This window comes from Diadema antillarum, unplaced genomic scaffold (genome assembly GCF_040938485.1).
Source record: "Diadema antillarum isolate AM-2024a unplaced genomic scaffold, OU_Dant_1.0 scf00000178, whole genome shotgun sequence".
Taxonomy (NCBI): domain Eukaryota; kingdom Metazoa; phylum Echinodermata; class Echinoidea; order Diadematoida; family Diadematidae; genus Diadema; species Diadema antillarum.
The window spans coordinates 1044994-1114938 of record NW_027271067.1 but is presented as its reverse complement, the minus strand read 5'-3'; the positions used below and the strand labels follow the sequence as shown (position 1 = coordinate 1114938).

At 39.0% G+C, this 69945-nt stretch overlaps 3 protein-coding genes across 3 annotated transcripts; all 3 read right to left on the bottom strand.

The window, feature by feature from the left end:
* Positions 1-10306: 10306 nt before the first annotated feature.
* Positions 10307-19068, bottom strand: LOC139722939 (uncharacterized). The gene is made up of 3 exons (XM_071634222.1): positions 18915-19068; positions 16211-16366; positions 10307-14137 (listed from the first exon to the last, which is right to left on the bottom strand). Exon 3 carries the CDS (start codon positions 14077-14079, stop codon positions 13546-13548), a length of 534 nt encoding a protein of 177 aa, XP_071490323.1. The 5' UTR covers positions 14080-14137; positions 16211-16366; positions 18915-19068; the 3' UTR covers positions 10307-13545.
* An 11533-nt stretch (positions 19069-30601) lies between these two features.
* Positions 30602-38831, bottom strand: LOC139722938 (NADH dehydrogenase [ubiquinone] 1 alpha subcomplex subunit 7-like). Its single transcript, XM_071634221.1, has 4 exons — positions 38781-38831; positions 32274-32326; positions 31753-31902; positions 30602-30982 (listed from the first exon to the last, which is right to left on the bottom strand). The coding sequence occupies exons 1-4, from the start codon at positions 38829-38831 to the stop codon at positions 30889-30891; spliced, it is 348 nt and encodes a 115-aa protein (XP_071490322.1). The 3' UTR covers positions 30602-30888.
* Positions 38832-54853: 16022 nt separating this feature from the next.
* On the bottom strand, positions 54854-63616 carry LOC139722937 (pleckstrin homology domain-containing family J member 1-like). The gene is made up of 7 exons (XM_071634220.1): positions 63436-63616; positions 61679-61758; positions 61157-61235; positions 60661-60751; positions 59812-59875; positions 56945-57062; positions 54854-55993 (listed from the first exon to the last, which is right to left on the bottom strand). Exons 1-7 carry the CDS (start codon positions 63533-63535, stop codon positions 55932-55934), a joined length of 594 nt encoding a protein of 197 aa, XP_071490321.1. The 5' UTR covers positions 63536-63616; the 3' UTR covers positions 54854-55931.
* Between the last annotated feature and the right edge of the window lie 6329 nt (positions 63617-69945).

Here is a 69945-nt window from a genome sequence, read left to right as displayed (position 1 = left end):
GATATATCATGCATATACATGTATCCCTACTGCCAGTGAGACAATCCCCCCCCCCCCCTCCAAAAAAAAAGAGAGGCAAGAATTGCAAGGGACACCAGAGCAGACATTAGTTGGTAATTGTCCAAGTTGTATGAAATATTCATCCATGTTGAGCAAAAGATCCTTAAAGTGGAAATCGCCCAATCCTTATTAAAAATACGGACATCATTTACGTTGAACTGTCACAGCAACATACATCCTGGAAACTGATCGAGAACGTTTGTTCCAAAAGCAGTATGATTATTTTTAAGCCAATTTATATCTAGTCAACTTAAAGAAGACGGGGTCTCCTGTTTTTTATTGATTATAAAGAACCACGCATAAGGTAGATTTTAATCCCATTACAGACAATCAGGCACAGGCAGGAATAAAACACGCCATGTCATGCTACTCACGCCCTGACTTATTTTCCCGCCCTTTTTCAACTAAGCTATTGTACTCGCAAAAAGACAACACTGTATGAGTAGAGCGAGGTCGGGATGTGTGTGTGTGTGTGTGTGTGTGTGTGTGTGTGTGTGTGTGTGTGTGTGTGTGTGTGTGTGTGTGTGTGTGTGTGTGTGTGTGTGTGTGTGTGTGTGTGTGTGTGTGTCTGTGCTTGAGTGATGTGTGCTCTGTGTTTCTCTGTGTGTTTAAGTGTGTGTGTTGGGGGGGGGGGTAAGTGTATGTGTGCAGGAGTTCTTACTCTACTACCTATAGTCCATCATTTAAACACGCACAGTATACACACGATCTTTGCACACACAGTGCGAGAGCACCATATTACGTAACATCACGCATTCTTTGAGCATACACGCAGTACCCCCAATTGAAAAGGTGGGGTGAAGAGAGAGAGAGAGAGAGCAAAGGACATGAAGGGTTGAAAAGACGGGATTACGACGTTTGCAGAATAAGGCAACTCGAACAAAAGGCCATGGCTCAAAGAACAATTCCTGTGAATCTCTTTTATTCTTCAAACACGAACTCTTCCTCTTCACACTGGACTCTGGGAAAGACGGGCTAATAAACCCGTGCTTTGGTTGGTCCCCACACATAGATGTTGGCTTTAAGACAGAAGGCAGCAACCGCGAAACTGTGACGTGGTATGGGCCTAAGTGGTGGTGGAAAATGAAAGTGACGAGACGCCACATCGCCGCCGAGTGTTCGTCGGAAAGACGCCATCTTATGATGATGACGATGATGAATAATGACGACTACGAAAACTGGTGTTGATGATAAGAACAATGACTTTGCAAATCAATGCTTACAGCGTTAGAAGTGATGGATCGATTCGTCATTAAGACCGTATGTCCATAATATTAAAAATGTACATTATGTGTCTTGCTTGGACACTGCATTTACGTTGTTATTCAAAGTCATCGCTAAAAAGAAAAACTATCGTAAAGTTTACGTAAGAAAAAGAAAACTATAGAAAAACACATTCATTCTCCCTCAAAGTTCCACTCTCCACTCTTTCTCTATCTACATTAATGACCTATATGTATCTGTATATATATATATTAATCTAGCTATGGACCTTTCTTCTGTTGATTATTTCGATATAATGAATAGATCTAACGATGAACTACCCGTTGCTACACATCAATATTATTATAACATATAAACTTGATCTGAGTTGGTTGGTCTGGTTCTAGCTTTACCCCGATATTCCTGTTGCAGTATGATTATTATCACAAGAGACATTATACCGGTACATTGTGCAACTATACAATGACATTTACTTAGAAACGCGTGTGACTACATGAACGTCAGAATCATAATTCATTGCACATGGATCTACAGTATCCGTACGAGCCAGCATTATCATATTATCGGAGTTGGGTTTTTTTTTTTTTTTTGTCTCTCATAACTTAAATAGTTAGTATCAAAGAGAATGACATTTGAAACATATCCTGGAGCCACAATCATTTCTTTTTACAAAATAATATGCTTTCGTGCATGTCGATTTCTTTAGACAATTAGTGTTGTTGTTTGTTTGTTTGTTGTTGTTTTTTTGTTCACCAATTCCACATTTACGTTCTACTTCTAGCTTCGATGTAGATTGTTTGACATCCAAACACAACCAAATGCAAGTGTCATATCCTGTTATATACTAGTATAGAACTTTTGCTTAAAAAAGAAAGAATGACTAAAGAACAAAATACCAGCTCTATAATGGCAGATACTTTGTCTGGTATACCTAGCCACATCTTGAATGAAGTACAACAACGTCGGTCATTGGAACGAAACAGCTTTAACAGCTAAACACGTGAGTATTCCATCATGGTGACATGTGGGTTGTTAAATAAACATTAGATAAACCACGGAAGGTAATCCCACAGTCACACTAAAGAATGATGACTATTTGAGGGAAAAACACTGCGGGTTAGAATAAGTTCATGAATGATAGTTATCATAAAGAAACATATCCGAGAGTCTGCTAGGAGAGACAGGGTAATGGAAGGATACTTTATTGACCGGTGAACACAATTTGCTGGCGATTTACGCCTGGACATTCGGTTTTCGCCATGGCACCTCCCATTATGTACCCGCATGTTCTAATCAATAGGTCCTATATAGTTCGTCACGCCTGCAACTCGCAGGTATGAGATGGCAATAATGGATAAACCCCCCGAGGGCACTCCATTCGGGTTTGGCTGACACGAAGCCAGCCATGTGCCTGTTGCTAGCTGATGTCGTTCAGTTTTTCGTGGGTTAAAGCCTTTACACGCTTTTGTAAGAAGCGCTGTGACGTAAGAACTAAATAGTCTTATTTGGCGAGAGCACGGCGTGTACGAACAATCACGTGGGAATGGGGTAATGACTGGGAAAAAGACAGATGAAAAGAAAGGAGGAGAAAGGAAAAGAAAGGGGGAAAAACGATGAGTTCCTTCATCGTTCATGATTGCGTGCCTCAAAACTATAAATACGTTGTTCTGCTGTGTTATGTTAGACGCATGAAAGTTTCCCCTTAGGAAAACAAACACAGAAGCGAAAATTTCTGTTGTGTACGAAAACTGTTGTTCGGATGAAACGCGTTTAGTATTTAAATACATGCATAAAAAGAGCTGAGGTTCTGATCAGCACAGATATCCTAAAGCAAAACTTGAGTATGTACAATGTATGTGGTCTAGAAGTTGGTCTCTTTCTTTCATATCTTTCTACAAGACTGGTCCACTTAATTCAATACTTTTACATATTCAGTAATCCTGAGCAAATCTTACAGAAATTTCCCAGTTTCTTGTCATCGTCAAAATCAATGGGGCTTAGTAATCCGTCTCTTGCTGCGAATGCACACTGTAATTCTTTCAGGGCATGATATTCACTCCCCATAATTCTTTATGAATATGCATCATACTTCCATTATGTAACATATAATATGCACGTATGTGTGTGATTTTATATCAATGTGCCCATACATTTACATAATTATCTTTTGTCATAATGCTTCATAACACATGATAAGCACACTAATCTCTGGTGGGTTTTTTTTTTTCAGGCTTTCTTTATGAATGAAAATTCCGGACCATCTAAAGTTAGTTTTGATAGAAAGAGTAGAATTTTACAAGCACAAATTATGACTATTTGACCACAATCGGATTGACAGAAATCTTTTTGTAAAAAAAAATAAGGTTCTCGCACAGTGGATTACGAATACGCTGATACTCAAGTGAATGAGCTGATGATATCATCACCTCACAATGTGGAAAGAGAAAATTCCATTCTTCTGCCATATACATCATAATTATATACGAGAGTGAAAACACAATGTTATTCCTGGCTGAATGACTTCATAATAATGATCAGTCATAATCATATTAGGATTTGGGATGGGGAAATAGTTGCCTTTTTTTACAAATCTGAACCGGAAATAAAGTGATTTGATGTCAATGCAAACTGTTCAAGGCTATGTTCCAATCACTATTTGCATATCTATACTGATTGTTCAAGAAATTTCATAATTTCCCTCATTTTTATCAGATTTGGATCAAAAATTTCTCTGTTGTGTGTGTGTGTGAGAATGTGTGTGTGTTGTTGTTGTTGTTGTTGTCGTCGTCGTCGTTGTTGTTGTTGTTGTTGTTGTTGTTGTTGTTGTTGTTGTTTTAAATTTTACTCTCTCTGTTCAGACGAACCTTTAGCTGGTCTGGAATTCCCCTTTAAATTATGACAGAATCATATTACACTGCGTTTACTGGTAAGGTAAATAGACAGTGTTGTTTGAATTTTAACGACAACACATTTCCTCCCCTATATAGTTCATTCTGAACGAGATTCAATATTGAATTAGCCACAAAAATTGGTCCTATGACATTCTCTGCGAAACCGTCGACTTTAGCAAGGTATGTCAACCCACAAAGTGGATTCTTATTGTGCTGACCCCTTATTACCGTGTTTCCCAACTCTTATTTCAATTTACCCTGAGCCCCCTCTCCGTTCCCCCACAGACCTACTATAGGACCATAGTTCCCCAGCCATTTGAACCTTTGAACGCCTCACCCATCCGGTACGACAATGAATGGGGAAACTTGATGAAGTATTGCGTTACTGACCGAGTTCTGTTGACCGCGAGAGAGCCGACGGATTAAAACGTTAATAACCACCTGTATGAATGAGTGGATGCTTCGGGGAATCCACCCTCATTCTCATTTTGCCAACCCATATGTCCAGAGATCACCCCACTCTCTTTCAAGATCTGTACAAATTACAGAAACTATACACCGCAACCATTGTCGTTATCAATACCTCGAGAACGTTTTGGTGACGAAGCCCCAAAAGGAGTTGTGTAGTTGTTCCTGTTAATTTCCCTGAATAGGCATAATGTTGTATTAAATCTAGTGGAAATTTACACGTCATCTAGTGGACTAGTTCTATGATTTAATGGACAAAGTTGTCTTCGTACAGTCATTTCGTATTTACAGGGGCAAATTACGATTAAGGGGAAAATTGCGGTTTGTAAAGCGTCATCTGCTCATCCCAAGTGAAGGGAAATAACAGAGTTGAATGTTTGTGTGAATGGGGCCGAAGGACGACGTAATGATACGATTTTGTGCCCTTTTGTTGACCGTTGAGCAGCAGATAAGGTGTTTGACGCTTTTGTGAGACATATCACAAAAAAATGTACCGAAGCACAGTCATGGGTCAGCGGGTTTATTGACCATTAGGAAACCTATAATGACCTTGTCTTCGAAATCCGGGTTTCGCAGCAACGACTAAGACGCAACCAATGATGATTCATGCATGTGGTGCAAAGATATAATCATCTTTTAATACTGATGTTTCACGGAATTGAAAAATCTTAGTTTTAGATAATTAGTGGTGATATATTATGTATAATGTATATATGGGAAACGTGTAACAGAGGCTAGAGTCATGCAGTTTCTATGCTGTTTATTCACTCGCATAACAACATACAATGTATTTTGATTTACATTACAATGTAATTAATTCAACAAGTAGTAAATGACACACTAACTTGTCATAATATTTACGAGGAAATTATTCGACTCTTCCGTGGAAGAAAAGCTCTAACTCTAGTTAATATATCGAAATCATATTGATAAAGATCAAACATGAAGTTTCATGGGGTTGCTGTAAGTATATTATCCTACAAAGGTGAGGCCAAGTGTGCATGCAGTGTCACAAAACATGTTAATGGTCGTTGGATGCGTTACGTAAGCACAACGTTTGCACGCTTTTGCAAGACACAGTGATCTCCTTACTGGTCTGTAAATTGCCGAGAAGTTTGTTGTACTCTATAATCAGCGTTTTCGACATTTAAAAATCTTTCTTTTTTTACGGGGGAGGGTGGAACCATCACCTTCTGATGATTTACTTTTTTACCTTGTCATGCAAGTAGTTGATAATGACATGTAATATAATATTTGACACACAAAATACAATAGCAGTTTTTATGATGATAAGTGGCGGATCCAGAGGGGGGCGCAAGAGGCGCACGCCCCCCCCCCTTTATTTATCGTTAAGAATTAAAGAAATAAAAAGAAAAAATATGAAATGAAACCCGGAAGTGGCACCAAAAATAATAGTTACTCCCCCCTTTACAGAATTCCTGGATCCGCCCCTGATGATCACTCGGTTTAGATGAGATCTTTTAAAAAAATGCCAGTTTTTCCTTTAAGTTAATGACAATTACAGCTATCATTCATATATGACGTGACAAATGCAGTTTAAACGTTCATGCTTCCATCATGCAGCAACAGTATAACTGCCCTTACTGCAGAGCAGTTAAGTCGGGATTGAAGTACTGAGTATAAGCATCTTGCTCATTGCTTTCATTCAACAGGCGTCGAACAGCACACTATCAGCCACTCCCGTGATCCTCTCCAGTGACCGAACAATGACCACGTGATGGCGCTATTTCATTTTAATCATGCCTCGCCACCGACGGCCTCGATTCAATTTGCCTCTGTTTTTAGTCCTACTGTGTACATTTTGTAAAAATTTGTTCGGTAAATCATTCTTTCCTTCCTACCTTTCTCCTTCTTTCCTCCTTGCTTTAATTCATTCAGTCAGTCACTCGTCAACACACACGTAAATGAATAAATGAACAACTGAAATTCAGTGACCACGTTTTGAATTTTAAAAAAAGTCACGAAAACACAGGTTATCCTGCCATCTACGGGCAGCATTCGTTTTCACTATTGAACGGATAATATATAAAAAAAAAAACAACATGAAAATAATTGGAATCAGCGATATTTCACATAATACATGCAGTGTGCACGTAAATCAGCAACACTGATACACCGTACTGCAACAAAAATCTATGACCCATTGTCCTCACTAACCCTTTTATCTTTCACTTCAGAAATATGAACTTATAAACAAGGCAACAATATCGTTGCTTTGTTAATGTAATATTAAAGTTGAATATCATGGCTTCACAGTCTACGAATTATTTCACATTGAAACAGATTTCATACGTGGATCAGAGTAAATTTACACGAACAGAATGGTCCAGGTTTCAAGATTGAGCATCTAAGACAGATTAAAATAGATACGGATTGTATAAATCCACAAGTTTTTGTGTGTGTCTTTTTTAATGAAATAGTATTGTCGCAGGGAACATTTACGACATTATCAAGAGACGATGTTTTTGGCCTCACGATTGTCAAATTAAAATACATATAATCATCACTTATCTTTTTTTTTCCGACATTTGATTTAACTTTTATTGCTGGAATGGTGTAAATTTATTTAAAAATTTCAAAACATAGCATGTCAAACGGGTAATAGTACATAATAAACTGCTAATTTACACTTTGTTTATGGCATCCTTTTGCCGCCAGAGGCTGAATTGTAATCAGTAATAAGCAAGCATTAATGACATTAAGCGGGAAACGCTTGTACTGTAAATGAGCACACTAAATCATTTTAATGACATTTTTGTCCCCAAATCCACGGGGAGTTGTGTTAGTGACATCATTACCTCAGCTAATTAGCATAATTATCATAGTGGTTGCGACCAACGTCACTTTCATGAAAACATGTGAAGCTTTCAATTTCGGCACGCCTTCACTTTTTTAAAAAAAATGAAACTCGACCCCGGAATATCTTCAACATCTAGTATAAATATGTATTTGAATGGTTCTGAGGTGTGATTCGATGAAGCCTCTCATACTGTTTAGAGTTTGTGCATTTATCTATCAAGGTAAGGCGCATAAGATCACTTATTGTGAAGCCCATTTGGCGGAGTTTATTGGTGATGACATTACGAATGGCAAGATATTTTTTTATTCTTTTCTTGGGGGAGGGGGAGAATCAACTTTTTAGAGGATGAGTCTCTGTGAGTGCAAAAAAAAAAGGACAAAATTATCAAAAGTCTGAAATATATTTTGACCAAATAACTTCAAAATGTTGTAATTTGTAGACCTATTTCATCATACAGAACTTGACATGGAGATGGATATCAGGGGATCTGTGTAGATTTGATTGTGTTTCATGTTTGTTTGTTTTTTGTACTTCAGTAATAACTTTGATGACGCATCACTGTGGAATTCTATCATTGAGCACGTTGATAGAATAAGAATCAATGACAGCAGGACACTATTTACAAGTGTACACAACTACTGCAAGGAATCAGTAGTATCCAATATTAGAGAAAATACTTTGACACGAAATGAAAATCACACCAACATGATTTAACAATCCTTTAAACAAAAACAAAAAAATGGGTGAAGACATACTAACACTCACAACATCACTTGTGCACATTAATACAGTGTAGAACATGTAGACTATGTCTCATGCACAGAGAGTTGCATCATCACACACCCACATGGAATACAGAATGACAGAGAAATTGCTTCATTGCAATGGCTTTTATTCCCTATACAGGACAGACAATTCACATAAGAGTACCGCGGACAGTGAGAGACAACCTACTGTATCTCCCCTGTCAGAATGGAAGATGTGCATATTGAATTGGCAAGTCATAGACAACTGTGATTTTCCGTTTTTGTTCATTATTATAACAGGTATTGTGCAGATGCGAACTGTGGCTTGTTAATGTACTTCTCGATAGATTTTCCAACAGGGCCAATGAAATCAGTTTACTACTGCTCGGAATACTACATCAAAGGTGAGTGATTATAAGGATTCTAAGAATATTTTGCACAAGATTAGCCAACATGGCGTGCGACAGTGAGTTGACACATAGAAAAAAAAAAAGAGAGAGGGAAGTTTATCCTCCTAGAAATGTATGTGACTGGAAAGAGGTTTGTGTGCTCATTGAAAGTCAGACAAAATTAATCTTAGCTAGAAAAGGTAATCTCCTCATCCTTTACATCTGCTTCCATCTCCTCCTCCTCCTCTTCTTCCTTATTCATTATGTTACTCTATCACCCATTCACGTTTGCTAAGTCACTATTGATTTGTATTCACACAGTTATAAAACTGGGGAGCAACTCTAACCCCCCCTCACTCCACCCCAATCATGGTGCTTCTTAACACAAACTTTCTCAGGGAAAAAAAATCTCATTTGTATACATAATCTGTTCAGTCTTGCAAATCTTGAAACACAAACAAAATTAACGAGATGCATTCTGAACACCAGATCATATGTCTATCAGATGTCAAAAGTTATCTAAATGTCATACAGACAGAGTTGAGAATAGAAAGTCAATTGTGATATCAAACAATTCCAATCACCAAGAAAATGAAAAAAAAAAAGACACACAAAACAATTCCTTATCGCTTTTAGAAATAAATCAAATTTTTACATTTGCTTTGTGCATCACATACTGAATAAACACGTATTCAAATTGAAAAGCCCAAAAAGGACAAGACATAATCTCCAACACATGCCAAATTTTTCCCATGTATACTCAAAATAGAGTCTATGACAAATGTGCTAATTTGTAGAACACAAAATGTGTTCCACAGATTATCGGTCAAAATGCATCGAATTCAATATCACATCATACTACACAAAACCTCAACCAAACCACAAGCCCAACATACTTGGCCATGTAATAATTGCCAAAAGATAGTACTAGACATGAGCAAACAACCCCAACTTTTCATACACAAATTTGGAAGGGGGAAAGTATCATGCAACACAATCATCTTAAACTTAAATAGTTGCAGCAACCTCAAGCAGTTGAAATGTTCGGATGGATAATGTGGACAACAAGATAGGATCACAGGTCTTCTTGCATTGTGAAAACGGTGATACCTTGAAGACCCGATAGCGTGGGGAAACGTGGGTGGTCGGATTGAATTCACTGCCCAATGGGGGCATTCGAAAACCACAAATAGTAACCGTCAGCCACGTGTCAGCTACTATGAGCATCAAAATGTACGGTCATCAGGAACAGTTGACACCGGTCGAGTTTCTTGTGTGTGTAATTACATAGGGGTTAGCGATAATGGCTGTACACAATTCCTTACGGGGATTCTCGAATATATCTGAACCGGGCCAGCCCTCCCACTCTATGGGGTCCCCACACTACCGGTCTTTAACCCGTTGAAGACGAGTCCAGAGTATACTCGGGCAGGTGTCTATGGGAAATGCGTGTTGTAGCAAAACCAGCCCATCCTCAATGGGTTAATTAATGACTACAATGCTGATGTTGGAAGCTCACAATTTGCTCCCTTTACTTCAGTTTCGCACTTGCCTTGCTACAGTACTTACACAATATGACAGCTAAAGTGTACCCTCTTCACACCTGAAAAATCATCTCATCCTACATGTTGTAGCATTGTCACCAGAAACTGTAACATCCAGACAATAGTTGATTACAGTCGACGACTATAACTTAGTATACCGGTACGTCATATTCACCACGACTAACAGTACAAAGCATGGTACGTGTATTTGTATAAGTCACATTCACCACCACGACATAGAGTACATGACATGAACATGGTACATGTATTTGCTCACACAAAATGCTAGCGCAAAAATGTCGGACAAAGTTGTTTATCGGGCTGCAATGCAATGAGTGGAATAATGAACAATCACAAATTATGACTTGCGCTGATTATATCTGATTGGTTTAAATCAAAGACAGACCTTGCATGACTGCCTGGCGATATGTATTCCTGTTGATTTCATGAGCAGTTTTCAGAAAAGTACATGATTCATCCATCTTCATTCACTGTATAGTTTGCGAACCACATAAATATACAGTGTACTCCTAAAAGAAGAAAAAAAGAAAATGATACATATATCATCCTGTGCCCGCACGAATTTGCGAATGCACACAATTCCACGAAAGTGTGCCTGGGAGAACAACGTGAACACTGGCAAGGCCCATACAAATGTAAGTAAATGTGTAACATGTGCCTTGCGTACGTTCATGACGTTCTCCCTTGCACAACTTCTTGATTCGTGTGCATTCGCGTCATTCTCCTGGGCACAAGATGATATGTACAAATTGCACTAAAACACAGCAAATACAGCATTTATCTGTACACCACAGCATGCAACAGATAAGCATAGAAAGTACATATACACGTACAAGTAGATACAAAGTCAGTCACATTCATACTAGCAAATCTTGCAACTGACAATTTGTACAGCTGGCCTGATAACATTAAATCCTAACATTATCAATCATTGAGTCTTAGGAATTGCAACTACTACTAGGGATTTCAGCTTATACTTTTCTGCGAGGAATTATTCAATGCTCCAACCTGAGCTCGAAAATTAGAGTAGTTACATCATGAATATCATGAAAATAAGACATGACAGAGCATCATTTACTGTAAAAGTGGTTTCTTTCGCGTACAGAAACTTTCGCGGTTTCCATCGGTGCGGACTTTTTCGCGTGTGTTTAAATTCGCGGTCAGTAATGATAGCGTTGTACAAGCGACGAGTTCAAAACATTTTCGCGTGACGTTAAATTCGCGGTTCAACCTCAAAGCGCGAAAATAAAACCACCGCGAAAGAAACCACTTTTACAGTATATTCTCACAGGAAGAGTCTATATTCATTTCAACTCAATTTGACATACAAATTTGACTTGACTGAACTTTCAATGGACTCCTATCACATTGGCTCAAAGAAAAAATTCTAAGTTACACAATCATCAATGTTTCAAAGGTGATGATATATTAAAGACAGGATTGGAAAAATCCTGATGATATACAGTCACTCAATGAGAGTTTATTGATATCTTTTCAATAGTATCCACAGGTAGGCTGCAAAAAAGTTGTTCTTCCTGTTTAAAAAACAAAACCAAAACAAAAGCAAAAAAAAAACACAGAAAAAAAAAATTAACTCCCGAGTTCATTGGCTGGTGATTCCATCATAAGCGAAAGACCTACAATAATGCAGAATCCAAAGCTCACACAATATGCAGCATCAAAATATAAGTTATAGATATAAGATATAAGATATAAGTGACCCTCAGTGATTTACCCATTGGTTCATTAAAGGGATGGTACAGCATTGGTTGAGGTTAGGATTCGCTGTTTAACTTTTGGCGGGATACTTGGAAACCACTTTATGAAATGTTAAAGAACATACAATTCTAAGAGAAATTCAAAGTTTACTTGACAAATACTGATTCTGAAATGTCTGAGATATCCAAAAACAGAGTAAAACAAAGCGATCCTAATGCAAGGTGGGTCCCACCTTTTATTAGGATTGCTATGTTTTGGATATCTCAGCCATTTCAAAACCAATTTTTATCAAATAAAACTTAAAATCATAAGCTCTTATATATTTCATATTAAAGAGGTTTCTCATTATCTAAAAAAAAATTATCATTAAAGAAGTTTGAAACCTGAAGCCCCATCTCAACTGAAACTGTACCATCTCTTTAAATGCTTATCTTACATACTATATGCTGTTTCTTCCTGGTCTGTCACTAGTAATATAATATGAGATGGAAACCATCACACTCAAAGTAAATTACTCATTAGCTATTGAAGAGTCACTTCAGTTCAGTTAGTATGCATCTGGCTCTGTGCTTAGTGATTTATAAACCAGCATTATTACGGTGATGCAACGTACATGTAGGTACATTTGCAGATTACGACACACGTTTAACTCAGACAAGAATTAGAGGGATTTAAAAAAACAAAACAAAAATCTCCATAATGCTACCAAATCATAATTACATACAAATTTTGAAAAGAATGATAAATCATTATAACATGAAAGTTGATAAACATAATCCACCATCTACACACCTGAATGTACAATTGTATATTCACCAAATCATATATTAAACCATATACCAAGAAATATATCCAATAGTCACCAAAAACACACACACACAAAAAAAAATCTTTCTTGAAATGCTTGATGAGAAATACATTCCATGATGCAATATCTAGGAGAGCTTCACAAATGTTAACCCAATAATGATTATTTCAACAAGATGAAAGCAGTAAAGCCTAGAATTATATCCACAGCATGTTATCAATCATCTTTATGGTAACTGAGCAACTTCATGTCAGGATCACAGAGTGTCTAAAAAAATACACAGATAAGTGTTATGAAGAATGGTGCCACTATTCACCTAAAGTGTGAATGCCTGAATATAGTTTTTCTTGAATGTGGATAGGATCGATCACACTTTACTGGGACAAGGAAGGGTGACAGGATTGAAAAAAAAAAGGTTACCATGTTTTTACTCTGTCATGATGTACTCTGCCGCATATTACACTTTTGCCAATCATTCCATTAATTTCAATCACAATTTGTTATTCATTTACTAAAATCTTTATCTAGAAGTACACCTTGTAGATTTCATATCATAATCTATGTTTCTTTAAAAAGTCTACATTTTCCAGGGAAATTAAGCAGTCAGTATGCATACACAATTGTAAATATCTGGACATGCGGATAAAAGATATCCGCATGATCACCATCAAGCAGGGTGAAAAATAGTTTGAAGGATAGCGTCAACATTTTTCCTGGAATATGTCTAATCTCATGAACAGACATGATTTCAACAGAATTCGCTTTGCACACAGAAGTTGTTGATGTTCGCCAACACTTTGCAAGCCATGTGGTTGATGCAGGGACAGGGGCACTGCAACAAACTAGCCTGGGACTCACAGCTGGAGTTTCCTGATGCGCACACGACACCGACCCGCACGGCTACGGCTACGCCTGCCAAACTTCAGCACCTCGACCTGCGTCCTGTTGAGCCGACTGCGGTAGTAGTCCGGTATGAGGTAGGGGTTGGTGACAAATCCCAGCTCCTTGTGGATGAAAAGGGTGTGGTCAAGTCTCTCCTGGAGGACTCTGTCCAGCTTCATGCGCCTGAGGAGTACTCTGAACTGCCGCCCCTTGACGTTTGGCGGGGCGTGACGAGCGGAGTGCAGCTTCCCGTCTCCCTTGCGACTGACCGGACTGACTCTGCCGTCGCTGCATCTCCCGTGACTCAGTTTCAGTTTGTGGAGCAGAATACTGAACTTCTGGTGTTGTCCGCACAGGGGCATTCTGTCGCCCCTCCACGGCTTGGACAGCATCTGCCTCTCATGGAGTGAAAGCCTCTTCAGCGGGATGATGCACTTGTGCATTCCTCTGTCCCCAAGCATGATTTTGCGCATCACCACCTGACACTTCTTGGGAGTCACCTCCATCTTGTTTGCTCTACGTATGCAGGCTTACCTGCCAGTCTTCTCACTGTGTTATTTTCACCTGCAGGTAGAGGAGATATTTGTAGAAGTTACTTCTTATGAATCTCAGGTAAAGACATGCAGTATTGATCGAAAAGTAAATTATCTGTGGCACTATATATCTCATTCAACTATCACTGCACATATCATTATAATCATCTATTCATTGATTTGGCCTTTCCACAGGATGATAAAAGAGTCACAAAAACACAAGCGTAGTACAAGTGTTTAAGAATTCAGTCTTCCCCTGGTGTGCTTCCCAAAGCTGCTGAATAGGAAAAAAAAAACATCAGTAATTACTATGCCCCCCCCCCCCCTCCTTGGGCCTTTCCAAAGAATGTTAGGGAGCACATCAGGAAATATCTCAAACATAGAAAATCATATCACAAAGTAAATGAATATATAGCAACTGTAATATGTATTCATGTTCAGATTGAGTGCAATAAGTAAATCATTGTATAACCACAGGCTGTAATGGTCCTCCTGTTTGTCATTTCCCTGGAGAATATCATTTCTACACAGCTTTCATGTAGTGTCCACCAATAGAAAATTTCACACAAAAGAACTGCTCAGCAGAAGGTGGCGATATAATCGTACTGCGTTATCATCTTCCTGTCCACACATGGATTTTGCACATCCAATATGGGATGTTGGCACAAGTCCTTGTTGGCTTGGCAGTTACGATACAAAAAAAAAATATTCAAAAATCATAAGGATAACACTTCATTGATTTCCTCAATTAGATTGTGCATACAACATCAAATTTGTAAATCTTAGATATGCGTGTATGTGCAGCTTGAATTTGTCTACCGTATGTCCCCCAAAAAATTACAACGGCACCCTGTGCAACGATAGTTTTAGAAATACAGTTCGACCTCGATTATCCGGCCATGTCGGGACCGGCGCTCATCCGGATAAGCGAATTGGCCGGATATGGAAAACACAATGTTAATGTATATAGCTGCCGTCCAAGTGCACTGGCAGCTAGGCAGGTAGCGTACCCCGCAACAGTGGTGTAATCTATGCCAGCCTGCGCAAAATTGTAGTCCCTTCTTCACAAAAATAAAGTAGAACTCTATATTATCTTTATGTGAAAATCATACATGTTTTACCTCATTAGATATTGAGAAACCTATCATGCACATTTGTGTAATTAGTGAAATAGATCCATGAAAAGATATTAAAGTCACTGTTTTTTCTCAATTTTTGGATGGAAAAAAAAAGTCCTTCACTGCGTGAACGCGTCCGGATAATAGAGATTTCCGGATAAAAGGAGGCCGGATAATCGAGGTCGAACTGTAGTAAATCAATCCAAATACAATTTCAGGGTATGAAACTATAACTCATTGCCCACATCTTATAGAAAACCCCATTCGATTTGCTTCGGTGGTCAAAGAGAAATGAGGAATTTCGTCCAGGATGTCAGAAATCTCTTCCTTCCAAGCTCTGTCTATTGTGTTGACACATTAATCTGCATTTCCTAGAGCATCCAAGTGCTAAACTTGGAAGAATCAGACTCATGACATGCTTTACAACAATCCACATTTCTCTGTGACCGCTTAACCAAACTGAATGGGATTTTTTGCAAAATACAGCTAAGATGTCATATTTTAAGACCCTGAAGTAGCATTTAGACGGTTTAATCATATTGGGTGTTATCAATGTGAAAAGTGGATTGTAATTTTTTTGGGACATACTGTACAGCTTGTTTTGCACCTCACTTCACACTGATGTCTCTCACTAAAAGTTACACCTCCTACAACATCACACTTTTGATACACTGTCTTTGCAATCAATTTGAGTAGCCAAGGTACCACCTCTTGAAGGGGAAAAATAAAAGGCAAAAGGAAAAGTACCCTGCAGTGGGTCCATTGCATAAAAAGATGCAAGCAAACATATGTCAGAAAATCACACGTAAGTCCAGTTCAGCTAATCAGAGTGCAACGACTCATGTTTGATTTTTTGACTTACAGCATAGTTGATCTCAACTTTTATGCAACAGGGCCCCGGGAGGTAAAGTCACCTTATGAGCTTATGCATATGTATGTGTTGTTGTTGATGGCTTCTTTTCTTTCTTTCTTTTTGTAATGCTTACTGTTTTCTCCGACAATTCGTTGGAGTTACCAGGGTAGCATCTGAGCAGGAACTATCATGAGGAGGGGAGAGCGAGCTCTGGGTAGATCTTGATGGCTGTGATGCGACCAGCGTAGATGACAAAGCCCCAGGTTACCAGGACCAACAAGGCTAATGCCTGGGAGAGGAGACAGTAAATCACAAAAAAAAAAAACAGAGAGAACCGAGACTTCACTAATACGTATGAGATTATACCCTCTCAGACTTTACGATGGTCAACCAGTGACACTTTGCTTTGTTTCTTTATGGTAACATCTCAGTGTCTGCTAGCATAATATGGGGGGGGGGGGTGTGGTTCTTAGTTTTTTTCTACTAGATACTACAATTCTGATGACAGAAAAATGGAAATTTTGGACAAGTCACAAAACCTTACTAGTCGTGACTTACTGTGAAATCATGGGGTTTTTAGTCAGTCACATGTAGTCTGCCCAAGGATGATGCTGCATTCAAATTGATCCCAAGATAAAGCTTGTTAAATTAAATTAAGGCCACGGCAACAACCTTCACCATCAAACTACTACAAGTTTAAAGGGATTGTAATATATTGGTGGAGATGAAAATTGGGCTTTTAACTTTTTGGTAGATACCAAGAAACCACACTTTATGAAATAGTACAGAGCATACCATCTTTTAGAGAAATTCAAAGTTTATTAGACTAGTCCAGATGAAAATCGGTTCTGGAATAACAAAGACATTAAAAAAAGTAAAACAAAGCGATCCTAATAAAAGGTGGGTTCAACCTTTTATTAGGAATGCTCTTTTTTGGATATCTCAGCCATTTTAAAACCAATTTTCATCAAATAAACATTGAATCCCTCTTGGAATTACATGCTCTTTTATATTTTATGAGAGGTTTAACCAATTTTCATCAAATAAACATTGAATCCCTCTTGGAATTACATGCTCTTTTATATTTTATGAGAGGTTTCTCATTATTATCTCACCAAGAAGGTCTATAGTATAAGAATCCTGAAGTTAGGTCTCAACCAAAAGTAAACGCTCCCTCTATTAGACCCCTCTGCCTCTTTTACTAAATTACTCCTACTCCCTAGTCTAGTCAGCCCTCACTGACCAGATCCTAATGTAGAACTATATAGGCTGTATCATGTGTATGATGGCTGAACAGGTGGGTTGGGAGGATGGCCCGAGGGCCCAAGTCATTTATTTGGCTCTTTCCAGACCCAGGCTGCCTAACCTGGTGCACCCTTACCACTCGAGTGTATGTTCTCATTTCGAAAAATGTAATATGATATTTGTGATTGAAAGCAAAATAAATAATAATAATAAAAATAATAATAATAATAATAATAATAACAATAATAACACATAAGAACGCCTATGTAAAAGGTTAAGCCCCAGTCACATAGACATGCGGGATCACCCTGGACCAGATCCGGTGTGATCCAGGGAGAGATCCGTGTCAACGCCTTGGGCATCCTTGGACATCTGCAAATACACAGCAACTTTGGAGGTCAAAAACATCCAGCGTCATCCGGGGACTGCCGTGTTGGCAAAGCAATCCGGAAGGGTCCGTGTGGCAGCCGTGTAGCTGCCGTGTTGATCCGTGTAGATGCCGAGTTAGTCTGTGAAGACGCCGCGCTCTTCTGGCCTTATCCGTGTAGCTGCCATGTTGATACCTGGGTAGTCATATCAACGCTCGTCAATGCTCCATGGAGGTGGAAACTATCCCGGAACTCCCCAGAACATCGTGCAGATCCTTGAGGATCCGTGTTTAGAATCTATATGTGACTGGGGCCTTGGGGCTTTAGCTCCGCATGCCCACCTACTAACGTTACCCTGGTTATTGACTTGACATACACTGTACCGGTACCATGTATGATCTATTTCTGTCCGCACATTCAAGCTTAAACTGTTATACATTGTAGTTCAAGGGTGCGTACAGTTCTGGTTGAGGTGAGGATTTAGCTTTGAACGTTTTACAAGTTATTCAGAAACCACTCTAATTATAGACTATAGGATGTCAAAGAGCATGCAATTCTAAAGGGTATCAAAAGTTTATTTGAAGAAAATCGGTGTTGAAATGGCCAAGATATCCAAAAACAAGGTGAAACAAAGAGATCCTAACGTTAGAGCTTAGAGGAGACCTAGGCGCAGCCTGTCGCCTTATTTTTATTTAAATCACTTTTTTGGAATATCTCAGCCATTTGAAATCCAACTTTCATCAAATAAATGTTGAATCCTTCTTAAAATTACATGTTCTTTCATATTTCGTAAAAAGAGGTTTCTCATTATCTCACTTATGCCGGAATGTTCAAAACATGAATCCCCACCTCAACCAGTAGGCCTACTGTACAGTCCCTTTACTTAGTTGATACTTAGTAGATGATCTATGAATTATGATAGATCTAGACCCCTACCTGTGCCTGTAAAGTCAACATATTACTAAATTTTATTATAAGTCGTTATCAATACGTGCGTCTGCAACTGGCAACTTGATATAGGGGTTATCCCCCCGATCCCCCCGCAACAAGTTCGACATCCTGGAGCTCGAGGAGCCTATAACTGCTGGAAACTTGGAACCCAAGCAGGACGGTCGAGCGTCCATTAGCATATTAAAGCAGAGAGCTTTCCAACCTGGCATGAGCTCAAAAGAAAAGAAGAAGAAGAAAAAGAAACAAGATCAAGAACGTCGAAGAAATACTCACCAACGCTATTGTAGTATCTACCGCTCGTTTGCTCAGTATTATCATGTCTGATAGACGTGCATCATCAATCATCTGGGCAAAACAGTAGGACGCTGTACCTTCTTGTTGCTGAGTCTCTTCTTCCGAAACTATTCCTAATTTTCACCGCTTTCTTCGTGTTTTCTTCGCGCAGTACACAGTACGATCCGCTATACGTGTACCGTACTCACACAACTCCCCTGCTCGCTATGGTGGCCGAAAAGGGGAAAATACAAGCGAGAAACGAGACAACCGTTTTCCCACAGCACTGTCTTTGTGGTGAGGGCAATTGTAACATACTCGATGCGTAACGTTGTGAGACAATTGAACACCCTTGGTACTCGATTCAAATGTTATGATCTGTTTCTTTGCAGAGACTCCAACTCTCCCGCTTTCGACGGGATATCTCCCGCCGAAAGCCCATTTTTGCACAATCTCCCGTTCTCGATCCCTCTTGAGATTTGATTTCTCCCGCCCTGGCTTTGTTTCTCCCGTAATTGGAAAGGATTTCTTACTTATTGCTATATCGTATGTTGAAAAATAAGCCTTAGATAGCACGAGAGAGCATCTAGAACCATAGACTGGACCCCAGCCGCAATGAATCTCGCGCTTCGCGCACATCAACTTTGAATCAGTCTGCAAGAATCTTCAGTCTATTGAAGGAGGCAGACTTAATCAGAAGACGAAGAATCTCCCGTTTGCTAGGGGTTTCAGGCGGGAGAATCTCCAGATCAGAAGCAAGTGCTTGGGGTTGGAGTCTCTGTCTTTGTCTCTTTCTTTCAAGTAAGATACCCAGATAGTGCAATTTTAAGCTGTGTTCGGCTTCCATATAACAGTAAAATCAGACGAACAGAATGACAGAGGTTTCGTGAAAATCTGATCTGAAGAAAGGAATGGAGTTTTCGAGTTTTCAGTACTTTCACAAATCAGTGGTATTAGTCACAACCACATTGCCTAGTAGACACGACGGTATCAAAAGTGAAGAGTGTATAACCATAATATGGGAGGTCACTAAACTGGGACGTTCCGCTCTCGATCCCCATGGAAATTTGGCAAGTTTCTATCTAATGATCAAGTTTCATTGTAGGCACAGTCGTGGGGACCTAGCAGTGTATGTAGGGCCTATAATACTTATGCATTCCCACTTAACATTTCCACAACCTATGATTAAATGAGGGAGAGAAAGGGAAAAGGGTAAGGATGCGACGCAATCTTATACTCGCCAATAATAAGGGCCGGCGGAACAGTTCCAAAAGTGGAGGGCGGGGGGGGGGGGGGACTTTCGGGTTTCATGAGCTACCAAGCCAAAAGAAAAAAAAAAAGAAGAAAAAAAAACGCCTGCGCAACTTCTGGTGCCACTTCCGGGTTTCTTCAGCTGACAAGCAAAAAAAAAAAGAAAAGGAAGTGGGGGCCCAAAGTGGTGACACCGTAAGTATCCCTTTGTAGAGTGCAAAAAAAGGGGGCAGGGGTCCGGTTCCGCCGGCCATGATAATGTATAAAAAACTCCATCACCGTGGCCCTCCATCCCTCCATCCCTCCCCACCCATGTTCTCTCTTCTCTCAGAAGTACATATACACACATAAATGTACCCATTTTCAAATCCTTTTTTTGAAAAAATAGTTTATGTAGGCCCTATATGTGTATATTTTGTTGTAATACTTTGTATAAGCCTAGATATTGTTTTCCTTGAACTTGTATCGGCTACAAAAATTTGCTATTGGAAATAAATTTTAATACGAAATTGAAATATATGTATATATATATATATATATATATATGTTGATAAGGTAGTCCACGTGTTGGCAAGATAAAAAGATAAGTAATAAAGCTGCAACAAAGTTCATGCTGTATTCACCAACGGTTTATTTCTTCACACAAATTTTCGGGCGTCTCGCCGCCCTTTCTCAAGTGTTGATACTGAGAGAACAATAACAAAATTAAGCCATAACAATATATTGCAACCGTGTTACCAAGGATGCGCGCTTTAACGCATCCATGCTAGGCATCCTAACACCCAGCGCGCATCCTGGCAACAGTACAATGTTACGTCATAATGAAATTACAATGAGTATAAAGCATACATGAAAAAACTTGGCACGACTGATACAGAAGTAATTCCTCTGAATACGCAGCTGCGGTGGTAATGTAAAAGCAGTGCATTATTTCTTTCAAAATTCAACATACACATAAATTAACTTTAATTCTAGTGTATAGATAATCTTTACATAATCTGAAATTATCATGATCAATATAAACATTCGATTTTTTAAAATCAAACTGAATCGTCACACTGATGGTTATGCAAAATATGTGCAAGCAGTTTACCATTCCTTTCAAACTTCAGCATACACATACATTAACTTCCAAATTCTGGTGAGTAGATAGTCTTTAAATAATCTGAGACTATAGCATGAATATGAAATACGTGAAAAATCATATTTTTCTTCTTTTGATTAAATAGATACGTCACAATACGTCTCGGAGTGGAAAAAAGACTGGTTCCAAGAAATGGTTAAAAGGAGCGTCAGCATTATATCACTCAAGCAATATAATGATAAGATCTATTGCAGCGGGGTAAACGGGAGAACATACAACAATAAGCGGCGCACCTACTTGTAAAAAGTGTAGTTCGTGAGCCATGATAGATCTATGTTCATGCCCTGTCCCTGGAAGCTTCGTGTGCGGATGATTGTTTTTAGTTCTTTCACGTGTCTTTCTTCAAATGCTTCCATGTCCTTGTATAAAATGCAACATTGCAGATCTGTTAGTGTGTGATTTGTTTTGTTGAAGTGTTGTGCGACTGGATGTTGTGTTTGACTTCTAATGATTGTGCTTTTGTGATTGTTGAAACGTTGTCTAAAATTTGTTGTTTCTCCGATGTAGACAGCCAGGGGACATTGCTTGCATGTAAGGCTGTATACTACATTCTTGCTGTTGCAGTCCCCTGACGTCGGATGGAGGGTGTGGCCGGAGCCAAGTGTGATATCTGTATCTGTGATTAGGTGAGCGCATATTTGACATCGTTTGTTTCCACATTTATGATTTCCAGTAGGATTGATTGTTCTGTTGACTCGAGATCGTGTAAGCAAACTCTTCAGGTTGCGTGGCTGTCGTTGTGCATGTAAGGGACGTGCTGTTAACTCGGGAGCTACCGATTGGACTTGTTTGAGAGTAGGCCATTCTTTCCTCACTTCCTTCATGAACTGTTGTGATGTGGGATGATATGTTGTTACAAAGACTTTGCGTGTGTGTGAGTCTTTGGGTTTCAGATTATCATGATGTAGTAAGGATGAGCGTCTTTTTGCTATCGCGCGGTCCCTACCTGCTTGCACAATGTCTAACGGGTACCCCGCTGCAACGAATTTTTGCCCCAGCTTCAAAGACGCATCCAGAAATTCCTTGTGATCAGAAATGATTCGTCTGTAGCGGAGCATTTGACTGTACACAATTGACCTCTTAATATGATTAGGATGGAAGCTGTTGTACTTAAGATACGTCTGTCTGTCTGTAGGTTTGTGGTAAACAGACGTGTTCAGCTTCCCTCCTTCTTTGCGGATAGTCACATCAAGAAAGTGTACTTCTGACCTAGAGCTGTCCATAGTAAATTTGATGTCGGGATGAACCATGTTGAGCTTGGAGTGGAACTCCGACAGCTGTTCGTCAGAATGGGGCCAAATGAGAAAAATGTCGTCAATGTAGCGGACGAACATGCTAGGTTTTAGAGTTTCTTTCGAGAGGAATTCTTCCTCGAGTACGGCCATAAAAATACTGGCATACGCTGGCGCAAATTTAGTACCCATGGGGACATCCGATCCCTGCGTGACAACGCTGACATCACGATTAAGCCTGCTGACAAAGGGGGAGCCGTCACCATCCAGGATACAGCGGACTACATCAACGAGGCGGAAAGACAACTGTCCGACACTAGATTCTACAAGAAGCTTGACAGTGACCCTACGAGCTTGTTCACGAAGGAAGCTGAGACTCTTTGTAATAACCTGAAACACATCGATAAGAGAGAAGCGAAACAACTTGTACCAAGTAAGCCGGTAACTAGTAGATTTTACACATTACCTAAGATCCATAAACTTCCGACGATGGTAGCAAATGCCACTGACAAAAATGCTGAAGATTTGGAAACTTCCGAAATTACTGAGTTATCGAGAGAACATAAGATCATTCCGCCTGGACGGCCAATTGTTTCCAGTGTAGGTTCACTTACTGAACCGATGTCAGCTTTCATTGACAAGTATCTACAAGGGGTCTTACATAACGTCGAGAGCTATGTAAAAGATACCAATGATTTTCTTAATAGACTCGACAACATTCAGCTTCCTCCAAATTGCACTCTAGTCACTTTGGATGTCGTCAGTCTGTACACGAACATTCCTCACTCCGATGGGGTTAATGCATTGCGTAGATTTTTGACCAAACACGACCCTTCTTCTGACATGCCCATAGAAGACATTTGTCGTCTTGCCCAGTTCATCTTGAAACATAATTACTTCACATTTGATGATGAATGCTTTCTACAAACTCAGGGTACTGCCATGGGTACTAAATTTGCGCCAGCGTATGCCAGTATTTTTATGGCCGTACTCGAGGAAGAATTCCTCTCGAAAGAAACTCTAAAACCTAGCATGTTCGTCCGCTACATTGACGACATTTTTCTCATTTGGCCCCATTCTGACGAACAGCTGTCGGAGTTCCACTCCAAGCTCAACATGGTTCATCCCGACATCAAATTTACTATGGACAGCTCTAGGTCAGAAGTACACTTTCTTGATGTGACTATCCGCAAAGAAGGAGGGAAGCTGAACACGTCTGTTTACCACAAACCTACAGACAGACAGACGTATCTTAAGTACAACAGCTTCCATCCTAATCATATTAAGAGGTCAATTGTGTACAGTCAAATGCTCCGCTACAGACGAATCATTTCTGATCACAAGGAATTTCTGGATGCGTCTTTGAAGCTGGGGCAAAAATTCGTTGCAGCGGGGTACCCGTTAGACATTGTGCAAGCAGGTAGGGACCGCGCGATAGCAAAAAGACGCTCATCCTTACTACATCATGATAATCTGAAACCCAAAGACTCACACACACGCAAAGTCTTTGTAACAACATATCATCCCACATCACAACAGTTCATGAAGGAAGTGAGGAAAGAATGGCCTACTCTCAAACAAGTCCAATCGGTAGCTCCCGAGTTAACAGCACGTCCCTTACATGCACAACGACAGCCACGCAACCTGAAGAGTTTGCTTACACGATCTCGAGTCAACAGAACAATCAATCCTACTGGAAATCATAAATGTGGAAACAAACGATGTCAAATATGCGCTCACCTAATCACAGATACAGATATCACACTTGGCTCCGGCCACACCCTCCATCCGACGTCAGGGGACTGCAACAGCAAGAATGTAGTATACAGCCTTACATGCGTAGTGTATCCATATTCATAGGCCTAACATATTCATCATATTTATTATCATCGTTCACAATCACCACCACCAACAACACCACCTCTACCACCACCACCGCCGCCACCACCATTATCACTCATCATCATTATCATCATCATCATCATCATCATCATCATCATCACCATCACTTGCACTAAAACATCTACCTTGTTATCAAAGTGATACAATGTAGTTGTTTCTCTGCGCGGAGATGGGGAGCTGGAGTAGGGATCCACCTCCGTGGCGCTGTAAGGATACACTTTACACCGTTATGGCAGGTACATTTTGGCATGTCGTCCTTTTTTTGGGGGGGGGGGGGGCGGGGCCATGGTGGAGTAGAGGGGAAAGGGAAGGGGCTTAATCTGAAAACAAGATATGAAACACTGCGAATCTATACATGGAACATAAATTAAACACAATATGCTTCCTGAATTCAAAGGCACGAAATACATGTTTAAATCATATCATCCTCATCATAATCGTGTCAGGGACTGCAGTAGGCCTACCCCCCCCCCCCTCCCCCATTGCACACGCACACACGTACATAATATGTACGTGTATTCATATCATGAAGAGTTTGTTCGCAAAAACCGATAAGTCCATATTTGCCAAATGGAGATATTTGCGATTAAAGGTCAAGAAAAATAAAGAGAATAATAAGAAATTTGTGTTTTTTTTACCATAACTTCAAAAATGTATACCTTTATATGTAGTGACCAATATATCATTTAAAAGGTATTATTCTGTACTTTATGACAGAGACCGTACTTCAAAATCTTCAAAAATGGACTTATCGGTTTTTTGCGAACAAACTCTTCATATACACACACACCCACTGCACACACCATTCTCGCAAGATGCTTCAGCAGGGGATATATACTTAAAATATAAGACAGGGCATATTCCAAGAGGCCCCTATTTGTTTCTGAAAAAGAAAGATATGACACCAAAAGTTATAGTAATATTTTGGTTGAGATAAGGATCTTTTGCGAGACAAATTATTAGAAACCGCTATCAAATATTAAAGATCATACAATTAAAGAGGAATTCAAAGTTTATTTGATTAAAGTCGGTTTTGAAATGGATGAGATATCCAAAAACAGGGTTGATCCTAATAAAAGGTAGGTCCCACCTTTCATTAGGACCTATTTGTGTTTGGATATCTCAGGAATTTCAAAAGTATTTTTTGATAAAAAACTTTTAATTTCTCTTAGAATATGCTTACGCTCATCTGAATATTTTCGTAAGTGGTTTCTAATATCTCACAAAAAGTTAAAATCGGAATCCCCATCCACTTCGACCAAACCTATGTACCATCCCCTTAATAGTAAGTAAAAAATCAGGCTACATGTAGTGTATAGATGCAAACACAACAATGGGGGAAAGTGTACAACTTTTCAAATTTCCCCATTTAGTTTAAAGTGTGAAAACTATTCGCTTAAATATCCTACACTATTATAATACATACAGGTCCTGAATTCGAGTGCAGGGGGTATTTCATGGAGCATTGTCCGACAAAGTTGTCGGGCAAAATTGTTCTCAGCCAATCAGATGCAAGGATTTCAGCAGCATGTAACAGTTTGTCAGAAAAATATCCGACCAAAACGCTTCATGAAATGCCCCCCTGAACGGACAGGACGTGAGAGGGCGCTTTTTTCATTCTACGTGTATCTAAACTCTGAACAAACGGGCATAATGCCCGATGTGAAATACATGTATATCCCTGGTTGCCTGGAGTGAAACACTACAATATCCCCGATTAAGAAGTTTAAGAGAACACACACACAAACACACACACACATACATGCACGCACACAAGTTTGCACAGTGAAAAACGTTTCGTGGCCCCTACACACCCTAAATTGTACCATACCTTTCCTCAGTTTCCTAAAAATGAGCCAGAATGACAACCTCCTAATTTTCATTTTAACCCATCAAGTCCTTGGAGAATTACAGATGTAGAAATTATCATCTTGCTATCTTTAAATTGAAAATTCTAAATTTTATTACATATATTATTTATCATTGTAGAAATATTAGATGGACTTGGAAAACTAACATGTTAACTCTGTGCAAAATCAGACATAACAAAAAAAAAATGTCAATTTGAGATAAAGATATTAATTGTGCTTGCTTGCTTGCTTGCTTGCTTGCCAATAATGGATGTCAGAGACTGCATAGTTAGGTTTAGTTAGTTATTATGAAGACCTAATAAAAGAAAATAGGGCTTGTTATCGAAAGATTCATTATACTCATTAATCATTCATTAATCTGAAAATGAAAAAAAAAATCGTTATTCCAAAGATTCATTAATCTGAAAACGAAAAACCATAGAGTTTGTAATCTGAAGACTCCTTTGGAAGCACAATGTCATATTCTTATTTTCAGATTGACAAACCTTGTTTTATCTAAGGACTAATTAACCTTATTTTATTTTTGGATCAATGAACCATCGGAATTACGAACCTCATTTCATTTTGGAAGAGTGTCACGAATGTTCAGTTTAACCAACCCTATTGTATTTTGGGATTAACAAACATAGATAAATGGAATTTGTGTAATTCGGAATATAAAAAAAATCTTTGGAATAATGAACACCAGCCAAGCAACTTAGCAGCTTTCTGAATATACTTGAACCACAACAAAGATTGTGAATAGTAGTATAGGGCGGTGAGTTGGCTCAGTCGGTAGCGCGTCTGCCACATGATCCTAGGGACCCGGGTTCAAACCCGAGTCTGGACTGAGCAATGTTGTGTGTAATCATACCGTCCCCCTAGCAAGAGGCAAAACACTCTGTCCCTCGGAAAGGACATAAAATTGAGGTCCCGTGTACAGGGGCGGATCCAGGAATTCTGTAAAGGGGGGGGGGGGGCGCAACTAATATTTCTGGTGCCACTTCCGGGTTTCATTTCATTTTTTCTTTTTATTTCTTTTGTTTTTAACGAAAAATAAAGGGGGCGTGCGCCGGTTGCGCCCCCCTCTGGATCCGCCACTGCGTGTTTGAGAGAGTTACAACTCATGCACGTAAAAGATCCCGCTTCACTCATTCATCGCAAAGAGCAGGGTGTTTAACCCGGTGAAGTGGTCCCACCTCACATCCAACTGGACCCCATGGAAGACCAGCTTAGCGTAGCTGGATGTGGGCTATCCAGCCATCTTCTCAGATGGAAATGAACAAACAATATAAACAACAAGGATCTCAAATAAGAAATCAACTTCCACTCTACCATTATGAAATTTGCAAAAATTAGAATAAATGATGCGAAACTAGAGGATGGAAATGTTTCTTTCTTTTTTTTTTTCAATGTGCTCACTACAACGCATTGCCAGTAATTTCAACTCTGAATTGAAGCAAAGACACAAAATATCTGTTTTTTACCTAATTTTAGCACAGAAAAAGTAATTTTTGAATGGAAAATTGCATGTCCATCATAGAGTGACATTTGAGACTACGAATTAATCACTTCATTATCTCTGTGGTGGTACATTGTACTCACTACGTATTGCAGTTTCATGACAGGGGAACTATATATAACCTTCTATACCTCATGCCCAATATTATGTGTCTATTATGTGTTTTATTATTATGTGCTTTATATGTTTTGCTGATGATTCCAAAATGTTTTTCCGACACAGAGATCCTCATACTCTCAATGACACAATGAATAAAAACTCAAGTCCGTGCAGTCTTGGATATACGCCAATAAATTATCACTCAACATAAATAAAACTCGTTGTATGCTTTTTAGCAATCGTCTTAAGACACTTCCCCTTCATATCAAATTTAATGAAATTGAATTAAACCAAGTCAATTGCACAAAATTTTTAGGGCTTTTCTTTGATAGTGATTTATATCTTGGAAATCCCACGTTAGTTATTCAAGTAATATTCTTTCTAGAAACACGGGTGTTCTTAGTAAATGAGGTTTGGTTTTTTTTTCCTAGTCAAATTTTGCATAGTCTTTATTCTACTTTGATTACTCCATACCTCAATTATGGCATTCTTGTGCGAGGGAATGCAACTAAAGGTCTTCTTGGTGTACTCTTCCGTATTCAAAAACGTGCCATTAGAAATATTAACCATGTCGGATATTATTGTCCCATATGCGAACAATTTATTCTTCTAAAAACAAAATACTGAAAATACCAGACCTATCAGTTATATCATCGGCATATTCATGTACCAATTTTCCGCCAAGAAGTTACCGGACGTTTTTACTTGTATGTTCAGAAAAAATAATTTGATTCACAGTTATCCTACCCGCCAAAATGACGCATTTCACTTTCCACGTACTGGAACTATTTTCGCGAAAAAAAACAACACCCGATAATGTACGCAGGCCCCAGATACTAAAATGATCTCTCTCCCGAAATAACAAGCTGCTTGTCTTTACATTCCTTCAAACCCAAATTAAAAGAATTTTTGTTGAATGCATATTTTCAGGGGCGGATCCAGGAATTCTGTAAAGGGGGGGGGGGGGGAGGGGGCGTGACTAATATTTCTGGTGTCACTTCCGGGTTTCATTTCATATTTTTTCTTTTTTGTTCTTTTGTTTTTAACAAAAAAAAGGGGGTGGGGCGTGCGCCGGTTGCGCCGCCCTCTGGATCCGCCACTGATTTTGCAGACACATAACTGAATAAACTCGCAATGTACAATGTATAACACATTGTTGTATATCTTTGTCCGATCAAACATACTTGTTAACAGTCACACTGCAGATTGCAGTCTGGCCTGCCGTCATCACGCTCTCTGAATTCATCATTAGCGATTCCGCACTCTATTTCGTCTCCCCCTCTCCCTCCTCTCTACCTCGCTCTCACTTTCTACCCAAACAAAATTTGCCAGAGCTCGACGACAGGCACCAATGACTCAATAGCTGTACATGTCACTTTTTTTGTGTGTGCTTTGCTGCATGTGATAGTTGTAATGCAAGAACAAATTAGAGTATTAGTACACCAAAGTAGGCTCTTATAATCATGTTCTACTCTGAAAACATTGCTCGGTCACCATTATGGTTCATATTTTAGTATAGGCCGTTTTTCCCCTTTTTTATATCAAATCATAACAACATTATTTTCTGCTTCCCGTATTTGGTATAATTAAATCACCAGGTCTTAACTTTTATTCGTTTTTTTTCTTCTCCGTTTCTCTTTCACAAACATTGATTACTCGGGGCTTACAGCCAAGCAAGCTTGCTCTCATGTAGGTCCCCGTCATACTTCTCTTTGTACAACCCGAACCGAGATTTCGACCAGTTATCATTATAACTACTGTGTATACCATGTATGTACATTGTATATCGTGTTTTTTTTTTTGTTTTTTTTGTTTTGTTTTTTTTTTTTTGGGGGGGGGGGGTTGGTATATCGTTGACAAGGTACAATTGTACAAGAACTTGTGCTATTACTTTTGATGTAATATTGATATACATGTGTATATGAGAAATATGAAATAAATTGAATTGAATTGAATGTCCAATTATTTGAGTATAAATCATAGGGGACTACTACAAGATTTAATAGATTTCACTATCCCACAAGTCTGCACTGAGGTCGATTCATACCCCCCCCAAAAAAAAAAATACATATGCTTATAATATATATATATATATATATATGTATATATATATATATATATATATGTATATATATCCAGATATATGACACATTTCCTGCTTTGCAAATTACAGCTGTACTATTAAATCTACGCTTGTTTCCCTACGCACACACACGCACACACATTGATCATTCACGAATTAAGCTAATGACAACTTCATCAGAACTCATGCATTTACACACTTGTAATCATCACACACTCACCATAACTCTTCATCAAGCTGACATATGTACACTTACACAAAACATAAAGACATTCCAGAATTTGAATATGACTCACCACATGTACATCAGTATTCTTTTTTATTTCTTTTTTTTTTTGTCTTTTTGGTTTTAATATTCTCAGGTATCTTAGTATTTACATGAACAATTACTCCACTTTTGTAATTTTCAGACCTTCCGAACAGTGTGATGTGGCAAACAAAGAGGACTGTTTCTGTAACAACTTTTCAGTCCCATAAGTCACTGTCAGAAAATGCAAACTTAATTTTTATGACTTCCTCAGTACATTGTATAGATTAACATATTTGAGTCTTAGCACAAGATTTCATTATTGCTGTGTATCCATGAAGGGGGGGGGGGGTTGGGTCTCTTATCTGCTCTGAAGTGATGTTACCCATGCACAATTTTCCACAATCATTTAGGGTTATGCTGGTGTACCGGCTGGTTCATCTCAAACTTTGGTAGGTGTGATATTTAACAAGCAAACTCATCCTGTTTCCTTTAAAATTCTCAAATTTCCAGTGACTTTGTACAGGACAGATGAGGTTCCTGCACAGCAATGAACTGATTGCCACATGAAAAAAAATCTGTTCAAACAAATATTTTGGTTTTAAAATAAGACATCTCTTCTTCATAAGTTGTTGTTTTGTTGATCATAAGTATGGTTCATCAGTAGAGAGTTTCATTTCCGGTGGAGGCAATCCAGGTGTTACTGGCTTCTTGACAGGTGTTCCAACAGCTGTTTCCCTGAAAAAAAAACACAAAAAAAAATCAAATACAAACTGTACAAGCTAGATACACTTGGAATCTGATACTGTATAAGCACATTCACAAACACTGAGTACAAACATCATTAAAAAAAGATAACAAAGACAGGTGCAGCCAAGTTCTTAAATATGTGTATAATGTAAATTACACATTCACAATATGTGGTGATTGTGGGTGAGACTATCAGTAATGTTTTTTGCAAGTGCATATCATTAAAAGAGAAATTTAGAAAGACCTTATAATCATACATCATAACAGTGATCAATGAGAACAAAACGCATCATCATGAATCTGCTAATTTTTACAGTATGCATAAATGAGATCAGTGAATATTGATGCAAATATTTTCAAGGATGCATATAATAAGCTTGTGAGGAATGTTTCCTAATAAACAAGAAAGAAACCTTGTGTTCACAAATGGTGTCAATTTAAATAGCACATGGCTGCCCAGATAATAATGATGACGATAATTTAGCCAGGGTAGCCTCTTCAGTGTTGCCACTGCTCTACCAGAGGGTCCTGCCATTATTATGTATTACCCTAGCATAGCCAGGTAACCATTTATACACCCGGGTCCTGAAGGACATAGCAAGTAAAAACATCTTGTCTATTAAGGATGTAAGCACTGGGCAGGAATGAAACTCGGGTCTTCTGACCGGGAGTGGGGAGTCTTATCCACTATGCCACAGCACCCTCACATGTCAAATTTCTCGTGGGGATGAAACTAATTGCACGCTCTTCACTCTTACCCCTCTGCTGCCTGAGGAGCTGGCAGCCTCTGAGTGGTGGAGAACACTTGCGTTGGAGGAAATGTCTCCCTCCGCCCATCCCTTGTGCAGTAGTAGTTGGCTGCTAGTTTGTGGGATGGTCCATCAGGTAGGATGGGGTCTGGCTGGGTTCTGGAGAATAACAGGGTACATATGTTCAACAGTTACATACAGACAATAAATCAATGGGAATAAAAATGCCATGTCATAACAGAAGCCTAACAAACATAGCCCATACATGTTGGAATTGTATGTTCAAAATATGATCACAAGAATGAAGTGAATTATCAAAACAACACTGGCTTGTCAAACAATCCTTTAGGCACACTGTTGATAATCATTTTTTCTGTTTCCTCGAATCCCACTGTAAAAAACAGCAGCTTGTGGGAATAAATCCATTACTTGCACTGTAATTTCTTCACCAAAATGTACAATAAACCATGTTAAATGTAATTGAACTTGACACATTGACAGTGTTATCAAGTCATACTCCTGTAACTCACCGTGGAGACTGTCCATATGCATAGCGATTGTTCAGTTTTGCTTGTAAGTCTCTCTGTAGGCAAAGGGGAAATAGAATGCAAGGATAATATTCTCATAATATCTAAAGGCCAGACAAAACAGAGTTGCACTTGCAGTGGAATGAGATTTCATTGTAAGAAATAGAATTGGGCATTTCCACACACAGTATAAGGGTACATTTTGGGGATGTTGCTTTATTTTCTGTTTCCAATGTGCACTACCCCCAATACAATACAATACAATACAATACAATACAATGCAATCTTCTTCTTTTTTCACTAATTTAAAACAGTTGTTTGAGAATAACTGCACCTAAATTGCTTCAAATAAGTGATTAGAATGAAAAATTTTGGGTGAATGTATGTATTCCATATGCTGGACTGTATGTAACAAGCCCACATAGGAAGGTCAAAATAATTAATAAATGTCCATTGAAAATTTGTCCTTTTTCAACTGAATGGCCTAATATTGATTAGAAAAGAAAATGACACTTATCTATACACACAAATTCTGTTGAACACTGTATTTTATACCATTTCTAGACTTAAATAAGTGGTGAATATAACCCTGGACAGCTACAGACAATGTATGACAGTTTCGCGACTTTCGTCTGTCCACAGGACATACATTCGCCAATTATACAAAGTCTAGAAATGGCATCTATCTGTACAGATTACGAGACCTTAACAAGTAACATAATAACGAGAACATGGTGTGGTCACAATCGCCACCCGTATCATACGAATTTAAATATAAACATGATAAAAGTAGGCGAATGTGTAGACACTAAAAACTAAAGATAAGACAGAAAGATCCGTCTGTCCGCAGGAGTCTTCTATATTTTGCCAATAACGCTGTCCTCCGAATACGGAGAGGATCCATAAAGCCAGACGCAGTCTCCGCGGAACATTCCCCGATGGATAGATACAGACCGATCTTCAGTCAAGTGAATGTGTCACTGTTAGTGTTACTTTATCAGTTTATGTTAACGTTTAAGTATGACATTTGCACTGAAGAATAGCCATATACAGTAATATGGCCATCTCAGAAAAATATGAATATAGAGAATTGTTAATCTGCTCCAGGTAAAACAGCCGTTCGGCGGCGGAATTGATCTTCGCTTCGGACATCCGACAATCAAACTCCTGGGCCCCATTGGCATTGCTAGAAACTTTGCGTTTAAACGCAACTTGCAACTGATTGATTGTCACTGGCCAATCAAAATCATTGTTGCATGCATGTCTTCTTAAATAGGGCAGACCCTGAGCCAATCAGAATGGTTGTTTCAAAATTAGCAATTACAGTGGAAACTCGATATAACGAGGTGGTCGGGACCGAGTCATTTTCCTCGTTATAGCCGATATCTCGTTATATCAGTAGGCATAAAAGAAGGCATAACATAAAGACATCAATTTGCACATGTGGGACTACCCATCATATTTCAATCAATACTGATAACTTGATATTGTGTGTGAGGGAATTACTCACCTTTATGGGCAAGAACATGTTTTTCGCCAAGGAAATCCAATATCAAGAATGTGTTTCTTATTAATTGTAGATGTTTGAATTTGTAAATTTATATAGCTTGCGATTGTATCAAGATCGTCTGTGGGGATTGGTATGTGGTTATTGTATGGGTGTGTGTTGTGTGGAAAGCTTGAATATGGTCTGCACAATGCTGTGTGTGTATGTGACACATTCTGTATGTACATTATGACTCCGTGTGGGTGAAGATGGGGAATTCCCTACGTAGAAGGCCAATCACAGCATCAGATTGCCTCACACCTGCTAAACGTCACGATGATGTCATGTATACATATGGCCGTCCCACCACATTTTCTGCATGTATCAGTGTGCGCGCACACACACACTTACACGTACATCATGCAGTGCTAGCTGGAGTGCACTGAAGAAAATGATTATGTGTGTACAAGACAGTTTTTGGCGCATCAAGCTTTACAATCTCGGAAGATGATAGCACAGGCGAAGTAAAGCTTTACCGAAGGCATTTTGCTTTACCTCGCTATAGCAGGTTTGATTGACTATGTTTTTCTTTGTTTGGAAGTCACAAAATTTATCTCGTTATAGCCAATCTCGCTATAAGAGTAGCATTTTACATAGACTTGTGTGGAAGGAAATTTGGGACCGGGAAAATTTCCTTGTTATAACCGATATCTCGTTATAGCAGTGTTCGTTATACCGAGTTTCCCCTGTATTTGCAATTGATTGCAACTTTCTTGCAACGGGGCCCAGGGCTCCGTATACTTCTTTTGTTGACTTCCTCCAGTCCTTGAGAACTGCGTTAGATTCGCAGAAATTTAGTAATACAATGGTTGCAATGTACTAATGTGGTCATGGGTCAAGCCGGAGACAGCAGACAAGAGTCAACACAATAGATAACAGCAAAGAGCAGGAGAGATGAGGAAGACAAAATGAAGCAACATATTAAGCAGCAAGTATGAGGAGGTTATAATGTCATGGATGAGGTTATAATGTCATGGATGAGCGGATCACATGCATAGCAGCTAGGAAGCGAAGGGAGTAGATGTGCAGAATTGCAGCTAGGAAGCGAAGGGAGTAGATGTGCAGAATTGCAGCATACGCGTACAGACAGCGTACGGTCACTGATCTCGGGGTAGTAAACAATACTAGCATCATCTCAGTTCTACCTGCATGATCTGCTTTTGACTAGTGACATTTTGTGCATCCAGGAACACTGGCTACATGAGCATGAACTTGACAAGCTCTCAGCCCTTAGCAAAGACCACTTCGTGATCAGTAAATCCTCCTGTCTGTCAGCAACGACCCTTACCTCCCGGCGTGGCCACGGGGGAGTCGCCATATACTACCTCAAAAGTCTCAACTCCTCTGCCATACAGGCTGCCTCTAAGAGGCTCATTGGACTCAAGATCAAGGGTAATGGACACACAAGAGACATTGTCATCTTAAATGTGTACATGCCAACGGGCAACTCCCTCGACATAATCCCCGAATATAACTCCATCATTGATGAGATGTCCCATATCCTACATTCGTTCAATCAGGACACAGAAGTTGTCATCCTAGGGGACTTCAATGTAGACATCTTCCATCCAGCCAAGCACCACAAGAGTCAGGCCAAGGCCCTGAATATCTTCCTTATTGAGCATAGTCTCTTCTGTCTCAACGAGCCCCATTCCATCCCAGGCACATACACGTACATGAGTGATGATGGCATGACAAAGTCAAATCTGGACCTACTCCTGGTTAGGACCAACAGAGTGGACAGATACCGTGAATTTCATATCTGTTCAGATGAACCAAAGAACACGTCTGATCACCTCCCAGTCAAAGTGTCGTATGACAACTGCCAAGACAGGACAGGCCCACGCAAACCACAGGATAGCTCCTCCTCAGTACCATATGGAAGGAAACTTCCTCGACTCAAGATAAGATGGGAAACTCTTGACCCTGCATCCACAGAAATGCTGTACACACGACCCCTAGAAAAGCAATGCAGAGAGATCTTGTCACACCTCCCCATGGAATCTGAGATTTTTCACCCAGATGTCGCCGAACAGGTCCTCAATGACATATCTAACATCATGCTTCAGATCTCAACCTCCAACCTGCCTCACTCCTTTTCTAGCACCCCAAAAGCTAGGAAGCCAGAATGGACTGAAGCAGTGAATGAGACGTACAGCCACATGAAGCATGTCTGGAAAAGCTGGAAGGAGCAAGGTCGACCTCGGAATAAAGAGTGTAATATCTGGCAGGAATACAAACGGGCAAAGAAACGGTTCAGACGCCATCTACGTCAGGAAAGGCAGCGGGTACAAAATAAGATCCTGGAGGAAGTTGAATCCTCAAGGGAAGATGATCCCAGACTATTCTGCAAGCTGATCAGGCAGCACAAAGTCTCCCCAGCAAAAGGTGCAGAGGCAGACTCCATAGTCGTACATGAAAAAACATACACCGGCCATCAAATTCTTGCAGGATGGGAAGAATACTTCACGCAGCTTTCAACACCAAAAGATCTTCCCCCATGTCTAATAGACCAGGAAGTGAGTATCGCGGCGAAAACCCTACAGAGAACCCAACTGCGTATCGCCACCTCACACTTAAATGATGCAATCTGTAAGTTGAAGGCAGGAAAAGCTGGTGGGCAAGACCAAATCTGCCCTGAGCACATCAAATGTGCTGGCCCCATCGCACGCCTCATCCTTGTGCAGGTATACAATTCACTAGTATACCACTGCCACGTCCCAGCCAGCTTCAAGATCAGCCTCATCCTACCTGTACACAAAGGAAAAGGGAAAGGGATGAATGACCCCTCCAATTACAGGGGTATCTCTCTGTCATCCGTGTTCTGTAAACTCCTGGAGCTGCTCATAAAACCACACATAGAGGAGACTCTTCGCAGATCGAACGTGCCAGATGAACTGCAAAGTGGATTCCAGGAAGACCACTCATGTATGCTACTGGCAAGCACTCTTAACATCGTCATTGAGAGTAACTCACTCAACAAGATGCAAACCTTTGTGGCCTACCTAGATGCAGCAAAGGCCTTCGATACTGTATGGCACAATGGCCTGCTACTAAAGCTCTTCAAAGCAGGTGTGCATGGAAGCCTCTGGCTGCTCGTGAGGAATCTGTATGAAGGCCTGACGGCCAAGGTCTGGTGGAACGGCAGAACAAGCAAATCCTTTCATGTGAGGCAAGGAGTCAGACAAGGCGGAATCCTATCCCCTCTGCTCTACATATTGTACCTGGTGTATATCAATGGTCTCATCACAAGACTTCGGGACTCTGGGCTCAGCTCATCTGTACATTCTATCTACACTGGTATACTGGTTCTGGCAGATGACGTTGCGCTTGTGGCAACGTCAGCAGAGGAGCTGAACAGCATGCTCCAGATAGTGTATAAATACTCCACTAAGTGGAGATACACTATCAATGCTGCCAAGAGTGCCGTCATCATCACTGGACCAGGACCTCAGACAACACACATGTGGCAGCTTGGACCAGATACCATACCACAGGTAGACAAGCACCCCCACCTTGGTATTATCCGTTCTACCGGTAACCATGACCCCAGTCCTAAGATGATATCCACGGCCAACAAGACCCTGTACGCACTTACAGGAATAGGCACCTTCCGCATGGGACTCACACCAACTGTCATAGCTTCCCTATGGGAGCGCTTCTGCCTACCACGTATGACCTACGGATCGGAAGTAATGTACCTCACAAAGGCAGCCATGAATCGCCTAGACAAGGCCCAGGAGACCTTATTCAAAACCCTGTTAGGACTTCCTCGTTCCACAGCCAACGAATCTGTGCACATATTGACCAAGCTTCCCAATGTTTCTGACAAAATTGCCATACTCCGGCTCAGGCTGCTCGGGAAGATGATCACACTAACACCCAACAGGGTCGAGTACCGTCTGTTCCAGCACATGCTGTGTCACCACCCAGGCTCCAAAACACCCAAAGCCTTCAAGACCCTTCTTCAACAGTACAACCTTCCACCCTTAGAAGATATCATGTACATGCCCACCACCTTCCAGCAGTGGAAGAAGATCACCAATGCGGCAGTCCTGGGTCACAGAGAAAACAAATCCAAAGAGGCAATGGCCACCAAGTCCACACTTTACCTCCTCAGTTCCTTGGACCCGGCTCAGGTACCTACCCTCCTCCCCGCCAGACTGGACTCGCATTCTCTTCCACGGGCAGTACCAGTGAAATGTCAGCTGCTTTGTGGAGTCTATCCCACTAACACCCGTCTAACTCTGGTTGGGAAGCTACAGAACACTAGATGCCCCTGTCAGATGCCCAAAGATGAGACCATCACTCATCTCCTTGGGGAGTGCGAGCTGTACGCCAAGGAGAGGAAGATCTATATCTCTCACCTACCAGAAATATTGCAGAAATTGCTCTCCCAGACGCCCCAAGATAATAAGCAAGCCACATTCACTGCCAGCCTAATACTGACCGGAACAATTGACCCCAATATTTCCCAGGAAGAAGCTGCAATTCTGCACATCTACTCCCTTCGCTTCCTAGCTGCTATGCATGTGATTCGCTCATCCATGACATTATAACCTCCTCATACTTGCTGCTTAATATGCTGCTTCATTTTGTCTTCCTCATCTCTCCTGCTCTTTGCTGTTATCTATTGTGTTGACTCTTGTCTGCTGTCTCCGGCTTGACCCATGACCACATTAGTACATTGCAACCATTGTATTACTAAATTTCTGCGAATCTAACGCAGTTCTCCAGGACTGGAGGAAGTCAACAAAAGAAGAAGAAGAAGAATACTGACCGCATTACAAAAATATGAACATATGGGACTGAGCTTCTCCAAATTGCAAGCATCGAGTAATCGTACATTTATAAATTATCTGCCAATTCAATTTACAAATCAAACGTGGTAAGTCTTAGATGCGCCTTTATCCATAAGAACAAAAGCTACCAATGGAGTGTTACAGGAATGGAAAGCATCTTACCCCAGCGAAAAAGTTCCGCACTCTTTGAATAATTCTCGATGCTGTCGCCATTTTTTTATTTTTTTTGTTGAACCCTTACATCCTCGTTCACATAGGTTGTTTGTTAAAGCGTTATTCGACTTAGTATGATGCTAAACATATAAAAACAATCAAGAATTTCCAGGCATTTTAATATCTTTATTCAATTAAATATTATTTCAACTCAATTTTAAGGAATCAATTAATGGATTATTTCCAGTAAGGCACAATTAATGGTACTCTTTCTTGATCGACTGTCTCGTTTTCGTTCTTTTCAGCTGACGCGAGCTGCCAGAACCACACGATGGATAAGCCAGTCAAACTTGCAAAGGTCCTTTTATCCCCTCTTTTCCGTACTGATGCAAAAATGAGTAACAATTTCGTAGCTTTAGATGTCACCATGTTCTCATGTTTTGGTATTAATGAAGTCTCGAAAGGCTGATTCTAAGAAAAGAGTGTAAATTGTGAGTAGGGTTTGGGAAGAGAGTGCGAGTGCAGTGTGACGTACGTTTACATGTGTAATGACAGTGTACGCATAGGCATGGCATGAGAACCGTTTGCATGAATGAATGCATGCATGCAGGGAGGTGAGCCTCACGTGTATAGTCGGGTACGGTACCGGCACGGCATCCAGTTAGATTACCGAGCGAACACTACACAGTATTGGGCGCAAGTGTACTTTCGCACCTGTTTGTCAAACGACCTCCAAACATGCACAAACTCACCCTGGTTATTCAGTAACCTAAAATACTTCCAAGTTCCATCTGAGTCTCCGAAGGCGAATACAGGGGAAACTCGGTATAACGAACACTGCTATAACGAGATATTGGTTATTACGAAATACGAGGAAGTTTTCCTGGTCCCAAATTTCCTTCCACACAAGTCTATGTGAAATGCTAAGCTTATAGCAAGATTGGCTATAACGAAATAACTGCTATAACGAGATAATTTTTTTGATTTCCAAACAAAGAAAAACATAGCCAATCAAACCTGATATACTATATAGATCTAGCGAGGTAAAGCAAAATGTCTTCGGGTAAAGCTTTACTTTGCCTGTGCTATCATGTTCCGAGATTGTAAAGCTCGATGCGCCAAAAACTGTCTTGTACACACATATTTTCTTCAGTTCACTCTACAGCTAGCACCGCATGTTGTAGGCCCTACGTGTATAAGAAATGTGTGTGTGTGATACATGCAGAAAATGTGGTGGGACGGCCGTATACATGACATCATCATGACGTTTAGCAAGTGTGAGGCAATCTGATGCTGTGATTGGCTTTCTACGTAGGGAATTCCCCATCTTCACACACACGCAGTCATAATATACAGAATGTGTCACACACACAGACACACAGCATTGTGCAGACCATATTCAAGCTTTCCACACAAAACACACCCATACCATAACCACACACCAATCCACAGGCGATCTTCACACAATCGCAAGCTATATAGATTTACAAATTCATACATCTACAATTAATAAGAAAAAAACATTCTTGATATCGGATTTCATTGGAAAAAAAAACAACATCTTCTTACCCATAAAGGTGAGTAATTACCTCACACTCATTACCAAGTTATCAGTATTGATTGAAAGATGATGGGTAGTCCCACATGTGCAAATTAATGTCTTTATGTTATGCTTTCTTTTATGCCTACTGATATAACGAGATATCGGCTATAACGAGGAAAACGACTCGGTCGCGACCATCTCGTTATATCGAGTTTCCACTGTATACGTTAAGTTTTTACACTTTCAGCGTTCTTAATTGATCGCCATTTGCTGGAATTGCTGCTCTGCTCTGTACACAAGCATAATTACGAATTGGTCTGAATGTAGCGACACAGCGGCTTTTTCTATGGTGTCGTTGAAAAGCTAATTTTTTTTTCCTTGTCCTCGGCCAAGTTTTCCGTTAGCGGTTGTAGCTTCATGGCGGCGGTTGAATGAGCGCGTGCGCGAGCGTATGCTGTCACTTATGGGCACCATCAGCGTAAAATACCTCCCAAGTTACGGTAAACAACGCATGTATGTTTCTCTATTTACGCTGGTGTTTAGAAAAACTTAACAAATGATTTTATACAATCTGATTTCGTTCATTGTCATTTTAGCCCCTAAACTGTATTTCACCAACGAAAAAAAAAAAGTTATTCTTTCAGAATGGTTGAATGCAAGAGGAAGAGATACAGTAGGTGTAGAAAGAATCACGAATATGACTGCAGAGTAGGCCTACAGTGTACAGTCAAACTCGGATACCGCAACGTCGGATAAGCCGAATATCACTTACCTCGGGGGCAAAATGAAAGTCCCGATTGTTCCTATGGAGTTTCCGTGTATTAAAATTCGCGTAGCTCGAAAAAGATAACTCGAAGTTCGGTTACCTCGAAGGGAAATCTAATGTCCCGATCTTAATTAACTTATTGTTTTTCCCAGCATGTTGCTCGAATCGAAATTGTAAACATCACTCAGCATCTCCGATTAAGCGCGCGTGGACAGCGAAGACATGTCACAAATGTTTTCACACTCGATTGTAAATATTCTGAGACCAGAACAATCGCGCGCCCAAGAAGAAATACTCGATACACAGCTGACAAGGAAAATCCCCAACACCCACCAACACACGTGCATGGTATGCACATAGCACCCGTGCCAATGGAGTGCTTTACGATAGAACTACGCGCTGCCCTATCATTTGCTTTTCTTTAACCACTGTGTTTTGATTTTTGATCAAGACAGTCATACCGTGCGCGTAGATTTCTCTTCGTTAAACCGTCGGGGCGCACCTGCTTACGTTGACAGTTATATCTTTGCCATTAATCACGCTCCACTGTCAAAACATCAATCTCTCTCGTAGTGCCTTTTTTTAAACTATTTTTTTTTTTGCCTTTCACGAAGTTTACTTCCCCGAGAATGCAAGCACTGAAACTTTTTTTTTTCCAGCAATGCGATTATGAAAATCTGGAAGTATAGGCCGATCACAATATAGAATAGAATACACAGGGCTCCGCACTAACTTTTATCGGGCCACCAATATCATTGACTTTTATTTTCTGGTGGTCGAAAGTAAAATCTGGTGACAAAAAAAAAATCAGGAAAAACATTAGAAAAACTAAATCGGTCCTACTAAACATAGACAAATTAATATTAAGCATTATTGAAGTGATGCAGATGTCCATGTCTAAAACAAATGAATGGAAAATTCAAACATCTTACTCTGTGTTTAAAGATTTGACAAATAGGCGTAGATATTATTATAAAAGTTGATGCCCATATAATGAGGAGGTCAAAACTTACGTTTGAAATGAGAAAATGGGAGCATTTGCTGACATTTGTTAGCATCCGACATTTGTTTTAGCATTGTAAAAAGCCGAAAGTTACTGTTATTCATTTTTAAATGTAAAAGCAAACAACCGATATTCATTTTAGAATCTTACGGAGCTGAATACTATCCTAATCCATTTCCAAACGTGAAAGCAAACATCCGCTATTTGTTTTAGCATCTAACTGAGCGGATTAATACCATTAATCATTTCCAAATGTTAAAGCAACAATCTGTTATTTATTTTTGCATCGTACGGAGCAGAATATTACCGTTATTCATTTCAAACATCCGACATTTATTTCATCATCGAACGGAGCCGAATGTTACTGCTGTTCACTTCCGAAAGTGAAATGAATCATCTTGACAATTATTTTATCATCGCACGGAGCCGAATGTTACTGTTTTTTTTTTCATTTTTGAACGCCAAGGCAGACATCAGACATTTTGGACCATGAAACGTATAGCTGAATGTTACTGATATTTATTTTGAAATGTACCGTAGCAAATATCCAATATTTTTTTTAATCATCGTATGGGGCAGAATGTTACTGCTGTTCACTTCCAAACATGCCAAACGTAAAAGCAATCATTCGACATGTATTTTAGCATCTTCCGGAGCTGAATGCTATTGACATTTACTTTCGAACGTAAAAGCACACATCCGGCATTTATTGTCCCCGCCGAACGAGTTCGAGCAGGGGACTATGAAACGGGCTCCGTACGTGTGTGTGTCCGTGTGTCCGTCCGTCCGTCTGTCCGTCCGTCCGTGTGTCCGTGTGTCCGTGTGTGCGTCCGTGTGTGATCAAAATCTTCAATTTGCTACTTCTCTGTCATTTATTAGCCAATTTTGATTCTGTTTGCTTTATATGATAGCACTACATGGGAGCTTTGAAACTTCTACACAGAATTTCAGTCGTGACCTTTGACCTTGACCTTTGACCTATATTGTACATTTTGCTACAAAATGCTACTCCTTCGCCATTTCTAACCCGATTTCGATTCCGTTTGCTTTATGTGATGGCACTAGGTGAGGGCTTCAAAACTTCTACACAGAATTTTGACCTTTGACTTCTTTGACCTTTGACCTTGATTTTTGACCTGTATTGTACATTTTGCTACAAAATGCTACTCCTTCGCCATTTCTAACCCGATTTCGATTCCGTTTGCTTTATGTGATGGCACTAGGTGAGGGCTTCAAAACTTCTACACAGAATTTTGACCTTTGACTTCTTTGACCTTTGACCTTGATTTTTTGACCTATATTGTACATTTTGCTACAAAATGCTACTCCTTCGCCATTTCTAACCCGATTTCGATTCCGTTTGCTTTATGTGATGGCACTAGGTGAGGGCTTCAAAACTTCTACACAGAATTTTGACCTTTGACTTCTTTGACCTTTGACCATGATTTTTGACCTATATTGTACATTTTGCTACGAAATGCTACTCCTTCGCCATTTTTAACCCGATTTCGATTCCGTTTGCTTTATATGATGGCACTAGTTGAGGGCTTCAAAACTTCTACACAGAATTTTGACCTTTGACTTCTTTGACCTTTGACCTTGATTTTTGACCTATATTGTGCATTTTGCTACAGAATGCTACTCCTTCGCCATTTCTAACCCGATTTCGATTCCGTTTGCTTTATGTGATGGCACTAGGTGAGGGCTTCAAAACTTGTACACAGAATTTTGACCTTTGTCTTCTTTGACCTTTGACCTTGATTTTTGACCTATATTGTACATTGGCTACAAAATGCTACTCCTTCGCCATTTCTAACCCAATTTCGATTCCATTTGCTTTATGTGATGGCACTAGGTGAGGGCTTCAAAACTTCTACACAGAATTTTGACCTTTGACTTCTTTGACCTTTGACCTTGATTTTTTACCTATATTGCACATTTTGTTACAAAATGCTACTTCCGGCGGGGACATATGTTACGCACCGCGTAATTTCTACTTTTCCTTGTTTTATCAGCGTACGGAGTTGAATATTATTGTTATTCACTTCAGAACATCAAAGCAAACATTCGACATTTATTTTAGCATCTTCCGGAGCTAAATGTTATTGCAATTTACTTTCGAACATAAAAGCAAACATCCAGCATTTATTTCATCATTGTCAGGAGTTGAATATTATTGTTATTCTTTTCCGAACGTCAAAGCAAACATCAAACATTGATTTTACTATTAAACGCAGCTGAATGTTACTGTTATTCATTTCGAAATTTAAAAGCGAAGATCAGACAGTTATTTTAGCATCATATGGACATGATGGAGCAGAATATTACTGCTATTTTCTTCCGAACATAAAACGACCATCTGACATCCATTTTAGCATCTTCCGGAGCCGAATGCTATTGCTATTTACTTTCGAAAGTATAAGGAAACATCCGACATTTATTTAACCATCGTACGGAGTTGAATGTTATTGTTTTTCATTTCCGAACGTCATAGCAAAAATTCGACATTTATTTCAGCGTCTTCCGGAGCCGAATGTTATCCTTATTCATTTCCGAACGCAAAATCAAATATCTAACATTAGTTTTAGCACCATACGGAGCTGAGTCTTATCGTTATTCATTTCCAAAAGTATGAGCAAACATCCGACATTTATTTTAGTATCATACCGAGTCGAATATTACCGTCATTCATTTCCACAATTAAACGCAAAACTCTGACATTTATTTTAGCATCTTACGTAGCCGATTGTTACCGCTCTTCATTTTCAAAAGTAAAGGCAAACATCCGACTTTTTTTTTTTTTTTTGGTGGCGCCATCGGGCCACCAAAATCTTTATTTCTGAAATTTTGATTTCATTTCCGATTTTCACTCAATTTATTCATATAAAAGTTGATTCAATTCAAATTGACAAGCATGCAAACAATTAGTAGGCACTATAACAGACACCATGTTGAACATCGATAAACGTCGAACATCGATAAACATCGGATAAGTCGAAGAAAATTCGACTTACGTGTACCTCGAAATTCGCGTACGTCGAACCATTTTCTTCAGTCCCGACGAATTCGAGGTATCCGAGTTTGACTGTACTTATCAAAAACGTTTGTGCAACTAATATTCAAATATTTAATTTTCGGAAGAAAAATAAAGAACGCATTTCAACCCCCACTTTTTTATCTTCTTCTTTTTTACCTCCGCCAAGGGAGGAGGTTATGTTTTCGTTACCGTTTGTTTGTTCGTTAGTTAGTTAGTTTGTCCGTGTGCAAAATAACTCAAAAAGTAGTTGACGGATTTAGATGAAATGCGCAGGAAAGGGTAAGAATGATACAAGTAACAGATGATTAGATTTTGGTAGTGATCCGAGAATTTTGGGGGAATTTATGAAGGATTTTTTTATATTTTGGCAGGTAGGGTCAATGAACTTGGGAGTCCAGGCTGCGCGTATTTGAGGTTTGTATGCGCACACTAAAGTGCATGCTCTAGTTTCTGCTAGGGCGAGGTGCGCCGTGCAGCAGAAGGTTTATGACGTAACAAAAGCTTCTATATATTGGGAAATCGGGCGAATTTCAGCACACAATGCTATAAGTACGTATGGGTGGAAATCACTGATATCTCTATGGAAGAACAAGATCAGTGGTGGAAATAAGCTGCATGCTTGGCAGAGGTCTGCGCTCTCATATTACTTCTCTAGTTTTTGTATCAATTCACAAATAATTCCCCTTTATTCTCTCAATGAAAATGATCCATACTTGTGTAATAACAACGCAAAGACTGTTCTTAAATCTGATTGATGGGTATATGATTTCGTGCTTATGTTTTTCTTTGTTTTTTATGAGTACGGTTATAACAAGGTACCGGTTATAACGAGGTAATATTGCTGGTCCCACGGACCTCGTAATAAAAGGGTTTCACTGTACTAAAACCCTCTCACCTCAGCCAAATAAGTACAAATCTCACATATGCATTCAATTTATCTAAATACACACACAAAAACATTCACATTATACACTTTTCACAGCATTTATCCCACATAGGACCACACAAAAACAATCTCTCAAATCATGATTAACACATAAACTTATTTCATAAAAATAATTTCATCCAATAGGCATTAATTTTCTAAACCAATACTGCCCAACACTGACAAAATAAAATTACATAACAAATTCATCAATTATTAAAGATCTAAACTTCAATAATAACCGTAGTTAAAAAGTCACCATATAAGACATAATTTACATAATATAAAAACTTCTTTTTTAATTTCAGACAGTGTCCTATCAAGAAAATGATCTGATTCTTATACATGTAGTACTATTGATGAAATAAATATGTGTACAGTAAAAACATGTTGCTTCCTTTTGTCAGTTTACAGAACGATGTTAAATCCACATATATGTATACATTTATATATACATCACAATATTGACATGGATTTTGATCGAAACATTTATACCAACAATCTGGCATAACATGATTGACAGGAACAAGAAAATGAGGTAAACATAATGACAATGAAACTTACACATCAATGCAAAAAAAAAAAAAAAAAAAATCCCCCCCCCCAAAAAAAAAAAAAAAAAAAAAAAAAAACTTGATTAAACCATGCATATTTTACAGTCTGGTGAGGTATGTAAAAGTGCTATTTCTGTAGTAATCAGTTTTGTATTTTGAGTTTGAGACACAATCCTTGTTTCTTAGACTCCTAACCTTATTAGTTGGTTAGTTTCCATGTTTTCTAAACCCAGTTTACATGTCTATGACATTCATATTCACCTGTCGCAATCACGCATCCAGGGTAATGAATTGGAAGTCTCCTTTTTTCTTTTTTTTACAAATTTGTGGTAGGTCACCAAAGTCTTGGGCCGAACCGGGTCCCAGGGACAGTGCACACAGGTTCGTGTGGAATTCTTGGACGACTCAAACAGGTCAATCATCCGCAATGTCAAGGGACCAGTCCGTGAGGGAGATATTCTCACACTGCTGGAGTCCGAGAGAGAGGCAAGAAGATTAAGATAGAGAAACTGCTGGACCAGAGGCTACATCATTGTGAGTTTCTCACTTCAGTTTTCATTTCTCTTGTTGTTTTTTCCTTCATGAAATTAAAAACAGTTTGGTAAAGTAAGAATTGTCTGAAATTTACAAGTGTACAGCAAGGTAAAAGTACATGTAGTCTACTTAAAAGTGTGGTGATATTGTGTCGAGATAGAGTGTGATTAAAAAATGTTATGCAATAAAACAGTTTAATTTCTCCCTATTGGGAGGATACATTTACAAAGGTAGATTATGGTCTCCATTTGTTTGTAACCCATTATGAATCAATATGACAAAAATTGCAAAGTAAAAGAGTTTTGTTTTGTATCAAATGGTGTATTGTTTTGTTTGTAGGTTTTGGGTTTCTTTAGCCTTTTCAATCTCTAGGAATTCCATTGTTGGATGGTATTTCACTTGCCTGTGTATGTGTACGACGATAAATGCATAATCATGTTGCTGTAACACAAGGGAGCCCAAAGTGAATACTGTAAAAGTGGTTTCTTTCGCGGTGGTTTTATTTTTGCGCTTTGCGGTTGAACTGCGAATTTAATGTCACGCAAAAATGTTTTGAAAAGTCACACGAAATTAACCACGCAAGGAAATGTTTTGAACTCGCCGCTTGTTACAATGCTATTGCGCACATGCACACACGAAGATTCCGCGCATTGAGTGTATTGATGGTCAACACACAGCGATACCGCGCAATGTAGGTCAGCTCCTGTGCGCATGCCCCACGCGTGCGGTCCGTATGTTATAAAGTACTTGAGAGACGGGATTTCAGGTAAGCCTGCATTTAATTTTAATTTCTATTTAATAAATAAAAGAATAATTGGATTATAGTTTGGGTTTTCATGTGCAAAGTAAAATAGTTTTTGCCGACTGTGAATTCACAGATTTTGCAGACCGCAAATTTAATCCATAATTTTAATCCATAACGTGAAGAAGTTGGCACAGATGGAAACCGCGAAAGTATCTGTACGCGAAAGAAACCACTTTTACAGATATGGGAAATACATAGGCGAACAATTTCCATATTTCACAGCACTTTGATATGGGTGTTCTCCCTTTTTGGTATATCCACACAGCATCTGGAGTACAGCTGCATCACACATCTGTCTCATCTGGACATGTTCCCTTCGAGTCCCACTGAAGGTCATGGCTCTCCAAACAGGGTTATATGTCAAGGGACTTTCCATCACTCACCAATTTATTGTCAAAGCACAACACACAACAAACTTAGTCATGGATTGAAATAAAGCTTCTCAGCCCTGGGATCAGTAAATATGCTGTTCTTCAATTCTCCTCATTCATTGCATATGAATGTGTAATAATGCTTGTCAGCGGGAGTTGTTGATTGTTAATATTCCTATACATTGTATGTTAGTGTGTATGCTCATGAGAAAGAAAAATTTCTCAAACGTACTGATGGTGACATGAGCAATTGTCCCTGGGGTGACAAGACCTCGCATCTCCAAATCATAAATTTTCAGGAGAGAGAGAGCGAGAGGGGAAAAAAAAAAGACTTTTATGTTTGCACTTTTTGTGCAAACTGATATCAATGAATGTTGATGTCAAATAATGTAGAAATGATTTGCATTACATTAATTCATACTTGTATTCAAATCTATGTACACGTACATGTTTTGTTCACGAAAGTTGTCCTTAAACAACCACAAAGCCTGCCGTAGGCTTGCCCTACCTAGCAACAACTAAGTGGGGTGGAATAGGTAATGACATGCTTCATTACATACTACAATGTAGGCTATGTGAAAAGAAACATCCATGAATTGTAATACACTGTAGAAATGGTCCACTCCTGAGAAAAAGACAACAGCCACAATTCAGAAAAACAAATACTGTAAAACATGATATATTCGCGGCATGAATTTTTCGCGAATTGGAGCCGATGGCCTTATTTGCGGCATGAAATTTTCGCGAACTGCCACTGGCATTCAATGCATATAATGTAGACAAGAACTTTCGCATGCATTTTAATTTCGCGAATCTTGGCGCCCGCGAAATTCGCGAAATTAAAATGCACGCGAAAATTCCTCGTTTTACAGTACACTACAAAATCAGTTCACATATGATGTAAAGTTTTGCTGCATATTTTACAAGTGTATACACTTACACAGATTAACAGTATGAAGTTATGGTGGTGTAGTGTAAGGTAGCATGGTCAAGCATCTGCTGGTGTGTGTGGTGCAGTATTCAATGTGATGGACCTGTGTTGTACATTGGGCGAGCTCAGCTTTAAGGACAAGTCCACCTTCATATACATGAGGATTGGGTGAAAGCAGCAATATTTGTAGAATGCATCAGTAAAAGTTTGAGGAAAATTGGACAATCCGTTCAAAAGTTATGGATTTTTAAAGTATCTGTGCAGTCACTGCTGGATGAGAAGACTACTACAGTGTATGATGTCACATGCGTACAATGATATGAGGAAAATGTTAACAGAATTTACCAAATTTAAAGTTATGGTAAAAAGTGCTCATTTACTCGACTTGTCACTGATGTATGTTCAGGGTAACATTGTTCCCCCTACCTTCTGAAAGAGGCTAGTCAAGCGTTCTTTTATTTTGCGGGATAAGTGAAAATACAGTGCACTCCCGTTACAACGAACACGGTTATAACGAAATTTCGTTATAACGAAGTAAATCTTCTGGTCCCAAAATTATCAACATTAAAGTCTATGGTGCAAAATTCGCTTATAACGAACACGGTTAGAGTGAAATTTCCGTTATAACGAAGTCTTTTCCGAACGCCACAGACAAAGAAAAACAAAAGAAATGTGTTCCGTTATAACAAAATGCGAATGGCTTTCGAAAATACGTAGCGGAACAAGCATTTAATATAGCGTCTCTGCATGGGTGAACGCTCCACACCACTGTGTGTTGGCTCCTTGTGTCACGCACAGTTTCTGAAGGGAACTTGTGTTTATTATTGTAATACAGTTATCCCATCACATTTCACATAGCTTTCCAGTATATGATGAGTATTCAGCAAACAGATATATACGTGGTTTCCTTGTTTTCGTTATATTGTATTTGTTCGGTTATAACGAAATTTCGTTATAACGAAAGAAAACAGCCGGTCCCGAGCATTTCGTTATAACGGGAGTGCACTGTATGTTGATTTTTCTTTTATATTTTCTTTAATCGTGTGGAATTTATAACTTTTAATCAGATTGTCAAATTTTCCTCAAACTCTCACTACGTAATGTGTTCTACCAATAATGGTGCATTCATTCGATCCACATGTCTATAAAGGTGGACTTGTCCTTTAATTCAAGAGGCATATTTTTCTTCCTTCTTTCCCCAAAGACAAGGTTCTACAGTACACTTGTACAAGCAAATTCTTATCAACTTGCCCACAGAATGATCAAGGGTAACAATGTGAGTGTGTGTGTGTGTGTGTGTGTGTGTATCTTTTTCCAATTACATTCAGTCTCGGAGGTCTTTGGTTTCCTTCCCAACTTGACTGCAACAGTAGTTTACTATGAAGACAACCTTTCCCATAGCTTTCCTAATGACTTGTCATTGAAATATTTTATGAGCAACATACAGAACATTGTAGAAATAAATATTGAGGATCGTACTAGAGCAGTAATTCTGCCGCTTGACTACTTCCTGAAACATTACACACAAGACGGGCTTGCTTTGTATGAAATAATTTTATTCTGATATATATTTGCTTCTGTTGTATAATCTTCAAAATACAGTATAGGCACATTTTTGCTCACCCAGTACTTCAACTTCAACATAAACTTTCAGCACATGCATTTTTTTTTCCACAGACAGGAGAAAAAAGTTTGCAGTACGAAAGAAATGAGGCTTATAGCCATTTCCATGCAACCATACGTGAATCAATAACTGCTTGCTCCTGTAAGTTTGTTTTTTGTTTTGTTTTGTTGGTTTTTTTTTTAAAGTGGCTGGAGTATATGAACAATAAGTTGTTGGTATACTGGACCAAAGTGCAGATACAGGTACATACATACATACAATGAATTTGTGTTCCACTAGTAGAACAGCACTTGTCCATATGCTGCAGCCAAAGTCAACAAAGCCAGCAGCTGGGCTACTGGAAGATGTCAGTTTCAAAGCATGAACATTATCATCACACTCGCGACACAATAACGTTAAATTATCCATCGCTGCAACAGTTGTTGATGTTTAGCAATGGCATCATCTTACAACGGTGCTGTCTAATGGGGATGAAGTACAGTGCACTCCCGTTACAACGAACACGGTTATAACGAAATTTCGTTATAACGAAGTAAATCTTCTGGTCCCAAAATTATCACCATTAAAGTCTATGGTACAAAATTCGCTTATAACGAACACGGTTATAGCGAAATTTCCGTTATAACGAAGTCTTTTCCGAGCGCCACAGACAAAGAAAAACAAAAGAAATGTGCTTCGTTATAACGAAATGCGAATTGCCTTCGAAAAAAACGTAGCGGAACAAGCATTTATAGCGTCTCTGCATGGGTGAACGCTTCACACCACTGTGTGTTCGCTCCTTGTGTCACGCACAGTTTCTGAGGGGAACTTCCGTTTATTATTGTAATACAGTTATCCCATCACATTTCACATAGCTTTTCAGTGTGTGATGAGTATTCAGCAAACATAATATATATATATACGTGGTTCCTTGTTTTCGTTATATATTGTATTTGTTCGGTTATAACGAAATTTCGTTATAACGAAAGAAAACTGCCGGTCCCGAGCATTTCGTTATAACGGGAGTGCACTGTACTGTATACGCCAAATATTTCGCGAGGTTTTTATTTTCACGAATTTTGCGAGGCAGGTGCTATTCGTGAAATTTAAGACACGTGAAAATATTGACTCTGATCCCAATGTGGATGTGACGTACGCATGTACATTTCTCCGTTCAGTACAGGACTCCATGATCGCGAATTTAACCACTTGTGAAATCGTCGGGAATTCCCGATTCGCGAAAATTTAGACTCGCGAAATATATGGCGTATACAGTATACACACATTTTACACATAATTACACCAGAGTGTAATGACACTAAAACTGGGATGAGGAATTTTACAGATTATCTACTCGAGCAAACCCTCATCGGCTTCCACTGTAATGGAAGATGATATCTGCTGGTAACAACACCAACATAATAATTGGAGATGCTTGAACGATTGTATATTGCCAATGTGAACATAAAACTGATATGGTGCAGGAATCAGGAATATTAGTAAAGATGTAGTATAAAGTGGTGGTGCCCATCTACAATGCAAGTTGGCGAAACACTGGAAGACGACCTAGTGAAAAGCAGTCTATTTGCATTAAAAAGATACAGGTACAATGTACTTGCTTAAAGGTACATTCTCTTCTTTGGCACTCTTACAAAGTTTCCATACACCCTTCATCCCCTAGTGTAGGAGTAGGCATTTCAGATTTGCACATTAACCACGGTTCAAAGTGACAGTGATTCCAAGTGTATCCAGTAGGCCGACGCTGGGAACATTTGGGAGCTACAGGGAGCGGGGAAAGGTTTTGCCACATACAATTACTTCTGACAGTTTTTATACATTCTATCCTATAAGGAATACATGAATGTGCACCCTCTACCAGATGTGCATTCTAATCACCAAAGTGATGAAGATTCCAACTGTCTACTGAGAATTAGATGAAGTCATTTTATGGGGTGGGGGGGGGGGGGGTTCTTGACCCAAGTTGAATACTGCCACAGATAGATGAATGATCAAAGGAGTTCTGCTCACACACAAAAAGTTACACTGTATTTTCCCTGTGGCCAAATACTTTGGCCAAATTTGTACCTTTTTTTTTTAAGGTTCTTGTTCTCGGATAGACTATTGCATATCCTACTACGTAGTGCCTTTCAGCTGTGCTCCATCAATTTCATTTTCGTTTGATACATAGCATTCATCCAAGTCTTGGCCTCTTTTGAGGCATACATGTTGTAATGTTCAATGTTGATCAGAAGCCTGCACTAACCCCTTCAGAGCCAGGTGTGAAACAGTTGTGTTCAATCACAGTGGCATGCCAAAGATGGTATGCTGAGGGGGTTAAAGGGGGTGGTGTGGTGGAAGATCTGACACCAGAGGGCTCACTGCAGAGTAAATCAACAGCTCACATGGAAGACATAATTAGTATAGGGGTGTTGCAGCACCAATGCAGCATCCATGAAATATATTCCACATTTACATTTTTTCTCCACCACCTTATGACCTGGGGACACAAATGTGATATTGATGTCGAATATCTCCTGGAATTATAGGTTGAGCATGAAACAGAAGTACAATCATGTATTTTAACAAACAAAATGGCTACTAACTGCTATCCTGATGGTGTGCATATACAATGTCCCTAAGCAAAAAAAAATCCAGGATAATGGATAGTACATAAACAAAAGTAATGATACTCAGACCATATACTGTATGGTATTATGGCAGCTCCCATTCTCAAGGTTTCTTTTGTTTCTTTACCACAAAGAAACTCCATTTTCTAAATGAAATATAAAAAAGGGTATAGGTGAAAAGTACATTCAAACTTTTCTTAAAGGCAGTGAAATAAACATGTAGGTTGAGGATGATGGAAACCAATAGCATTATAGAGCTGAATAAAAAAAGAAAGAAAAATAAGCACAAATAGGTACAAATACATCAACAAGATTTGTAGATAGCCTAGCTATACGCCTGATTTGCTTGGTACAAGAAGCATCATAAAAGAGTGGCAAAAAAATCAGGGTGAACTTGTGGATTTCTCTGGTAACAAGGTTTCTTGGATTTCATATTGTATAATAAAGCACTTGAGCATCCCAACATAAATCTGCCGAGCTCCTGGATAGGGCTTTTACTGAACATCCAAAATGTTTTCTTTCATTTAATTCAAGTATATTTCAAAATCCTGAAATTAATAACATTCAAACAATGCTGAAAATTTGCATTTACTTTTTTTTCCTTTAAAAAGACTATAGAATTGACTACAGTAACATACTGCAGGAGAACTACAAATCTGTAGAAACAGGTGATTACAGTGGAAGCTTGTTACTAACAGAGCCTTAGGTCCAGGAATTTTGTTCATTACTGGTATGTATAATGCAGTGATATATTTTGTCACGTCACAAGCAAGAAAAGAAAAAGAAGCAGAAGAAGAAGAAAAAGAATTGTTACCGGTACACTGGAACCAAGGCACAGGCTTTGTTACATCAGGTACTGTATTTCATTATATCCAATCTCTATATAAGTTGACTCCTCACTGTACCACCATCACATGTACCACCATCACATACTAGTAATATGCAACATATTATTAGTATCTGTGCACCATGTGCCAAGGTAGTCATCGGTGTAATAGTTTCAATTATGAGACAACACTACCATAAAATTTCAAACTTTGTTAAAAATCACCCGCAAGATAGGCATACGAGCAAAATGAGAACTTATGGCAAGTTATCATCTGTCTGCTACCAAGAACATCTCTGCCAAAATACAACATGATTGCAAGTTTCAAACATAAAACTGTTAATGATGGTTGGACTGCAGCAATCAATTTCAAATCTGAAATATTGCATTTACACATGCCAACATGATGGCACAGCACATTCATAACTGTCACTTAACAGATGACAGCAAAAGTTTTCAAACACTACCTACATTCGGGTAGCAGATTTCTCACCTCAGAGAAGTAAACAAATAAATATTAAACAGGAAAAAAAATATTGAAAAATAAAAATATCTTGAAAGTAGAATGCAACTGATGTTGATATGGTAAAACTGGCAAAACCTTTGATCATTTCAAATCATGAATGCATGTTCAGTGATCTTTCTGTTTAACAAAAGTGCACCACCGAGTAAATGAATTCCAACCACATACCATGAGGACTTAACAGTGTTTTTTGAATGAAAGAAATAAGATAATCATGTATAGTTGTCACATTGTGCATATCATTCTTAAATGTACTACAGTGGGTAAAACAAAAAAGATATGGCCATCTTTATAATGCGGAGACACACAAAACCTTATTTTTGATTCCTCTGGTCACATAATTCAATGATCTCTTGCTCGACCTGGATAAAATTCATCCAAGAAATCAAAGTGCAACGTAAGAATCCTGCATTAATCTTTTGGACATGAAGTAATAATGTCATTTTCAAAGGCTCATCTAGGTAAACAGGCCTTCATGCTGTCTGATGTAACAATGCACTTTGATTTTTCTCTCTCACTTTTTTTTTCTCTATCTCTATCAATCTTTCTCTATCGACTCTCTCATTCAATACATATTGTGTACCACTAAGGCTCAACATTAGCAGTGGCCCGGTGGCGCAGGGCCACTATAAATTGGTGTCAGGCCACGAAATTTATTTCTTGGTGGCCTGATCGGGCAATTAAGATTCAAAATGGATTTAATTTTGCTTTCATCTAAGCGTATTTACTTGTACTTGTATTTCGTGCCACTAAAATTTCAGATTCAAAGATTCTACTAGCCTGAACAGGCCACCAGACAACAAAGTTAGTGTCGAGCCCTGATATAAAAATATGAAAACTTTTCTTAGGAGACGATTCTTCAGATTATAAGCCATTCTGTCAACATTTTCCCACTTATTCAAAACAGTTATCAGTTGATGCCTGTTTAGCCACTAAAAGTGGTAATATGTTTCACAGCTAAGTAACCATATGCTCTATGTAGATATGCCCTCAATTCATTGTCCATGTGACTTCCATCTCAAGCACACACAAGTCAGCGCATCACGAAACAAGCGTACGGGTATGAGATGTGAAGTATCGTCAGCATTGGTCTGGAGCTAGCTACGGACTGGTCACGCGATATCAATGAGGACACCTTCTCCCTTTTCATCTTCCCTGGCTTTCTCTGATGATTCTGTGAAAAAAAAAGTGCAAAATGTTGTATGGGAGATTCTTATCTGAACTGTCAATCACTGAGTGATGTAATTCTACGCATTATTCTCACACTGCAAGTGTCTCAAAAGGATATGATATACATTTATATCATGACAATAATAATATCAAAGCAGAAAATTTTGCATGATTAATTTTTTTGTGTGTCCAGGCTCAGTTTTGGTGAACTTGACTGTCTAGTACTGTGTGTATGAGAGTATTTCTATGAAAACTTTAACATGCCTTAGAAAAATATTTGCTGGATTTTTTGCTTTTTTTCAATTTGGGGGTCGTTTGCTTCATAGATATTTCCTCATCTCAATATATTCCATGCATAGGGTATCATTATGTCAACAGTTTTGAAATGTAAACCATACACAGATATTAGTGTGATTATACAGCAGACAAATTTTCTGTTTGCTTCTAAATTCACAATAGATCTCTACTGGCAAAATATATTTCATTACTTTATAATTTTGATGCAAGAAACATCAACCACTTCCACGCATTTTGCTGACCCGAAAACATTACACTAGAACTGATTTCAGATGCTTTCAGTACAATATTCTTGAGTTCAAGAAAACTTTCAAACCCACACAAATAGGAAGAAATAAAGCGTTGACGTCAAAAAAATCTTTCAATACTTACTGATGACTTGAAAGAATCAATTATTTCCTACTTCTTTGATACTGATAAAATACTTCCACTTTAATGAAGCCCCCAGGACCAGCAATTTTCTTTTGTTACATCAAAACTTTGTAATACCTGATGAAGAGAAAAGTATATGAATATTTGGGGGCCTGAAATTTGACTTCGTTGTAACAAGAATTTCGGCATAACCATGTTCCTGATAATGGGAGTGCACTGTTACTGTATACTGACCAGTTTATTCTATAATATGATATTTGTTTCATGCAAAGATAATCTCCCTTACCTTGAGGTCTGTTCTCCGCTGCCTCTGGAGACAGGAGCTGGGCCTTGGAGACTGGTGGGTGGCTTGGGGGCTTGGGGGCGGGGCGCACTGGCTTGGGCGATGCATTCTTATGCCTCTCCTGTGACATGGGTCATTACAGGGAAATTATCATAATTAATTTTATGACCCATCAAGTCTCATAAACCACATTTCTGCAGTCAAGCCTTGTTACCTCCGCCAAGGGAGGAGGTTATGTTTTCGTTACCATTAGTTTGTTTGTTAGTTAGTTCGTTAGTTCGTTAGTTTGTCCGTGTGCAAAATAACTCAAAAAGTAGTGAACGGATTGGGATGAAACTTGCAGGAAAGGTTGAGAATGACACAAGTATTAGAAAACAAACGATTAACTTTTGGTAGTGATCTGAGAATTTTGGGGGAATTTATGAAGGATTTTTGATATTTTGGCAGGTAGGGTCAATGAACTTGGGAGTTCAGGCTGCGCGTATTGAGGTTTGCCTGCGCGCACTAAAGTGCGTGCTCTAGTTTCTGCTAGGGCGAGGCGCGCCATACAGCTGAGGGTTTATGACGTAACAAAGGCTTCTATATTGGGAAATCAGGCAATGTTTCAGCATGTAGACCTATGGGTGGAAATCACTGATCTCTGTGGAAGAGCCCAAAGAGCTTTTCCCCAGTCGTAGAGAGGAGAAAAAATCTCTTTGGGAAGAGCAAGATCATGGGTGGAAAGTAACTGTTTGGCGGAGGTCTGCGCTCTCAGAGTGCTTTTCTAGTTTAATATTCCTTGTTAGTATTTCACAAGGTATAGTAAAAATAAACACAAAACAAAACAAACAAATCGCTTTTTGTGAAGCCTTTATAATTGTTCATGTTTAGTTGTTTGTTTCAGTTGCGAAATTTTCAAAGCCTCTTGTTTGCAAACCTCATGACTGATTCTCAAACTGGCCTCACATCTTAAAGATTCAAGTTCCTGCTGCTCTACCACATTGACATTTATTTAAATTTATTTATGTATTTATCTATTTTCTTTTTACAAATTCATTCTAATTCTGGCAGGTTTCAGTGCTTTAACCACATCCATAGATCCTTTTTACAATGCTAGATTTGCAGTGCAATTCAGAGGTGCCAATTCAATGACAATGAATTAATACCCGCACCGATTTTCCTCCTGGAAGTGATGGGTTGGCAGGATTTCCTTTATGACTGTCTCCTATTTCAACAGAAGTCCAAAATACAGTAGCTGGGTGCCCAGTTTTTGAGCATGACACAAAGGATTTTAGCATGATGTGGCAAGTTGAGGCAACACAGCATTTCCCTTTAGATTGACTTATGAATCAGACTGTAACTGCTCTCAATGCTGACGATGAACTGAATATGCTCTGCATGTTTCCTTATTTCACATAGCTGCCTGCTGAGATTAAATGGTAAACTATCATTTAAAATAATCTAATGGCTATTTTAAAGTAAGCATATATAATGCAATATTAGCTCATGCATTGATCCCCTTTATAAGACTTCTGATTATTTTGACTGATATTTTTATTGAATTGAATAATTCCATTTTTTATTCTGTGTCAATCTTGCACTACATTTCCCAGACAGCTTAAATTTGAGGGGAAAAAAATGAAATCAAAGCATAAATAGATAAAATTTTGGTCTATACGATTGGAATCTGCAGTTTCTACTACAGATTTTAAATATCCATTTGTTGTAAATACAGAGTATGTTTAAATGCTGTCTGGATCCATGCTGCCATTATGTGCAATTCCTCTCCATGGTAAAGTTGGCTTAAATAAATTGAGTAATATCACACAAACACAATGGTAGGGGTTTCAGCAAAATAAGACCTAAAATAAGGAGTTTATGGAACGTCAAACTGTCAATTCTCTTCTTATGACAGGAACATTAGTCAGCACGTACAAATATCAAATCAGATGACATGGTCTTATGAGTCTCTCAGTGACGTTGGCATGACTCATTACCAAATTGCCTGTTTTAACAAGATGAAAATAGAAACATTTGTATCCTTCGCATTGATTTATGTTGTGTTGCAATAACCTGGCAAAGATGACTTTTAGGAGGGAAAGTGTAGTTGCTAACTTATCTCTGAGAAACAATTATTACAATTCTTCTATTAAAAAATAGTAGAAAAGTAGTGTTGATGACATTCTCTACTCAGCAAATTTGAATGAGTGGATGCAGTACTTTTGACGCTAGTTATGTACAGTATGTACTACTTTAAAATTTTACAACATTCTTATGTCACATCTGATTTTTGATGAAAAAGTTATCATTCTGTCTGTCTGATTTTACACAACAGTCCAACCTCAGTTATCTGACCATGCTGGGACCAGTAGCCATCCAGGTAGAATGTATAAAGTGTATTGCCAGATTAGTGAGATGTGCTCAAGCATGACACTTTGAAATGAGTTGTGTGGGATATACACATACATACAGCATCACTAACTTTCTATTCATTACAATGATATACATGTACATGATATTTGCATGTTTCATAATTCACATGATGTAAAAATGAAATAGGCTAAGGAAGAAAATACATCTTCCTTTTGGTCTCTGTTCGTTCGTAATGTATTATATAGTAAAAGTTTCACACCAAACAAGAAAACACAACCATGTGCCTCTCCAAGCCTGAACGACAGAGAGATCCTGAAAAGTGATGGCCGGATAACCAAGGTTAGACTGTACTCGAATAAAGTCACTTTGACTACGGTGTAGAATTGACTATGGCGCAGAAATGACTACGGTGCAGAATTGACAATGGTGTAGAATTGACTACAGTGCAGAATTGACTATGGTGCAGCATTGACTATGGTACAGAACTGACTATGGTGTAGAATGACACTTTGACTCACCACATCCTTGACCCTGATCAACTCTCTTTGAAGAATGAGGAAAGTAGATTTCAATCGCTCATAACTGAAATAGGACAAATAGACAGCTGGTTGCAATAAGGAGGGCTTACTCATTTAAACATTAGGAAATTTCTCAAACATGCATGCAGTACGAAATAGTCACTACCTGCTGAAATCCTTACCTTAGAGATAATATGATTGAATGAATGAATTTGGATATTCTCCACATTTGTCTTCTTTTTGTTTTCAGGCCTATCTTTGCCTCCTTCCTTGCTTTTGTTCTCTCTTTTCCCCTTTTCACACCTCTTTGTCCTTGTTTTCATTCTTTCTCTTGTATTTACTCAATCCATATCAATAACCTTTCATCAGTTCCTTCACTCTTGCTTCCTCATATTCTGAAAATGTAAAAAGCTAAAGAGTGCATTTCCAATTAAAGAATGATAACAATGCTGTTGGCTGTTCCTGGCGACAAGGACACCACAATAACATAAAATGGTATCATGCTCATGGTCCAAACAGAGTACATTGCTGAGCGACAGCAATTAAAATGGCACTTAGTCATCCTACTTCTTAGCTGAGAATCAGCATTTAATTTTCATGTGGTTACTGTGGTAACCACATTTGTTGTGTTTAGGTGGTTTTTTTTTTTCTCTCTCTCTGCAATCTTGGAGGCTTATACTTCATATCTAATGTCTCTTTTGTTTTCATTTTCATGGCCAAATTATGTATCAAGGCACGAATATGTTAACTTGTTTGAATTCAATAAATTGCCTTGGTAAATTCAAAATTAATCTGCTCAGCCAGTGGTTATGCTCTCTCAAGCGAAACTACTGGCCAAGGTTCACTTACCTAGATGTCTTGATCAGATCTATCCATTTCTTGTAGTCTAATGGAGAATATGTGGCAAAGAAGTGTTTCCTTTCACTCTCATCCTGATATGCTGCAAAAAAAAAGTGAATTAAAGGAACAGAGATGGTTTTTGTGAAGAAGAACTGTTGAATTTCTCCATAAGCTAACTGCACATATCATCACTTTGCCCTAAAATACAGCCAAATGATTATCTTTTATTAATTCCTCCCCCCCCCCCCCCCCCCACTCTTCTTCACAGAAACTGATTCTGGACCTGAAAATTCCATGACAAAGATCATAAGTGGAATGAAGAGCAGCAATCACAAACCTCAAAGCAGAACAAAAACTAACAAGAAATACCTTTTTAAAACACCAAAATCGACAGGCTAACAGCTGTGTCTGCTAGATACATGAACTCACATGAGCACAAGCATTTCTTAGACTTGTCAAACACAACATCATGAATTGCATTTTTTTGTTTATCAGCTCTACTCACTCAGGGAGAAGACATAGCGTCCACCATCCATCGCCTCCTCTTGAATGGTACATCTTTCTAGTAACAGAGCTCCGATGGGCTATAGAGTGAACATACAGGGAGAAAGATAGACAAATACAGACAGACAGAGAGTTTATTGTGCATGTATGACTGGTTACAATTTAACATAGTTCTTGTAGTAGTACAGCCTATGACGGCACTTAATGATTGCTATTCGACTGATTCAGGTAATTTCCTCTTACTTTTATAGATCATAGTTCATTGTTCATTTGATTGCCCTGTTAAATATATATGTAACAACTCTTTTGTGTGTGTGTGTGTGTGTGTGTGTGTGTGTGTATGTTTTAATATCATCACCTGCATGATGCAGTATTGCAAAATGACACATTAACTGTCCATACCCTCTCACCCAAACCCCTTTATAAGTATGACCACAGTATTAATAAACTTGCTATCTTTGTCCTGAACTAGCTATAGAACTGTTAAATGTTTACATAATGAGCTCCCACCCTTAGAACTCACCTCTAGTGTTCTACTTGATTCATGAATTCTGAAGTAGAACAGAAAGTTACTCTTCTGGCGAAATAATCTCTCCCTATAGCCTGCACAAAATACAAAGAATGAAAACGTTCATGAGTATCTTAACCTTGGGTGAAAAGTAAGCTGCTACTCAAATGTAACATCATGGGGAAAAAGTTTTCTTGAATGAAAATAGTGAAACCAGTTGACAAATGAGTGAAAGTCTAGCAAAAAATTGTACCTATACTGGCAAAGTTACACTAACTAGTATAAATATCATAACATGATCAATTGTATGCAATTCCCCGGGAACCTTAAATTTGTCATCTTTGGTCAAAAAGACTTGTAAAGGTCATATGACTCTGACACTGTTTGCAATGAGATCTTCAATCACAATTCATTAACATACAGAGACAATGATCTCCTTCCATTTGCGTGTTTCTGAAGGATGTGTCGTTACATCCCTAACATCCCATTCTCATTATTCTTTTTTTCTTGAATATGTGAAAATTATCAAAATTTCTTTTGCAATTAGGCGAAGCAAAGTTGAATAGTGAGTGGGCCTCATCTGTCACCAAGACAAGTGCGAAATCTTGGTCCACCAGACAAGTGAAGATCATAGACTATTTGTCTTATACAACACACTGGACTTCAACGAACATGGTCCACACCCATTCCTGAATCTAATCTTGTTTAACAGCATTTTTGGACTGCAAATTTCTACTCTGGTTTCATGTGGTCGAAGACTGTAATATTAGAAGTAGACTAAAGCAAGCCGCCCATGATTCGATCATATCGCTGTCCAAAATTGACTGCCAACTACATGTAAAACCTATGCTTTTGATTGAATTTGGCTTTTGGTTTTGGTTGACTTTTGGCACAGGAGGTCGAACCTGGGTGCAGCTTTTTTACTACGTTAGTAATAGTAATGCTTTTCTTGAATTTTATTATGCACTACACAGAAAAATCCGTCTGCCCGGAAGAGTCTTTTATTTTTTTGACTTTATCAGCTCTCCTCCATACCGTATGTCCAAAAAAAAAAAATTACAACGGGACCCTTCGCAATATCTTTAAAAATATTGAATCAATCTAAATTAAATACAAATTCAGGGTATGAAACTATAACTCATTGCCCACATCTTACAGAAAACCCCATTCGATTTGCTTCAGTGGTCAAAGAGAAATGAGGAATTTTGTAGAGGATGTTGGGAATCTCTTCCCTCCAAGCTCTGTCTATTGGTATGTTGTATTCACACACAAGATCATCGAAGTGCTAAACTTGGAAGAATCAGACTCATGACATGCTTCACAACAATCCACATTTCTCTGTGACCGCTTAACCAAATCGAACGGGGTTTTCTGCAAAATAGAGCTAAAATGTTACATTTTAAGACCTTAAAGTAGCATTTAGACAATTCATATTGGGTGTTATCAATGCTGGTGGTACTACGTCTAAGGAGCACCCCAGGCCAGGGTTAGTCCCCAACGTCCAACCAACCTTTTGTCTTGAGTCGCATTATTATTATATCGGGAGAAGGGGCTTTGGCACGAAAGTAAGTGTAAACAAGTTGCTTAGTAAATAGTGAGGTGAATGAGGAATTAGAAGGGTGATTAACGGATACCGACATTAATGGCCATGGCCATGGACAGCTGATTAGTGATGTGATGGAGAATCTGTGCAAAAAAAAAAATGAATGACAAACAAAATATTGCACATGTGGGACTAAGCACTGGTCAATGAGACCAGCGGAAGCGGTTACCCTCTCGCCGTCGTTTGCTGACTTGTTTGTAGAAAAGTCTTGCTTCAAACGTTGGTGTTGAGCATGCCAACGTCATGAGTTCCTGGTCACTGTAGCGCATTTCGTTCCATTTATCGGAATACTCTTGTTTTTCTAATCTCTAACGTTTGAGGCACGTAAATTTTTACTTACGAATTGAGGGATGATGATGACTAGACTACGACGACTGTTGTTGTTGTTGTTGGATCTGCTTTTTTTTTATGTGTGTAGCGCCACCTAGTGTGTGACGTGCAGCGTGCAGTGAGATTCTGACTTTTGTGACTACGTCGTAGCTCCATCCAGTCTATAAAGAGCCTTCAATTTGTTTTGTTTGTTTTGTTTTGTTTTGTTTTGTTTTGTTTTGTTTTGTTTTTTGTCATCACAAGCATCTCAGGCCATAGTGAAAAAAAATCAAGACAATCGCCAGTCTTCTTGTTAAGTGCCGTCTTCAGTCCGAAGGTTGGCGACTATGGACCTCCACTCTGTTCTGTTCATGGCCGCCTTTTAATAGGCCTACTACATGCGGCCACACTCTTTCCTGTCCACTCCTTCATGTTATCACATCACACACTGCGCTGGCGTCCTCTGCATCATGCCTTCTATAATCCCTTCCAGTACACTTTATGGGATGTTCTGATGTCTTTTAACATGGCCAAAATATTTGAGTTTTCTTGATTTAATGTCTTTCATCAAAGTTTTTGTGACATTCAGATGATCTAGAACATACTGATTTGTTTTCCTGTCTGACCATGATATGCGGCCCAGGCGTCTGAATATCCACATCTCGAATGCAGCCAGCCTTTTCATATCCTTCAAGTACAATGTCCATGTTTCACAACAGTAAAGGAGAGCTGAATGCACTTAATATATCGAATTCCTTGATGTTAACACTTTACTCATTTGGGTAAACTTAGTTTTAGCCATTCCAATTCTTCTCCTAATTTCTCCACCAGCAATTTCATCTTCATATACCTTTTGTCCTAAATAATTAGGCCTATGTGAATTCACTGACTTGTTCCAGGAGAGTGTTGTTGATAGAGATGTTTACCCTTGGTATTTCCACCTTTCGAGATATTACCATCGTTTTGGTCTTTTTCACATTCATGTCCAAGCCAAATCCCTTACTTTGGCGGTGTATGGCATCAACAATTGCCTGCAGGTCTTGTTCATTATCAGCTAGCAACACAGTATCATCCGCATACCCCAGATTATTTATCATTACTTCACTAACATTAATGCCAGGCATGCCTTCAATGCTTTTAAAAATACATTCTGTGTATAGATTAAACAAACTAGGTGACATGATGCAGCCCTGACGAACACCTCGTTTGATTTCTGCATAATCGGAAAATTCATTGTCAATCCTTACGCATGCCCTTTGGTTCCAGTACAGGTTTGCAATCACTCTCAGATCCTCACTGTCCATCCCGGTATTGCGGAGACACTCGAAAACTTTCTGGTGCTGGACTCTATCAAATGCCTTGGCATAATCAATAAAGCATACATAGAGGTCTTTTCCCTTTTCCAAGCACTTCTCCGTAATGATGCGCATAGTAAATATGGCATCGCGTGTCCCAGACCCCGACTTGAAGCCAAATTGGGTTTCTCCAGAGTTCTCACCGTGTAGAAATTGATTCCTCTTCAGAATGATTTTGAGTAGGATCTTCATAATATGGCTCATGAGACTGATACTCCTGAAGTCACCACATTCCATTGCCTTTGGTTTTTGGGGCAGTGTATTGAACACAGATTCCAGCAAGCCTGATGGAAGATATCCTGTTTCATTATATACTGTTCAGTAACTGAGTCAATCGCCAGTACACACCATCTAAATAATAGTTGCAATCGTCACACGAGTCCTGCTCTCCTTTTCTTCTGTTCTATTCCTTTCCTGCTGTGCCTTCTCATTTCTTCTTTTTCATAGGTTCTTCTCCTACTTTTTCTATTTTAAATTTTGATTTACTACTTCATTTTTTAGAGTGCATCTTTTTACTCCAAACCTTCGTTTCACTGATAGATTCAGTTGCCCCTCGTTTAATCCCAAATTCCTCTTTTTATTGATAATCATAAGGATTTCTTTTAAAAATCCCAATACATGTACTGGTGATTACTGGTACCAAACTATATTGCTCCAGCTGCTGCTGCTGCTGCTGCTACTGGTACTACTCCTATATTATACTTCTAATGTAATAATAACGATAGTGATGATAATGGTTGATAGTGGTAGTAGCAGCAACAGCTGCAGTGGTATAGTAGTAGTAGTGGTAGTAGTAGTACTACTACGACTAGTAGTAGTAGTAGTAGTAGTAGTAGTAGTAGTAGTAGTAGTAGTAGTAGAAGTAGTAGTAGTAGTAGTAGCAGCAGCAGCAGCAGTAGTAGTAGTAAGTAGTAGTAAGTACATAAGTCAGTAGTATAGTGGTAGTAGTAGTTGTTGTTGTTGTAGTTGTTGAAGTAGTAGTAGTAGTAGTAGTAGTAGTAGTAGTAGTAGTAGTAGTAGTAGTAGTAGTAGTAATATAGTAGTATTGATGTCATTACCCAGATAATTATCGTGATCGTAGTTGTCAATCATCATGAATTACCTATATTACACCCATCAGAATGAAGATTTAGAATTCCTCTTAATTGATTAAGTCATCATTGTCATAATTATCTTGACGCGAGTGGTTTCAGTCCCTCTTCCTTGCTGTTGTCAAATTTCTGTACAATCTCTCTTTGATATACTGGAGAAACTATGAAATAGTCACAGGGTTCAGTTTTACAATAACTTTCACTTTCAAAAGCAAGAAGACAAAGCACACATGACTTCAAAGGAGGTTCATTCACCGAGCAATGGGTCAGCTTTGTGATCAGTCGACATTCCTAAGTATAGACTCATATAAAAGATACCTCTCACTTTTGAGGTGGTAGGTTACCAATGGTGATGGAGAACAAAGAATGGTCATTGCATATGGATGACTCAATTAATGATGATACAATAGATAACATAGATTTACATAAATGAATATCAATGAGATCATTATGATAAATGAATATCCAAAGCCTTATGGCTTAATCATAGATATCACATCCACTCTCAACGATGGAAGGCGCCATCATTGCAACATAAGACTCAATGTGACATATTCATTATCTTTCTTTCAGCGGAACATGCATGATTTCCAACTTGGAATGATTTCCCTCTCCAGTTTGGTATTAAAGATTGGCTGATAAGGACGCAATAATCTTCAGCTAATTGAAGGAGGCAGACTTAACAAGAGGAAGAAGAAGGAGAAGAAGAAGAAAAAAGAAGAAGAAGAAGGAGGAGGAGGAGGAGGAGGAGGAGAAGAAGAAGAAGAAGAAGAAGAAGAAGAAGAAGAAGAAGAAGAAGACCCAAACTGAATGTACCACTGCCACCGTCTGCATTTTATCATAATTATACAAACATAAACCCTGACATATTATGCAAGCACCATAAATGACTAGGAGGTTAATAAAGCATGCAGGTACAAAAATCAAATAGCCTGGGAACTACCTAGTACATGTACAAGTATAGAGTAGGCAACATGAATTGCAACGCGTAATATCAGGTGCCTCGTGCAGACAGTTTCTGTTTTGCTTTCCTGCTTGTGGTTTGGTATATACGTAACATAATATAATCCAGGGCAGAATGTGCCCTCAGACAGCCATAATAGACTGAAGAAAAATGACTTTCGATCTCTTAAAGTTGAGAATCAATCAAAATAGACTCGAGCTCCTTCACGTTAGTGGTATTGCAGCGATCAATCAGGGTCTTGGGAATTGATTAGGGGGTTGTGAGTCAACATGGGCGTTCGCAAGCACATGCAACGCGACGGTTTCAACGCCGAAGAGACGAAACAAAAGTGCGAGATTGCTTCGCGATGGCAGGGGGCGCCAAAAAGGTTCCACAATATAAACCTTTTTAGGGGGGCACTGAACAACTCGCTACTGTGACGCCTCTCAACTTATTGCTTTCTGATTTCTGGTTATCAAATACCGTGGTTTGAGTTTTCGGCATGAGAATACGTTCGCTTTTCAATCATTTCTTTTACTTCAGAGATAAATGAGACGCATACACCTAGAACCATAGAAAAAACTGTTACACTCTCTACATTGCAGCAAGCGGTGTTTAATCATATAGGGCTACTAGTCCAATACAATTCCCAAGTTACATGTAAACTTACTGAGGTTCCTGTGGTATAAGAACGTAATTATTGAAACACAGAGCAACTAAACGAGAGGAACCTATTTCCTACATGCAATGCATCTATAATAGGCCTACTCGTTTTGGCAGTTGAAAGTTTTATTAATAAGAGTAAACTGTACATTATGAATTTCGCATAGACATTGGCATGTTTTGTTTTGATTTCAGTCTTAATTCCCATATCCCCAAATATATCTTTAAAAATCGTTTTTGTACTTTAATATCTTTTATATTTCAAATTTTTATTCATCTAACTAAATTTTTATTTATCTAACGTAATGCCCTCATCGTGGAATAATCTCTCGTTGTAAAAGTAATAGTCGTGATGATATCTCCATTTTGAGTGCCACTTCATGCATTTTGTAGCAGTTGCATCACTTTCCTATGCCTTTAACGATGTTCGTGTGTCAAGAACTGTGGGGATGATTTAGTGGGTGCACGTTACGAGACCGACACCTTCGAATCATACAGCCCATGAGTCATACAGCCCACGAATTATACAGCCCACGAGTAATACCACAACCCATGAGTTCGACACTAAGCAAACAAGGCCCATATTAGAAAGAGGCCGACTGACATAATAAGCCCCATGTTTTAATGTCGAAATCGTGAGCTGTTTTTACCTAGTGTCGAACTCATGGGCTGTATTACTCGTGAACTGTATGACTCCTGGAACGTTTTTTCAATGCCGAACTCTTGGACTCATGGGTGTCGGTCTCGTGGGATGACCCCGGTTTCGTAGTCCGTGCATGATAATATGGCCTTCTCAATCCAAGGTCTAAAGAGTGTTGACACTGTTCTACCAGAGGGCTCTGTCAATTATATCGTCCTAGCGTTGCCAGGTATACCCATTTATACACCTGCCGGGTCCAGAGGGACATGGTAGGTTAAAAGCATCTCGTCCAAGGACCATGTAAGCACTAGAAGGGATTCGAACTCGGGTCCTCCAATTGAAAGTCAGCTACAGAAGTCTTATCCACTTTGCAACAGTGCCCAAGTGCAGATGACAAAGACGGAGATGAAAATATTAGACCTGATAACGAGGAAAACATGTACACTACAATTTGACACTGACCCTCTTTGCCTTTGACACACAACAACGGTACTATGCATGGGTGTGTATGTTATGTAATGCAGACGACGTCTAGTTTCCATCATGAACAGTCATCTTGTAAGTCAAAATGGCACATAAATGATCCTGACTGATTCGGCACTTTATCGACGACTTACACGCACTGAAAGGTTCTTGTGAGTTTTATCTATTCATTTATAATAACTTTTTTTTTTGAGGGGGGGTATGAGAGCTTTAAATGTCAGTTACAACCTTTTGTAATTCAGCGAGTTATCCACTGATTTGAATATCACATCAGTTAAATGGTATATCCCAGAATTCGTGCATGGCAACAAATTATCACTGTCTTCGCCGAAACGACTCACCGAGCAATTATTATTGACTGCTCTTAACGTGTGTGTCAGATGTGACCTCGAAGAGTGATTATACCTCATCTGAAAATGACTTTTGCACATTGTTTGGCTTTAAAATCGTTGTACTTTGTATAATTCAGACGGATTATTATGCCATGATTTCTTGAATTTATTTGAAATCTGAGCGTTGTTTGTAATATGTACTATTTGTTAGGTCGTTATTTTTTGTTTCCAACGAATAACAACAACAGAACTAATTTCGGAAAGTTCTATTCTCCCTTTGTTTGGAACTGATGATATAATAGAGCCGTTTTTTCTGTGAATGACTGTCCATGCTGTGTGATATGATAGGAAAATATCTAAATGGCAGAAGTTCTAGAAAAGAAATAGAACTATCATCCTGTCTTGTTTTGTTTTTTGTTTTTTGGAAGGACGTACTCCAATTCGTAGGATATCAAATCAAGATGTAAAAATGTTACAAAGTACAACGACATTTTTCCTCTATTTTTGCCTCGGCAAGTGGATGTCTTTGAGTGGGCAATTTGTTTTCACAACACCCTCTCGAAACAGGTGTTTATTTCGCCGCCCAATGGCGCACCCTACCCATACATTCCCGCCAGTTTCCTAGCCAAGATTTGCCTAAAGACACAGCAGCGCCCGAGAGCAAGTAAACTGTTTGTTAGTCGCTGATGTTGTAATAGTCTGGCTATGTGTTCACAGTACAGGTGTTGGCGGGGATTTGTCTACCGGTGGATGGACCTCAGAATAGACGGCCGAGTTCCGCCGCTCGCTGAACAAACACGGAAGCTTCTTTTGCCTACTGGCAGGGAATGTTGAGAGAGATAACTTGGCATTTCGTCGCCGAG

Bases quoted from the DNA above. Each gene is read 5' to 3' on its own strand.
- LOC139722939 (XM_071634222.1), bottom strand. From the start codon at position 14,079: ATGGAGGTGACTCCCAAGAAGTGTCAGGTGGTGATGCGCAAAATCATG.
- LOC139722938 (XM_071634221.1), bottom strand. From the start codon at position 38,831: ATGGCGACAGCATCGAGAATTATTCAAAGAGTGCGGAACTTTTTCGCT. The intron at 31,903-32,273 runs GTGAGTTACAGG...GTTATTCTCCAG, and splicing joins GCATATGGACAGTCTCCACG to AACCCAGCCAGACCCCATCC. The intron at 30,983-31,752 runs GTAAGAGTGAAG...TTTTTTTTTCAG, and splicing joins GCTCCTCAGGCAGCAGAGGG to GGAAACAGCTGTTGGAACAC.
- LOC139722937 (XM_071634220.1), bottom strand. From the start codon at position 63,535: ATGCGCTACAGTGACCAGGAACTCATGACGTTGGCATGCTCAACACCA. The intron at 60,752-61,156 runs GTGAGTAGAGCT...TTTTTTTTGCAG, and splicing joins ACGCTATGTCTTCTCCCTGA to CATATCAGGATGAGAGTGAA. The intron at 57,063-59,811 runs GTGAGTCAAAGT...CCCATGTCACAG, and splicing joins TGATCAGGGTCAAGGATGTG to GAGAGGCATAAGAATGCATC.